Source organism: Galendromus occidentalis, unplaced genomic scaffold (genome assembly GCF_000255335.2).
Source record: "Galendromus occidentalis unplaced genomic scaffold, Mocc_1.1 scf7180000077486, whole genome shotgun sequence".
NCBI classification, from domain to species: domain Eukaryota; kingdom Metazoa; phylum Arthropoda; class Arachnida; order Mesostigmata; family Phytoseiidae; genus Galendromus; species Galendromus occidentalis.
In genome coordinates this window covers 53,544-123,695 of record NW_003805474.1, presented here as the reverse complement: position 1 = coordinate 123,695, position 70,152 = coordinate 53,544, and the positions used below count along the sequence as shown (strand labels likewise).

Genomic DNA, 70,152 nt, shown 5'->3' with positions numbered 1-70,152 from the left:
CCAGCCGGTGATCTGCACGCGTGATTATCGACGACTTATTAATAACACCATTCGACTATTATCGGAAGATATGGGCTATCGTTATTGTCAGCATGTCGAGCAGGGGGACGGCGCGATGATCCTCGGAAAACCAAAGACATCTGGAAATACGTTCGAAAGGTGGGGATCAGGTGCGGTTTTCAGCGGCGCGGGTGCCCGACAGAAAGCCGAGAGGAGTATAACGTTTGGATGACAACACGTGACCAAGAGATTTTCTGAGCGGGAGTTCGCTTCTATTAATTGTCTTCGCGCAGATTTCGATTTCGGTCGTGATAGTGTCGCCATCGAGTCATTGATTAGGATTTTGAATAGTCACGAACACGCCGCCCGCGAAACCGACTTACTAACTGATCGAGCGACCCATGGAGAGATTCCGGGTTTCGATTTTATTCACGTCCGATCAGCATAATAGCGGTGAAACTGAAACGGCAGGACCCGTTTGCGCCCGCTCTGCCGCGCATCGGATCCTTCGGTGTTTGTTTGTCTGTTCGAGAAGCTGACCGGTGCTCTTGACAATTGTCGGGAGAAGGGGAATCGACCGTCATCAATTACAGAGATATATTCAAGCCAGCTCCCTCCTGTCTCTTCATCGCTCTCTGCCTTTGCTTTGGCATTTCTGGTCGGGGCTTAGCACGGCTCATTATTGTACGCATGAGAATTCTCGATGCAAGATCAGCTCTCGCGACGCAATTTCGTTTTCAGCATTCCTTTCTGCATGCGAAATCGAGGTTACACATCGAAGAAGGCGAGCTTGGAAGCGGCCGGATAGCATTAGACAAATGTCGAATGAGAGCGGAAAAATAGGATCACGTTGGCAGCGAGGCGGATGAGGATCGCCAACGGAACGAATATTAGAACGATATATTTCGCGTGTCGTTTCTCTTCGAATGACAACTTTCCATCGGAGTGGCAGTGGTATAACCATTACAGCGCGATCTTTCGTGAAATTTACGAGTATCCAGGGTTCTGAGAAGATCGTATCTCGAGCTAACTAAGTTCGCTCTCTTCGTGAAGAGTACTCTTTTGCTCAGTCGGTCCTTTGATCGCTCCGAGAGATGATGCGACATCCTCTCCTAACAGCTGGCGAAGCGAATTCAACGGGGACATCCCCGATGATAAGCGATTTGGCTCGAACAGTCGACCGGGTCGAGAATTTTTCTACAATTACAGAAATTCGCCCCCTCACGCGGCGTCCACCCTATTTAGGTTCCCCGATCGCGAGAGCGATTCATGTAAATCAATTCAGGTCTAATAGCACGCGGCCGACGGGCAGGTTTGCCGGAAAAAATGGCGAGCCTGCATTCCGGACGATGGAATCTCCCTGCGGATGTAGGAACGTGATTGTGTTTATCATCGCCGAACATTCGATAAATTCCGGACAAGCTCCGAACCACATCCTTTCGGCTTTTCTCCCCGATCGCGACGAGCGAGCAGGGGAGACACATGCGAGGACACCGACAAGATATTGGACATTGATGACAGGTTGTCTGGCCAATGAAGGTGCTCCTGTGATTTCGCAAAAGCTTTGTTATCAGTCTTCCAGATCTGGAAGCCAAACGCTTTAACGGAATTCGACTTTATGACCGAAACGTGTTTTCTCCCTCTGCGTTGATCGCTCCTCCGTTCTCTGGTGTGCTGTAAAATTTGTCGTTTTCGTTCCGAACGAACTCGTTCGCTCGATTGCGCTAGAAACGACGAGAAATCTCTGTCGTCGATGTTCGAGATACAAAGAGATTGCAATTAGAAATGCTGATCGTCGTCGTCGTCGACGCTTGTCGAGAACTTTATAGCCCAGACGCAACACAAACATCGAGTAGACCTTTTCTTCGCTCCCTGGCGAAAACATCGGCCGCACTGAGAACGGAAAACGTAACAGAGTGAGATATCGTGTTGTTTTATGGCGCAGACTGCATTAAATCAAGAGCGAGGTAGATTGCGGCGCGTCTCTGGGTGAGCGTTCCTGCTACTCCGTTCCGTCGTAGTCCTCATTAGATATCTCTCTTCCAGAGAAAAATCTGCATGGAATTCGATCCTCCTTCCCTAAGCTATGCGTTCCGGAAATTCGTGTCAATCGATGCGAGTCCCCAATTTGCCTCCGAATGAGTCACCATGAAGAAATCGGAATCATACGCTGTCTTCACTCATCCGAACCGAACGTGTCGGTTCCCCAATGATTCCCCCGTTTCGCCCTCCTGCGACTCCCCCGTCTCGGTATCTTGGCAAAGGGCTATCATCACGAATTGGTTTTCCGTCAGCGGAAAAGTGACTCGGGAATATCATCTCAACTCGGCGATATGAATGGACGAGCCATGTATCGGCTTTGTCGTCCAAGAGACGGCGCTCCCGTTATTTCTCGCCGTCGCGCAGTCTCTGAAACAAAGGATCCAAAAATGAATCCGCAGGAGTGCTCGAATGAATTCGGCTCGCAACGACGAATAATTTGCAGAAGTCTCTGATGATGGAAACCCCTTCGATTTTTTCCGACTGGACATCTTCCGCTGGGAGCTCGGAAATTCACGGATGGGGAACAATGGTGTACCGGAATTGGGTGTCGGTTCAGATCAAAGGGAGCTCCTCTCCGCTCTTCCGGCCCTCGGATGGGGAATGATCCAAGACGATTAGTTCTCGCCACCGCAGACTGTTCCTTGAGCCTTCTGCTAGGTTGCAGTTCACGAGCATGTTTTAAGGATAAAACGGAGACGCCGGGATTCCGTTCGCGCACTGGAAGACGCGTCTGGGTCGAAGTGATTCACTTCGGGGTTGTTTTGACGAGGCACAGGATTGAACAGTCGGAAATGAAAACACAGCGAACAAATAAATACACGTTGGACCGAGTCCAAACTAACGGTAGCGCTGTCAATACGTCGCCTCTCATGATATGATTGTGACGTGACTCAAGCACGCGTTCTGACGAAAGAACAGCTTTTTCTGCAGCCAGAAGGCCCAGCTGAAGTTGCAGACCGCCCGTTTGTCCGGCCGTCCGCTCGCTCGTTCGCTTGCCCGCCTGTCTGGCCAGCCGACCATCCGGGGACACCTAACGGAATTACAGACAGATGGACAACGTAACGGTTCAGAGAACGCCGATGTTGGATAGAGTTTGGCGAGTTGTCCTCCCACCTATACATTAGGAAGTCATCAGGCCGAATTTCACGGCGAGTGAGGAGCGAACTTGAGGACTGGGGGATCTCGGAGCTTCGCTCCGGAGTGCTCTCGAAGTGCGAGCTTCAGTCTCTCAACTTGTTGGGCGTTTTCTCTCGATGACGCAGCGTTCTCTCATTCACTGTGCACGCGAGCGGTGACGGCCTGCAATCCGCTACGACGAGAACCAGCAACGCGCCTCTCTGATAGTTAAGATGTCTAGAACTGGGGCGAACACATTAATGTCGATCGTCGATAGCGCTATTTATCGACAACTGTATACAGCGCCTACCTGATCGTTAGTTCGAAGAGTTCCTCACGGGCTCTGTCGCAAGCAGGTATCTGATAAAGGGGTCTTCGCTTTTACGAGTCTTTGTTTTGAAGCTGTGTTTTCATTCATTCACTGATCCAACGTTTCACCGAGGAGAGAGTCGGAAGATACATGCGTTCCCAAGAAACCGCTCCGACTCCGAAAAAAGGACACGAAAAAACCCAGACCCACCCTAGAACGGAAAAACTTCTCGCTGATCGATGACGAATCTTCGCGCTCGACCACTGTATACCATCTGGTCGATTGCACACGACACAGGCCACAACAATACGTCAACGAACACAGCGAAGACTTTCACTCGATTCGTGAAGTAATGTTTGTTGAAGATCCTTCTGAGAGGTAGGCTGTCGCTGGACACGAGGCGGTCACAGCACTCGTCTTGCGCAATGTTTCCTCCTATGACGATTTGGCTCAACTCTTTCTCATGTCGTATCGCTCGGAAACTCGAATCACGAAAGAGCATATTCCGGTGGTGCGTACAAACAAAATAATCGCAACAGAGCACCGCCACCAGCTGCTGGCTATCTGACAATGGAATAGATATCAAGGCCCTTCTTGTGCGGGCCGCCCGAAACAAATGGAGAAGTCAATCAAGAGACTCCATTCCAAGGCGATACTTTCTTCGGTAGGTGATCAAAATTCTCGGAAGGAATTCATACCGATACCGGTGACGGTCATATGCTCTCGTCTCCGGGAAATGATTCATGTTTCCATCGAGTTCCTGGATCGCTCTTCGGTAGGAGAAAAACTGAAGTGACCTAGGCTGCGCACCAGAATGTTTGTCGATGTATACCCAACGGAGCTTTCATTCATGCTTTAGAAGTGTCTCACAAGCCTCGAGCACTTTAATGAGCGGATCTAGACCCATTTCCCACTCGGCGGGCTAATTCGTCGGTCCATGGGCTCTTCAACGATCGACGAAGTGGCGCACGGTTTTATCTGTTAGTCTGTCCCATCAAATTCGAAATCTTCCGATGGAAATGGAACAGATCTTCTCTGGAATCCCCAATTTGGCGTACGCTATCAGCTCGGAGTGTCTTTTACGAGCGTCCGCGTGCACCTAACGCTGCGCCGACAACTCCCCTGTCTTCCGGGTTTCCGGTGAAAGGCGAAATTCGCGTTGGACTTCTGCGACTGGGCGCTGTGTGAAGATCTCGCTGACAAAGCCCGGAGTCACCGAGAGTTTCACCGCGGCTCGGCTCGCGGGTCTCTCCGGCTCACGATTTAATCAATTCCCGCTTCTCGAAAAAAGGCTCCGTGAATGCCTCATCTGTCATGATACATATTCAAAAAGCAAGCAGACTTGAGCAGCCCCGGAGCCCTCATCCCCTTCTCCATCATCCGCTCACTGGTCTGTTTAATAATTACAGAGGATGAAACTCTGCCCAAGAAGTTCTCATGGTCAGAGCAATTCACTGAAAATCCTCTCGGTCCGAACGCGCTCGACTCGAGTTCACACAAATCCACCACCGCCACCGCAGCTGCGAGCGTCTGCTTGCGACTCTACAGCCAGTGCTGGGCACGACGACGAAGGTGGCATGGGAAGAAGACTGAACGAATTTGAGAGGAGAAATTAGCCGACCGGCCGCATTTACAACGTGCAGCATCGCCCGGGACGGCGACGACGTCGAGAATATTTTTCGTTGTGAATAATGCTGTGAACAGTCCCTACCGCGAGGCGCAAACGAAAGCACGAGGAGCGTAGAGATTTTCTATGATGAAGTGCTCACTCCATCGCCCGGTCGGTCCTTTCGGTCGGTCGGTCAGTCAGTCAGTCCGTCAGTCAGTCGGAGCGAGAGGAGTCAGTCAGAAGCTATTCACTTATGCGACGCGTCTCCCCGGCGAGAAAAATTAATAGCTTGTAATCACCGGATAAGAGGCAGATCGGGTCAGATGATAACCTCGGCCCGCAGTCTTGCTCGCAGGATGAAGTATCCGGATCACACAACGGTGAGCGCTCAATAATTTCCCCCAAATACATGACGAACTCATCCGAGCTCTCGGGATTAAGGACCTTTCCGACCGGGGATTTGCTCCTGCATACCGGAACGCATGAGCACCGGCTCACTGTATCGACCAAGGTATTCACTGCGTTGTCTCCACAGCGAATCCTGACAGCTGACCCATGGAGCTCTACTGAGAAGAGCGGAGTCAGTGTTCCAGAAAATAAATGAATCCTTCTCTGCATGGATTCAGCAATGACTTCTGCTCGTGAGCGGAAAGTCGAAATTCGGCAAGGGAAAGATGTCGTCATGAGGAACCCCACTCTGTGCACCCTTCCTGATTCCGGCTCGTGATATGATCCTGGATCTTTCCTTTGCTCAACTCACCTGGAAGAGATGGAAGTACATTAGGACTCCAAAACCGCCACCAACCGAAGAATGTTCAACGAAAAACATAATATGGATATGGGTACGCGGCGGAACCGACCGTATACCAGAAACAGTAAAACTTCTCGACATCGGGCATGTCGTGTTTTTGAACCTGCAGGGCCGGCTCGCTCTTGGATACCTCAGAAACATTACTCGGGGATTAGCAGAGCTTACTGCATTTTTTTGATCTATCATTTAGTACTTCGAGATAATCTCCAGATTTTTTGACGCATTTCAGAACTATGATGTCGATGCCGACAGTCAATTCGGAGGAATGATCCGGAGATAGAAACCTCGTCGTTTCTTCTTCAGCTTCCCTATCTTCCGCCGTTTTTTTCTCTTTTCCTCTGAAAGACTGATCGGGCATTCCGCTGTTCTGGGCAGTGAGGAATGGCACGACGACCACTGTCAGAAGCCCGGGACGTGGGGGTGAAATATCTCTTCCGAGAGCCGCTCGTTCGCTGCTCGAAAGGCTTCGCTGGATACGCTGTTGCAGTAATCAATTTGCTACGAGCGGCCGTTTGCTCGGTCGGCGGACATACTCGGCGTCAGAATTTAGTGTTCCTAAACGCCGTGTCTCCCAATGTGTTTGTGAGTGTCTGTGCGTGTGAGTTCCTTTGCGTGTACGCCCGCATCTCACCGATCCGTGAAATGATCGGCAGCGCCAGCCAAGTGACCTCTGACCACGGGTGATTGTGGTGCAATTTTAGAAAATCACCCGCTACTCCACGGGGGGGGTCTGCCCCTTCTCCGTCCTGTGGCTCGGTGGCCGAGCACAGCGCACGGATAAGAGAAACGGGCCTTCAGAGCTCGTTGGAAACAGCGATGTATTCTGATTACCAGTCTACGGTGGCGGCTACGGATCTTGACACCTGCAGCGACATCGGGAGCGTCATCGCGCGCTTCGTTCGCGACCGATCCCAGACTTCGGAGGAAGCGGGGAACGCGAGGGAAACACTGCGGCGATTCACGCGTGAGGAAGGAGAGGCCCGGGCTGTTCGTAGACGACGATGTCGCTAGAAAGTCCTCGCCCCGGACAATTCGAATTCCAATTAGGAACAAATCTCATGATTTGGCATGCCTCCACCCAAACTCGAAAGGCAAGTGAGATAAGGGAGCGAATGATGAAAAAACGAGAGAAATACGTACGCAAGATGAATCGAATGAAAAACTCAATCTAATCTACGAAGACAGAGTGCCTTGCGTTCGGAAAAGGGGGCGTTTCACGACGCCGTTCCGCGCTCACTGCAAAACTCATCTCCGTTCGCGGACTGGCGTTCACCTCTGATGGCTACGGGTACGGCAGCGGTGGCCGCCGCGACGAGCGACGAGAAGACAGGCATCCTTGTTCAAGGTTGCGAGACTCGCGGAAACACCTGGTGCCAGTTCGCATCGTTCTCTCGTTTGCCGCGCCTTGCGTGAATTCAATATTCCCTCAGGACCGCGGCCCTGATTCGTTTCTGAAGCAGAAAGACTACATTTCTGTCGCAGGACAAACATATTCATTCCCGACGGGAAATCGGAAGGGAGGACTCTCGAAAACGGAAACGATCGATTTTCCCCTTTCGGTCAAAAGCGTGATGTTTTATTCAAAGTCATCACAGAGGGTCAGACATTCTTCCGATCAAAAATCGCATACTGGGCATCCCGCATCCCCTTCCCTGGTCGATCCGGATCGATTCGTACATTTTTCATTTGGTTATCTCATTGTCAGGAGCAGCAATATTTATTGGTGAGCCGAAAATATTGAGAGGGCGAACGTGCAATTTAATGGCTTGACCATCTGTCCCGCTATAGGGTCACGAGGGTGTTTCATATTTTTCGATACGGAAAAAAAAACCGATGTCTTGCGCTCCTCGTTTGGAAGGAACGTTCCCCAGGAAACACTACAGAGAACCCACTCGTGAACAGGCGATCCGATATATCGCTTCTGAGATCTTCGCACCACCGCAGGTCCACGCCGCGGTCTCAGATCTGCGCTTCGTGACCGGGGGATCTCTGAAGGATCTTCTTCCCCGGACGGCGGAGCCGCGAAGAACGACCACCGCTGCCACCACGGATTGCGTCGTGTTAGCGTGTCCGCTTGCTTTAAAAAGCAAGATCGAAGAGAAGGAAACGAGCTAATTCTGAATCTCCTTGATTCCCTGAGCCCCTTCCGGAGTTCCGAATCGTTCCGCGGGAAAATGAGTCGCTGCGACGCTTCAGTGCCGGAGCAGGTTTCCAATTCAAGGGCAGCTCGAAGATGATTCGAATAATGCCTCTAGTAATGACAGAGGTCGTCGGGCTCCCACACACCGTCTGGAAGAATCACAGAAGCCAAACAAGAGAAATTCTCACAAACACTACCGCAGCCGTCAAAATCGGAGCCAGTGCGGGCTTACGGCCGTCGGGACTACTTCGACCCTGGCATTCAAATTCGGAGCATCACGAATAAAACCGGGGAACGAATAATCTCTCAGTCAGTGGTGCTGGCCAGCGGAGGAAGGAAGGAATGAATGGATGGATTCAGAGAATTCATTCATTCCATGGAACCACAGCATGTCGTTGGCTCGCAGCTGTCAATCGACACTGATTAATGCCTCCGTATCGTTGGACTACATCTGCCAGCTTCCAGAAATGCTCCGCGACGGCGGTCGTCGGCGCGGCGTTGACATGAACTTGAAGCATGGGACGTCTGCGCGGATCGCTTGCATTCGGATTTTACGAGGAGACTTTGGTGAAACGGAAAAGACAGACAATATGATCATCGGAATTCCCCGTCGGAAAGCCGTCGCTGCCTCCGTCCGAACACCGCTTTGACCTAGTACACGCTGAAACTTCGAACTTGCCGCCACTGTCGCGGACCCGCCAGCACGACCGCCGTCGCTGCTTCGTATCGGGTTTTCGTTCAGAGGAGAAAAAAAACGAAAGAAAGAGAAGTTCCCGTCTTCGCGCTCGTGTGCGAAGGAACGAAAGCACGTTACGAGAAACTGCCGTAAATTCGTCTGATGTCCGCCCTCCGCCGCGTCTTCGACGGTGACATCGACACCGGGTATCCCACGCAAAGCCAAAAGACATTTTCATGCACGCTTACCGTTGTAAAATAGATTTCGACGCGTTTCTGAGATTATTGTCGGAGCGCTTCGTCCCAATTCTGGTCCGATTGTTCTGTCATCGGACGCGTCGAAGAGAACGGGCGATTCCTGCGAACCGCACTCGAGATCTGATCGCTCAGGAATTTCAATGAATTTCACCGAACGGCCGGAGTTCGGGTCCCCGACGATCCGAAGACATGTCCCCCGACTCCGGGAGGTGAGAACTGTCCAAGTTCTGTCACCACGCGCTGGAGCTATCTCAAGGCTATCTGATAGTCGATGGACAGTCGATTTGTCGATCGATTGATTGTGCCATCGATCCCCATCTGCTCGAAGCTCCGAGGTTTCTCTCGTTCTCCAAGTACCTATGAGCTTACACACAAAATTGACGGGACACATACCCCTGGGACCGCTTGTTTGAGCAACTTCACGTGGGCTCCACCGCTTGTAACTTAATGTTTCCGTCTTCCCGAGTAATCAAATTTTCCAGAATTAAGCGCGAGTCGAACGTGGGAAAACATCGTGATATCATTTTAGAACGCTAAGACGGTACTTCAGTCTGTCCACGCGTGCGCGAACCGCGAAAAAAACTACGTTCCGTGAAGGGGTTACGAAATGGAGAAAAGGGAGAAGTGACGAAGAGGGAAAAGAAAACGACTGCTTCTCATCGTAGAAGTAGCTCAGACCCGTTCCCGTGACCATCTTTCGACCGAATTTCTGGAGACAGTTGACATTTGAACTCCTCCTAAAGCAGGAGCGCCGCGGAAGCCCGAAATCCGCTGTTTTTGTCGCTGTGCATTCGGAGCCAAATCTCTTTTCGTTTCTTCTTCTCGGTCTCCTCTGTCTATTCCTGTTCCTACTCGGTTCTTGCGGAAAGCCTCCAAGAAAAAAAGAAGAGCAAAAACATTCGTCCCTTGTCGTTGAAGAGCTTTCCCGGAGATTAAGACATCTTCAGCTACACCAGCCGCTCATATCGCTCCCGTTCTTGCCGAAGCTCGCCGTAAAAGCGGAGGGAGGAGCGCTCTGTTATTCGAAGATGAGCGGAGGAGCGAGTTACCTCGTCAGCTCTTTCTTGTCGGAACATCGACGTTCGCGGAGGCGTCTTCGGGGTCTTCCATTCCAGACCCCGGAACATGAGATCCAAGACCCCCATGAGTTCGAAAAACTCAGAAGGTCCACGTCATACCGGAACCTCAGTCATCGCGACGTTCGAAATCCCTCAAGCAGGATCTCTCGGAGGCCAAAATCGGTTTTTCCCGCGTTTGAGCTCTCTGCGAGTCAGTGGTGTCGAATAAGACCCGGAACCACTGTCTTGGCCGAGCCTCGTCCATTTCACCGGCAGAATGACTCGAGTTCACTTTCCTCAAACAAAGAGCTCGAAAAAACAGGAAGTCCTCGACGATGCCGTTTCTCGCCAAAAGCGCGTCAGAGTTGCTCATATGCCATGGACGCGCTCCATTGAAAGCTCCCCGGGCTAAATTCACTTTCCCATTGTCAAGCCAGACGCTATCGCCACCGAATGCATCCACAATGTCGTCGACTAATGCCCTTCGTGACATGAATGGGGCAATTCCACGATGGTCATGGGGGAGCGTCTTCGACACAGGTAACCGGACCGACGCCGGACTTACCGAGCACCGGGCGACAGCAACATGTGAAGCAGCCGATGAATGTGAAGCTCTCCACGTAATCCGCAGTGAGCAGCGGACTCGTAAAGATACGATTGTGTTCTAGCTTGTGAGAACGTCCGAAGTGCACCTGCACCCTGCCGACATCGGTACCGACGGCGAGCTATCATCCTCAAGCATGCTCAGAGATAACCCGATTCTCGCCGCAGAAGTTGTATCATACATGGGACGGTAGAAAATAGACGTGGTCTGACCCGAGGAAACTTTGCGCTTTCTGTAGACGATCATCTACCAGGTAGATTGTAGGCTGAGACCCTGTTGAACACAACTTTAACTACCAAGAGGGACACGAACGAGGGAACGGCCGGCATCAGCAGTAGTGATCGCAGTAGGAATCACGAGAAACAGGCCACGACGAAGTTCAGATCCCGTTGACACTGCTTTCGGAAATCTGATCCGGAGGACTCAACTTGGTGACGGGCGTCGCAAACGGACACAATCGCTCGTATCTGATTGTAATTATCTCATCTAGTCTGCCGGTTAGCTCTGGTCGACCGGGAGAACGGCTTCTACCGATGTCCATCAAGGATCTGCTGGCCGGGACATCCATAGGCTCTGGAGTCACAAAAACACACGCACGGTCGCTCGCGCCGAGTATTTAGTCGTGAGCCTCAGGGATATTTCACTATTGACAGACTTCATGGAAGAATCGGTCGACATATGTAGATGAAGTCGGAAGCTTCACTCACGAGACTTCCACCGAAACAGTGCCACCCAGCAACACAAATACCCGGCTGTCGACAGCAAGATGCTAAACGATTATTATAAGACTTGATGCAGCGCAAATTACAGAGATTAAAGAATGTTCGAATAATTACATAGTACGGCGGGCAGCGTTGGTGTCAAAGACAGAGTTCCATCGATCAACTAATCTGGAGAACGAATCGAATTTCCTTGGGAACACGCTGAGAAGACGCGACCGAGCTTTACCGTCCCGCTCCGAATTTCACGGCTCCTTGAGGAATTATCGTCTTGAAAGAAATTAAAAAAAAAAAATACGACACCGAGTCAGAAAATTGGGGAACGAGCCGATTCCGGGGAGCTCCGTTATTTTGGCGGCCGCTTCCGAATCTGGATCTAAGATTCGAAACGATGTCATTCGATAAGCAGTCGGAACCGTTATTCTCACGTCCAAACTCATTTCATTCGTGGCCCTCGATTGTACGAGAACTCAAACAATGGACGGACCCTGGCGGTTCAATCTCCACATTCTGATCGGAACGAACGCGTTTCGTCGTAAAACACCCGTTATGCATCAAACACTGTGCTACATTCATTTTTTATTCATACGGCGACGTTGGTGACGCGACGGTGGCAGAAACCGGACGAAGACGTTCCCACGGCAGCATCGGGCGTCAAGAGAGTGATCTGGATATTCGATTCTTGAATATGAGTGTTTTTTCCTCTCGACCACAGCGGACCATCTGAGCAGCCGGTGAAGAAACGGGAAACCACAAACGGTCCGTCCGACATTTCATAACACACGCACAGGTAGCTGAAAACCCCATTCGGCAATTGTTCAGTACGTGTCCCCCACGGAAGTTCCTCTTCTTTTTCGCCACTCCAGCAGCAGTAGCAGCAACAGCACGGGATATTTCTACAGCCAGACATTTGCAGGGTCCTCCTCGTTTCTATTCTCTCCGATCACGGCAGCATTGAGGGCTCGGAAGATAGAATTTTCACAAAGAGATACAGTTATTCCACATAGAGTTTCAGTTACATGGACTTATAGGAATTTCACATAGAGATGTAGAGCTTCCCGATGAATATCACAGGACTTCCACATGTATAACACGTAGAGCTTTCGCATGAAACGTATGCATATCACTGCCGAAAGATCCGTCGGCTTCTCTGAATCTCATCGGCGAGCGTTGGTCTCGAGTGGACGAACCGAAGATTAATGTGAAATCCAGCACGACCGAGTCCGCTGCCGGAGAGAGCGCGTCTAGGCTGTTCGATCTCACGCCACGGTTTTCAAAAATGAAGCTGTAATCAGACCCCGCTGCCGCCACCGCCGTCTGATAGACAAAACCATTAAATTTGGGTTGCAGACGGAGCAATCATCAGAAAGATGAGCGGAACAAACAAATCGGGGCTCTGCGGTAGCCACAGCGAGGGCAGGCATGGCTATTTTGATGGAGGTGAAAAAAATTGAAAATTTGGGGAGTTCAGTGAGGCGACGGGGGCAAGCTTCGAAAATTCATCAGACGGCGCTTGCTCGTTCGGAGCTTTGGAGAGCCGATAGCGGATTGCGTAGCGTCGTCGATGGCATCGGGGGAAAATGAATTACTTAATAATAATTACAAAAGCGAACGAGATATCGCGGAGCTGATATGAGCATTCCGGAACGCGCAAGAAGGAAAGCAACCACACGCTAGTTGTTCTTCATCTGACTGAGTAAGTCGACGGCCGCTCGTTGCCGCCGACGACGCGACGACGATGACGACGAGGGACAACCACCGAGCGAGGAGTGAGTAGATGACGAAGTTGCGGCAAAAAATGAGAAAACGAAGCAAAGGGACTCACAGAAGAGAAAGGATGCTTGGGTGCCTCTAATCTTTGATGAGCGGTAGCCGTGGACGCTGGCTAAAATAAATCTGTAATTTGCTACTTGTTCTTTGCCTGTCTGCCTGCCTGCGTGCCTGCTTGCTAGCTAGCTTGCCACTTGCTCATTGCCAATTTGTCTCGGAGTAGCTGACAACGACATCAGGGGCCGATACGAAAAATCGGGGACCACAACAGACACACATCTACAAAATACCCGAATCATCTTGGTCGTCTTCGTCTTCATCATCATTGTTGTCGTTGTGGTTATCGTTGTTGCCGACTCCGGAGTTCAGATCTTCGGAGCAGACCGTCAACGACATCGATTTAAAACGCTTTTCCGCCTGAATTCAGTCGTTGGCTTTTGTTTTCTTCTCACTGAGCGAATGAGGCTCGGATTTTCTTCTTCGCCGCTCTTTCCGTTCCTTGACCGGGGTCCACGGGTCGCCTTAGTTGCAATTCAGCTCTTAAACTATTAGACAAAGCAAGGCGTCTGATTGACGGAAAATGTTAATTCCCGACGCGGTCAATGCAACCATTGGGCTGTTTGTGCGCTGACTTATTGAGAGTCGGACTAGGGGTTTGAGCCGAAGCATAAATTTCTAGTCTGACATGCGGTCGTCAAAGGCCGAGCATGTTGGACCGCGTCGACCAGGTTGACTGACCGTCCGACCGACCCATTGGTGAGACCGGTGCAGTTGGTGGAAACGGTAGAAATGGTGGTTCGAAACATGCATTGAGGCGCCACCGTGTAGGTTTCCTGTGACCGCTGGCCGCCAGTTGTTGTTCAAGTGGTTGTCGATATATACATAGGTACACCTATACTGTGGCCATCGGCGATTACTTCGTCGCTCGAGTCCTAATGACGTCCCGTAGGAAGCTCTAATGCCTGCCGGCACGGCCGCCGCTGAGAACGCTGTCCGGAGGTATCCAAGCCATTAAAACGACGATCAATGTCACAACGACAGGTGGGTGCCTCCTCACACGCACTAATTTGTTGAGGTTCCGACCTAAGAGAAACTTAATTCAAAATCCAACAGTTCCGATCTGCTTACGCAGTCCCTGGGTCCCTGCGACGCAGTACGCGTTTATTTCGCACTGGGGACTACGACCTAAGCGGTGAATCGCCCATGGCTTAATTTCCTGAAATCTCTCATTCACGCTCCCCATGCTCTGGACGCAGTTGTGGTGCTCCAGCATGCAGCGTCTTCCTGCTCCGCAATCCTATAGATCGAGTCGACGAAAATAGAAGAAATCAGTGGCGTCTCGTGTGCTCCCATCTCCTCGGCGGCGTGGTCTTGGGTCGAGACGTTTTAAAGCGTCCGATCGCGACTGGTCCATCGGGTACATTTGGGGATGAGCGAACGGAACGAGTCGCCTGCCTGTAGGTCCGCAATCGGTCTATTCGACCGTCAGTGGAGTAAAAGACAGCGAACCGCTACTTAAATTCCAATTTCGAAGACTGTCATTACAGTGAATGTCAATCGAGTGGATGCCGGTGAGGTTTCGGCTGCAGTGCGATCGGAGTTCGCTCTGCAACAGCGGTAAGCATGGAACGAATGAGAAAAGTAAAAACGAAGAAAAGAACGACAAATTCTTTTTCGAACCACTGACGACTGAGTGACTGGCAAGCTGGCGCGCGCATGATCCACCAATGTGTAAATGGACGACAGGCAATTTGGGGTACCCCACAACTCCATGAGCTTCTTCGCCGCGGCATCTGAGTGAGTGAGTGAGGCCTCCGAGTCGTCGGAGATTCCGACATTATCTCGGTGAGTTCCCTGGGACACAGAACGACTGTACTACTGATAACGGCGACTAGAATGTGCGACGACGAAGAAGAGAAAAGCCGCCAATCCGAACTTGGGATCGATCGTTTAGCAGCCGGACCGCTCATTCATTTAGTGTCCGAGCCAGACTTGAAGTGTCTCTGGATACGGTCTGAGGTAGAAGGCGGATTTCAATCAAAGAACCGCAGTCTCGCAATTCTCGAGCTGCGTGTGATCGAACAGGGATCTCCCCTTTATATCCGCCCTGGTCAAGGGATACCGAGATGATAGAAAACCGAGGAATAAGGAGCGAGAGCCGAGCGAAATCCAACCAGATCCCTGCCTCGCCACGGTGCCAGCCGCGAAGTATTTTCGGCTGAACGGCATCGTCACCGGAACGACCATCACTTCTAAACTGGACTCTGGGTAATACATCTTCGGTGACCCTCGAAGACGACCGGCAAGGTGTCAAACCGAAGTTTATGGCCGAATTGGTTGGTGGCAAGCAATTCGCAGTTTTTCTTTAGCCTGCCGAGCAGCCAGCGAGCCAGTCGACTTTTACAACCAATTTCTATCGAGCGTAACGACTGATTGAATCGCTCCGGCCGCAACTCCGGCGACTGCTGTAAACGTTACGCAACAACAATCCTTTCGACCGTCGCCTCGTGCGATAATCATTTTCGGGGGATGGATTATGGCCATGCAAACCATCATCAGGATCCTCATCAACAGCGGCGGCGCTCACTCGTCCGCAGGTAATGAAGGATCGGAAAAACGCCCACCCGAGGACCACCCGCAGATTGACTTCAGATCCGTCTTGTCACACTCCGTAGGCTTCGGTGGCATGCCGAGTTGCCACATGCACGAAAGTACGTTTCGATTCACGCACACGCTGCCGCCGTCGTCTTCTTTTTCTTATGGATCTCTTGAGCAGAGCGGCGCGGCGTCGTCGTCGCCGCCGCAGAAAACTGTCTGTCGTTGATGTCGATGCCGAATCAAAAAAAAAAGTCGTGCATGAACCAATAGCCGCTAAAACGCCTTCGATGGTTGTAAATTATCATTCTGGATCCGTCGCACGCCGCTTGTCGCCGAGAAGTGATGGTACTTTTCGTTTTTTTCCCTCTCTTCCTGCTCCTCACAAGGGGGAGCAGGGTCGAGGAGAAAGCGGATAAGGAAGGAATCGTGGTCAAGTTTTCACGAGACCCTCAGGCCGAGGGGAGGCTTTCTGTAAAAGTTTTCCATGAATCGTTCTTCTGTTCCCTCGGAGTTATCGCCGAAGCGATTCCGTTGGTACTGTGACCGACGCGACGGAGATACTTTAGAATACTTTCGAGAAGACACACCCGCTCACGTGGCACATTTTCGCTCATTTCCAGTGAGGCGATCGGATGATCGATGGTGTCTGCTCGTAGCAGCTCCGTTCCTTTCTTCTGCTTTCCTACCTTCCGTCCGCCGTCCATTCGAGCGAGCGAGCGAGTTCCCCGGTCTGACCGAGGGCCAGACCGGAGCGGCATGGAAGATGGAAATTGAAGTCGACCTCTCCCTGATAGACTGAAATGCGTTCCCGGAATTTTCCCTCGACTCTTCCTCCTGAGATTGAGACAAAAATCGAGACGAGTCCGGATTTTCGCCTCCGCGAGTCGCTCGTGGCGGATAATCAAGACTCTGATGTGGGGTCGGATCGACTTTGTAATTTGGCCCGGATTTCGCTGCTTCAGACGTAAGTTCCGACTGAAACGAGCTCCTGATGCGATTCCCCCAGCCGTCTTCGCTGGATCACCCGCAGGTTGTGCGGGTCCTGCGGCCGTCACCGTGTGCTCGCGAGGACCACCTCCGGCGAAGTTGGACTTCACACCACGCCGGCTCCAAACAATAGAAAACACTGAGTTCGAAGATTATCCGAGGTCCAGTCGTTCATTTTCCCACATTCAGCTGTTTGCCGACTGATGTTCCGCGATGTCTTGTCGTCGCCGTCGAGCTTTTCTGTGATGCCTCCGTCAAAATCTGTCGACGTCGTTTTCTCGGTGTTTAGTGAACTACATGTAGCTAGCGACAAATTTTTTGACAACAGAGCGGGCTCAGGGTGAGCGAGCGAGAAGCCGAGCAAGAAGGTCAATAGGTGATAGAAACGGAAGAAAAATAAGTCCAGAGCTCCGCGGCGTGTGTTTAAAATGTATGACCACGCTCGCGGTTTCTGAATGAGCTCTCAAGTCCATTCACGTCTCCGGTTGTTCTTTCTAGCGCTATTATCTGTTTGTCATCTTCATTCCTCATTCCGACAGTGTCCCGGAATGCTAGTAGATGTTGTTGCTTGTTGCCGCTCTGCTCTGGTGTTGTAAGAAGAAGCGTGAAAATACTTCTCTTTGTTCTCGCAGCTCTGGTTGTTGAGGAGATTACTCGATCTCGAGTACATTCGTCGGCCCTTTCATCCCGGCTTTCTCCATCGCTAATCAACGATTCCCTAGAATCAGATTTTTCATCGCTTCCCCGGACGCCTTCGATGCTCAACGATAGAGCCCTGTCCATACGTTCGTAGTTTCGTAGCTGCTCCCGTCCCGGAGAAGGCACGCACACCATCTCGGAGAGACGACGAATAAAAATTGAAGGAAGAGCAATTATTCCATGGTTGGAGGTAAGCAACGAGAGTCGAAGACGAATCCGGAACCCTGGCTTCCATTAAGAAACCGACTTCAGATTAGAAGAAAAAGAAAAAACAACAATCGGATCAGCCTTCGGGTTGCTCAGTCAAGTCCGGAGATCAATGAATTAGTGATGTGCTTTTGTACCGTTGTTGGTGCTGTTGGTTAAACGATAAATTGGATAATCTCCACTCGTTCGAGCACTTACAAAGCGCCGCGCTTTCGAGCTCAAGGCGGACGCCGCCTTCGGCCGCTCAGCCGACTATTCGCTCGGTCGGTGCATCTAACTAAGCAGGTAAGGAAGAGCTGGAAGCAAACAGGCAGAGGAAAGTATGCTGGCGCTTCAAGTTGTTTCTTTAGGCGTTCGGCCGGTCTGCATCTGCATCGTCATCTCCGCCATCGTCGTCGTCGAATACCCTACAGCAAGCGCTCGCTGCTTCCATTTGTACGAGCCGTCGTGAGCCGCTCTGCCCAGCTTGGGCCTCTGCTCGCCGTCGAGGTGTCGGTCCGAAAACGAACTTCACCGAACTGAAGGCTCACACCTCACAACAGCAGCAGCAGCAACACACAAAAGCGAGCGAAGCAGCCAGCGAATGAGCTGCGGCCAATCCTCTTGTAAGAACTCCGTGGTGTCCGTGCGACGTCAACGACGACGTCGTGGCAGACCACGAACCTCGAACCGACACGACTTTCCTCTGGCACGAGGACACTTGAGTCGCCATGACTCTCATCGCGAGCCAAGGCAAATCGATCCGATATCTTCCCCCGAGCGATCTCGAATAATTCCTCAATTTTTTTTCTTCTTCCGGAACCCAGGGGTCTCCGAATTTCTCGACAGCCTGTCGGAGCCGCATCGAGATCTGGATGAAAGTTCGTCGGGTGAAAGTTCATAAGATCTTTCCGTTGTCGACGATGCTGTCGTACTTCATGTAGTCGTCACAATCCGATAATTCGACTGGCAGAAGTATTTCGACGCAGAAAAACAACTCCTCCGAGTGGCCCGGACAGCGATTGAATGGGAGCCGAGTAATCCATCAAGAGCATTCGTTCGCACGTAGTCGTTGGCCTGCGTCGGCATATCACAGCGAGTGTTTGTATCATCCGTCTGTCAAGATCAATAGACGAGGAATTTTCTGGCTTTAAACCAAAGCATCCATGCACTCGAATGCCCGACTGCATGCGAAGATCACTGCGTCCGACGCTGAACGATTTTTTGTCGTCCACGGCATAAATTTTATCGAAAAGTTCACGACCGACCGACGGGAAGCGGGGAGATCGGGAAGCTCGAAGGCCGTCCACGCTGCGCCGTGTGGCCGCTTCCGCGACGGATACGGGAGGGCTAACTCCATGATTCCAGTCTGAACGTCAACGTTTTTCGTGCGTCTTGTCTATTCTGACCCAAAGGGTCACAACTTTCAATGAAGCGAAATTTCACGTGAAGTCACCGAGTGAGCGGCCACCGAGCACGCGTAGGCGGTTCTTGTTCTCATCGGTGTTATAAAGGCGGCGCCTGAGCCACGCAGCCAGTCGGCGAACCATCCGGCCAGCCACCAGTCGTTTCGTCTGTCGGTTCGTCCATCCGTCCATTCGACGCTTCGTTCTTCGAGTTGCGCTTTCAATGAGTACTTCATTTACTTGTTGAACGTCCACTGAATGAAGCCGAATAACAAGCCGAACGTGGACAACAACAATGCTGGTAGCATTTGCCGCTCGGCGCATTTCTACTCGGCAATGGATGCGACTGAGGTGACTGCTGCAGCAGCAGCAGCCAGCAGTCAGTCAGACAGCTAACATTATTAACAGCCACGAAGCCATTAAACTATGAACATCTGTCTCTATTAAGCATATCGACCGTTCTGTACAACACTCCCCCCCCCCGGTACTTTTGAGCTTTTACATTTTCCTTCAGCGTCCTGAGAACGCAATGTACGCGACGCGACGTCTGCGTGAGTAACCCTCCGAGACCGAAGACTCGGATCCGGAGCGTTTCGGGTTGTGCGCTATTCCGCGACATCGTTGTCTGCGATTATAACTTGGCGGACGGACAACGACCACGGAGGATAGGGCAACGGAGAAATGCGTTTGTATCGTCGAGGTGGCCGAATCGTATGAAATAAAGCTCGAATAATGAAGATGATTCTCGGAGCGTTATTACTACATATCTAAGGAAGAAGCGGGGGCGGCGGCGACTGCGGTCGCCGGCGCAAAATACCGTCGTCAGAAAAAAAATCGCTTGAGCTCCGGCCGCCGCCACGGCAGAAGTGGCAGCAGCAGTGGCGGCGGCGACCGCCGTCGCAGTATGAGGATGATGTCGTCGACGCCAACAACAACAATAAGTATTCTATTTTTTTTCTCTCTGGCCCGCTATAAATTACGAAGCATCGGTCGAAGAAGCCAAAAGGCGAGAAAAGATGGGCGGACATGGAATATTATTGGGGCTACACGTTGTGAGGGGTGGCGGACTCACAGCCGTATTTGAGGCTATGTGTGTCATATTTCATGTTGCTTAATTTTCCCTTCAAGGTAATTTGAGGAGGCCGTGTGGAATCGAGTTTTGTTTGAACGTCATCAGGAACGTTTTCTGTGTACGATTTCGTATACGACTGGGCTGGTGGACCTGCATGGAGTGAGCTGCGAGAGAGCTGCGCGTCAAGAAATGACGACATTTAGCCCAAACGAGGGCCGTTTACGAGGCGAGGACTCTCCGAGCGAAACGTCAGTGGTGTGAGATGCTCCTTAATTTAACCCCCTGATTCCGTCCGGTTCATAAGAGCTCAGCGATCCGGAGTCAGTGGGAGCCCGAGGCCCCGGTACCGAGAGGAATGTTCCCGATCGTATTGTGCGCTGATTCAGCTTCGAGTTCGTTTAGATCCGCTGAGACACGCGATAGACATTTCAAAATATCGAGAATGAATCGCGTCGCTATCGCTAGTGGCCACGGAGAATTCCATCGAGGGATTCGTCGCCGCTTCGACATCCATGTCTGTTGGTGCGGGTTTATTTGATTTGATCCTTCATCATGCACATGACGAGTTCGAAACCCGCCGAATCGAAGCTATTCTTCCGAACCTCACGGAATTGACGGCTTTGAAGAATATAACCTACCCGGCCTCGAGAGCCATAAGCCGCCCCAAGAAGAATGCTCAGGGAAACGAAGATGCGGACAGAAGAAAAAAGCACGAATTCACCGACGTGCCGAATTTCTGTACCCGCAAATCCATTCATTTTCCTCCAGTCGATTCACGCGTCGCGGCGTCCCGTTGTCGGTCGCAAAGTAATAATTTTGGATAATTCATGCTTTATGATGAAGCATGATCGGTGACATGCTACACGGAATCGTCGCTTGTCGAGGATACCACAGAGTGGAACCCGCGCTTGACTCACACCGAAAAGCATGAGGGCTCCTCGGAAGCACGACCCCGTCCGACCCCCGCCGATTCTTCAACAATCTTCCACCGAGAATCAAGACTTGGAAACCGAGGAAGGATTGAAGGAGGATCGGACCGCTCCATGAAGCGATACCTGTGAGGTGGGTCTCTATGGCGCGTGTCCACTCTTTGGACCTCTACAGGAATAATCGCGTCGTCTCAGGGCCAGGGCTCAGACTCGCGGTATGGTTCCCTCGCTGATTCTTCCGTGTAGGGCACGTGAAAGGCGAACGGCAGCGACCCTTTGAATCTCGATCAGTCTCCCGGATTCCACGCCGACAGTAAATTCACTCTTTAGTCGCAGCCATCGGAAACAAAGCACAATCGACGACGGATATATAGCCACTCGTGAGTATAGGCGCTCTCGTTGCGCGCTCGAACGGGTTACAAGACATGTCATATAGAGCATCCAGAACAAGATTCTCATCTCTATCCATCACAGCGTTAACCCGTGGAAAACCCTTTCGCTGGCGACAGAGACTTCCTAGAACGCCGTTCTGCGCGAAACCCGTCAAGATCGGAGATGGAGGTGAATGAGGGGGAAACGGAAAAGACGATCAATCGAAAATAGAGAGTACAGCAGGAGCGGACCCTCTAATTCTGGTTTCCGTTCGGGGTCACTTGTTACTTCTCCCCGACGTCGATGAAGCAAATCCGGGAGGTCGGAGGTCACTAATTAGGTTTCTATAAACTTCCACTCGTTGGTTTCTCGGCTCCCTCCTACGGTTCTCCGAGTGAGTTCTCCCAGCTCGGGAGGGGCTTGAGACGAAATATACCTAGTTCCAAAAGAAAGAACAACCATTACTCAACATGACAGCTGAGGACAGTCCTACTTAAGAAGACCAAGCCCGCTCAGAGCAAGGTCTCGGGATTGAGTATCATCGTCACCTTTGAGTGAATCTTGTTGACGTCTACAAATATTCCATCTGGACGAGCATCAATCGTGGGTGTATCGGATGGTATACGATACGATAAGGGAATCGTACTCAGTCAGAGCGACCGTCGCTATCGTCTTGCCTTAGATCCATTCAGGAAATCACTTCATCAATCAGAATCGGTCTTTAGTTGAGTGGCCAAATACCGGAATCACCTCTCCTCGCCCGAATGCCGTCGGAATTCGTTTTTAAGGGCTGACCACAGGAGGAGCAGTTTAAAAAAAATGCGCGAGAGACCCAGATGCGGCAGCAGAAGAAAGTGAAGTAGGAGAAGAAAGTCTCATAGGAAGCTAGGAAGTGAGCTGCCAAACGGGCGGGCAGGCAGGAAGGCATGCAGGCATTAGGAACTGATGAGGTTCCAAGGGGCCTTGATCGTCCGACACCCTGTAGCTATGGGAGTGGTTTTTTTTTCTTGCTGTGGGAGGCCAATGAAACGCATTTGGCACTAAAATGTTTTGCGACACCATTTCGGACGACAGAAGCGCCGATGGCGGCAGTCGCTGCCGTACATACCGATGGCTGTGGCAGGCCAAGCAGTCAACCAGCTAGCTAGCTAGCCAGCCAGCCAGCCAGCCAGCCAACCGTCTAGAAATTTAGTCAGTGTGTCCGCGTGTTCGTGAAATCGTCGGCTGGCCGATCGACATTCGCATGGCAGGCAGAACAGGAACACTGTCAACCGTGGAGAGAAAACGCCCGTTAGTCTGGCACAGCTGTGAGAACGTCCGCAAATGTTTTGTAAATGATCGACTGCTTTGGAATTACTTCACAGAAATCTACCCAGTTTGGAATAAACGTCCGACCGCATTTGACTGTCCTTAGGAACGCTACTTCGTACGTTTTCCCGCTATTTCGCCTGCTCGTTCGTCGATCTATCTGCATTATTTCTAAGCAGCCGAACGACTGAGCGAGCGACACACCGACCGATTGGCTAGTTAGCTGTTTATCTATCCGTACGGGTTGGCTCGTGCGTAAGTGTCTCTGTCGACAAGGACGTTCCCCACATGTGGAAGAGGATAATACAATTACAATCGCCGTTTTTGTTGGAGCGTTGGGTTGTTCTTACGAAAGATACAATCGTCGTACAACGTTGCTACCGGTTACGATTGAAGATTGAAGTGTTCGCAGAAGCCTTGCGACGTCTTCGACGATCTAGCGTTCATCGAACACCGCGTAGAAAACTAATAGCATCACCGTGAATGTTCGATCCTCGATCCCATTAGCTTATGCACTTATGTCGTATGAGATAGGAAGGGACGGAACGATTTGGATCAACAATACATGTGTCCATATCCTCAACAGGGGAGTCTAAACGACAGATGCACCAGCCTCGGAAGTCGCCCTTGGCAAGTAATACCTGTTCGAAAAGAACCTGGGATCCTCGTGCGCGTCTCGTGAGAACAGAACAGCGGAAGGGTACACCACTGGTTTCAAAGAGAACGATTCTAAGTACAAAGGGAAGAAGTCACGTTTATATTTAGACGAATAGATAAGCACTCATCGACAGAACGCTTCTTGCGAAACGAGTGAGGAAAGCACGGATCTTTAGCAAGTCAATCGTTCGGTCGCAAGATCCAGCCTGTTTGAAAAACAGTGAATACAACTAGTGAGGATAAGAAACAAGACTCTTGACAAAAGCAGACGCCACCGCCCATTTTTTCCCGGATTCCGGACACCGAAATCTGTCATGACGTCTGAGATCAGCGCGTCGGTCAGCTGGCAGTCGGTTGACAGTCGAGTCGTGCCGTGACTCCGTCAGAGCTTTTAAAGATGTTCTCATCTTCATCAACGAACGCGGTGGAATGACAAACTCGTCAGCTCGACTTTCATAAATTATTAATGCACAAATCCAATGAGACGCTTTGAGCGCAGAACTGTCGGACGATAGCTGACGGAAAACGGGGACCTGCACGAAAGAAGAACATGGAAAACGAGATTCGACGCAAAATAGAAGGGCACACGTCGAGGCGAGCATCGTATTCTACAGAAAGATCACAGAAACGGAAAAACAAAGAGAGAAACGATCGCTGACACCGCATTCGTCAAAAATTTCCTTGCGAAACATTCCAATCGTACTTGCCGCGGGCAGCGTGCGGCCGGTGCGGTGTAACCAGATTAAATCTGCTGCAGAACAAAACTTTTGTAACGGTGACAGAGCCGAATTCTCCGCGAACGGCGAGCGAGAAACGATCGGGGGAAATACCTATCCGAGATTAAGCACAACCTAATGCGACGGCTTACCGGCATACCTGTATGTTGGATTTGAGTGTGAGTGTGTATAGGTGTGTGTAAGTTCGAATAATGATAAATAACCAAGAGCTGCCGTCTCGAGCGAACAACTGAGTATTTAGATATCTGCGCTGACGCTGTTGCTGCCGGCACGGCTGCCGCCGGAGCTCACCCTTAGCCAGATCCCTAAACGAAATAAATAAAAAAAATTGACGCAACCGGCGCGCGTCTTATCTCGAATTACATTTATCATCAAAAACGTAAGAAAGAACCGAGAGAGAGCGAGAGCAGGCCGAAGGGAAGAAGAGCGATTTTGTTTTAAAAGCGGCACCAACTATGACCGTTACCGCGATAAGGTATACGACATGCCGGTTGCTCGTTCGCTCGCTCGCTCCCTCGTTCAGCCGCCCGGCCGACGCTGGCCGCTGCCTTGCTTACCTCTCTGTCTGAGCATGTAAAACTAATCCAGATTTATAACGTCGTAGTGGACAACAACAACAGCTTTTTCGCCCGTTTCTCCTATCGATCGATCGATCGATCGAAGACTCGCTCTTTTGCTCGCTCGACCATACGCTCGCCAACCCGCCCGCTCGCTGTCTCCAAAGAGTCGACCGACCGCTGTTCGGTTCTTACGCGGCGGCGGTGGTGGTCTCCGGGAACAACACGACACCAATACAAAAGCGTCCGTAACAGATCCTCGGAGCTCGAGTCAACCCCGAGGTGGAGTCATGGTCCCTCTCCGGAAAAAACTCGGATACCCTTAAGTCCTAATGTGCACTCGAGTGTATACCTTTCTTCAGTAACAGCAATCGACGGAACCACACAGCTTTCTTTGTGGGCTGCCGGAGGAACCTGCTCTGAAGATCGTGGACCCCGGTGCGGCGAGCCCCGTGGACGATGACCGACGTCGAGCACAAGTCACCGAGAGAATGTCAAGCAAGGGACGGCACGACGACACGAGCGAGGCGATTAGAAGTTCGGACACGAGCCCGTATTGAGTTTTGGCAGCCATGGGTATCAAGGACGTCGATCTTTCTCTTCTGTGATGTAGGTAGCTCTGTCGGCCGCTCTGAAGCGTCGATGCTCACAGAATTCTGCTATAAGCGTCACGCAACGTTTAGCTGAGTTCGCGAACATCGATCCTCGCGAGAAGCCGGGGCGCTACTCACAGACTCGCTCTGCATCCTCTCTCATTCGGTGTGCTTCGTGGAATTCCGGAGATTCACCGCTACTTCCTCCGTTGAATCACAACTCGAGACTACGACTCCATCGTTGGCTTCAAACCGTATGGAGTATGTTGCCAGTGCGAGCGAAGTCCTTGTCCGCGGTCGAATTATGTCTCATGCAATAATTGTTCTCTCGGTTGTTTTTCTTCTCCCTCTCCCTCATTTCATGGTTTCCTATTGTTCGGCTAATAACTTTTAAAGACTATACCCGGGGGTGGACCTTTCGGAGAAGACACTCCCACCTTAACACCTAGATTCTCTTTTCTGACGAAGTCGGTGTAGATCAGCGGAATTCTTGCTTTCTTGTTGTGATTCTCACAGCGTTCTCTTCTGCTTTCGGTGTCAATCGTCGACTTCCGCTCCAGAGATAAAGACACCGAAAGCGCTGCCTGCTATCGCGGGATGTATCCCACATACCCGGGCGTGCCTGTCTGTGTACGTGATTGCAACGACGGCAAGTCACAAACAATGGATTCAATCAGATTAAATGAAGATCCGAATACCAAGAAGCGTATATATAACTAACGTAAACGTTCTATATTGCCGATAACGCGGATGCTGCTAATGCAACGCGCCAGGGAGGATATTCGCCCGGATTTAGAAATGATTATTATTTCCTCAGCCATCGAGGCCCCGAGCGCATTTCGTCGAGTCCCGCTCGAATCGGATGAATTCTAGACCTTATGGAAAAGCCTCCGGTCCTCACGCACATGAGGCGGAGCTAGACTGGGGGTCAAGACGAGAAATAGGTAGGTATCGGTCTCATTCAGTAGACCGCGTGAAATAATGTCGCTGATCAATTGAAAAACGAGTTCCAAAAGAAGCTTCCTCGCAAAAATACGCCTTCCTTCCGCGGGATCACTCTAACTGAGTGAGACATTTGTGAGCGAGACCCGTAATCCGCGAAATTATTTATCCTTCGATCTGAGTTTATTCTGATCGGGCCCCACTAGCGGTCGGAGGGACATGCCGATCAGAATTCTGTGTTTGACCAGACGGATGTCTGCTCGCGACTGTTGGATCGAGTGTGTTTTTCAGTTATTTTCCTTTCTTCTATGCGTGCTTTGTAGCACCCGAACGTGACTTCTGCTGCTGCTCACACGAGGACACTCGATCGGCAGAGTAAGTGGTGCTCGTGAGGCGTTTGTATATACACGAATTTGATTCTTTTCTTTCTTCTGCACTTGTTTGTATCGGGCGTAAGTTTATTCAATAGATTGTTGTTCGGTCGACCGGTCGGTAGTTCAGTCTTGGCTGGCGGGCCATGATGAAAGTAAGAGGCATGGATTGACGCGGGAACGTCAGCTCCATCAAGGGGCCTCTATCCAATGAACAGTGCTGTCGAGAGAATCCCAGAGCCTACGACAATCGTAATACAACGATATTGTGTCATCGGATCTCTGTCGAGAACGAGGAAAAGGCTCGTCAGTCTCTCCTCCCTCTGACGTTCGCTCAACCTCCTCCGATGACGGAAACGTTCGGCTACGCCTAATTTAGAAATTGAGAGGTGATCGCAACCGCGGTAGCTCCCGTGTTCTGTCATCTGAGGTGACTGAGGTGGATCATACGGGACTCCAGAGCCGCAAGATTTCATTTCCGATTCACTTGAAGTGGCTTGGGGAGTGGCAGAGGGTGTACATCAATCTGATGGTCTCTGGTTGAGATCATCCGCGCATATCGGTAATTCCAACTCGTTACGATGGGGTTGAGCTTACATTGAATTCGTAGAGTTCCAGTAGATGTCTGGAAGCTTGGCTCCTCCTACGCTGTGCCAAGACAGAAACAGCGTCCAAGTCAGGCACAGTGCGAGCATTCTCGCCTGTTGTGGTGGAACGAGCACCATGGGAAAATCCAAAATCAACACATATCCAGTAGGAAGAAACAGTAAACGCGCGCACTGTCCGCTCCGCACAGATCCGTTCACGCACAAAAATCAGAGCTGGCCGATGGCAGGCTCGAGCATCCAACTCTTAACTGAATATGGAACTCGAGACTCGATAATCCAAGACGAGTTAATCCGTCACGCACTTAGATGGAAAACTTAACGCGCGCACATTGTCACGGCAACGAAAGCGACGGCATGTCGTCGCGCGCGGTCGAAACTGTTCTGAGAATCTTCACCGGTTCTCTATCCACGGAAGGGAACTGCTCACGACTGGGCGAGAAGGACAGGAAAGAGAGGAAAGCCAGCCAGACAGCCAGCCTCCCTGTCGGCCGGTCCGCCCGTGCGGCTCTGTGTGAGCGTGAACGAGAACTGTTTTTTAGGGTGCGGACCGTGAGGTGTTACTGACTCCGCGGGGTGCCAAAGTACAACAACTGGATCGTACGCTGGAACGGATTACTTCAATAGCGATACTGCTGGCGTATTTGACGCCACGAATTTTTTCCAGCGATGCGGGACCGCGGGTAGATTGGACACGCAGCAGAAGACTTACGGTTTCTCGAGCTTATGAGCTCGGATCGGTGGATGTCTGTTCCGAAATCCGTCGAGGGGATTCAAATAAATTTCTCGCTCGTAGATTCGAACCACCGTCGGAAAATTAAGCTCTGAGGCGGCGCCATTTCCATCTACCGGATGTTCTGTCAGAAATTCGAGATCTTGATCTTGTTTGACTTGTTCGCCGCCTACTTTGTGATTTTTGAAGCTTCTGATAGAATATGTAGATCAATGCAAAAGAATAGCATGAGCCGAATTTTTCATAGGAGACTTCTTCAATCATCGCAGCGGTCGATCTCTATCTAACAGCGGCTTCGGCAGCTGAAGGCGCCGCATTTGCAGACGCATACGTACTTTCGGTTTGATTCCGCGGTCCCAGGGTTGTGACTCACGAATCCTAACTCCTTCTCGTTTGGATTCATCGCAAGCCCTTCGTCCCGAAGGCGTCTAGTCCCGTTCGACGCAATCGTCGAATGGATCGGGAGATTCTAGAATTGTCCTTCGATCGTCGTACGCATTCAGGATGGGCTTCTTGTTTGCTTAAACTTCTCTTATGATGATTGATCTGATGGAGAATGATGAGGCTTCGTTCACTTCCTGAAGAACATCCCAGATCTCCCATTCATAGGCCTTCTCTGAATCCCGCGGATAGTCACGAAAAAATGATCCGGCTCCATCCAAGGAATTTCTGCTCCGTGATTGGCTTAAGACAGTTCAGTCAAAATCCGACTGTAGAGAGGGTTGGTTCCGAAGGGGAATGCGGTCAACGCCGAACGATCGCCCGGCATTACGTTCGCTCCTGAATCGATCTTATCGAAGATTTGAATCGGAAGCTGGAAGCATGATACTCGGGCGAATCCGTCGCGATTCCTCGAGCCTGCTCATTTATCTCTATGGAGTGATTCGTCCTCCGCATGTCCGGCCGCGGGTTGGCTTTCGCAACGCATCGTGAAAAATGCTTCGTAGAGCGGCACGGCGTCCTCTGCGAATTGGCTTGGTTTTCATCCATGAGACGATGCATGGTCGCGGGCATAAATTTCCCGCACTTTACACGTCGCATCGATTCAGAACACAGTACATGGAAGTGTTCGGATCAGTTTCAATTTCCGAGCTCGACGCCTGTGTGGTCCAACGCGCGATTTCTTCTCTGTCGCTACTTACTTCAATCTTTCTTTCAATTATTCATAGAACTATCGGCAAGGAACCGCGACAGAATCCGAAAATTGTCAGACTTCATGCAAATTAACAGAATTTCCACGCTTCCCAATGTGAGCGGCGACTTTGATCGAAACCCAAAATACATATGTCACCTGCAATGCCACCCGAGGAGTATTTCATTCCGAGAAACCGGCCCGCAGACGACATAAAGGCTCCGATAGTCCCTCTCTGTTCCTCGATGCTCCGTATCCGATCCGCTGGTCTCCGCGCTGAATCTGCATTCTCCAGACTGGAGCATCCTCCCGGAATGGCCCGCTCTCCGCCTTCCTGATAGAAGATGAGTAGTAGCATCGTCGTCGAATCGAGACCGATTCCGATGCCCTTGGTATTTTACGAGAGTCGAAAGTCAATCTTTGGCGGAGGATAATGGAAGGGGCTTCCGCGCTCTTCAGAAGAGTTCTCTCCAATGAAAAAAGCTCGTGAGATCCGATACATGTCATCGTTCGAGCCAAGCAGACTCGAAACCGGAATGGATCAAGCTCGAACCAGCGACATCGGATCCGTTGGTTTTCCGGTTTGTGTTCAGCACCCAGAACTGCGTCCTCGGTCGAAACGGGAACTGCGGGGTCAAAGCAGAGCTCACTGTGTAAACAAGAATTCGAGCTGGATATGTCTTTGTGCTCGCTTTCGATGCGCTTCTTTTTCGAATAGAAAAGGTTGAGGGGGACGAGTACGTAATCGTCTAGACTGTTCGATTACAAGGGCCACATCGGCTCCTGCTCATGCCAAGCGCTCGGGATTGTATCCATGGGCAGAAGTGCAACGCGAGCGGAGCTGGTGAGGGATACGGCGTATAACATTTGTCTGAACGTCCCTGTCCTAATCCGATTGAGGAGGATATCCGAGCTCAAAGCTCAGAAGTCTCCTGTGAGCAGCTATTCGAGAATTTCATACGACCTTCTTGCTACCTTATTTCGCGAGGTCCACGTGGAGATCTTGTAGGGCTGCTCTCAAGTGAACTCCATAGAGTCACTTCATGTTTCGGAGCTCGAATCTATTCGAAAGGGGGATCGTCTCCTCCGTGTTGAGCGTTTAGGCCCTCGAGTCCGAGTATGTCAGAAGGAACATCTGATTCTAGTGTATCTAACGTATAGGGATTGGGGGTTCAAGCAGAATGCCGTGAGCGCCTCAGAATGCCTAATTTCGAAGCTCCGTCAGCTTTCTGCCTTTTTCTGCCTTGTCTTTTTTCGAAAATTTTGCCTTTATCGCATCCTCGCTGATCTGAATATCTGGATTCTCGATCGAAACACATCCCGGGCTGGAACTTCGACTCCCCGTTGATCCAATTGCGAAATCCTCAGAGAAGCTCCACGACTCGGGACTTCATTCCCAGCTTCCGATGATGTCATACACTCGGTCCCGACTCCATCCGATTAGGCGGCGTTGAGTCGATTTCATTTCGTCGATTACGAGTCTTGATTTATTCGTATGGAATTGTCATTCTAGAGCAGTCGAAGTGGGCTGCTCCCTCTTCCAAGTCGAGCTGTAACGTCGGCCGATTCTCGGAGCGGTCCCCTGGGTTGCCGATCCTAACAGCTTCATGACTGATTCCCGAGAAACACTTCTAACTCCTTCGTGGATAGGCCTCGTGTCCGAATGACGTGCAACGCCGGAAAGAATGGATGGAGAGCTCCAACTCGATATAATTGTCCTTGGACGGCTTTCCCCCTGCATCCTTCCCGATCGCTTTGCATGCCTTATTCCGCCTTTTTATCAGTTTTCCGGAGCCTTTCTCTTCGCCTCTTCTCCTGTTTTTCAGAGCCTGAACTTCCAATCTATGGGAGCATTGCGTCTACAGATCTTTCCGCTTCGTCTCGGTCAGTGTCACAGTGGTGTCAGAAGTATCCGTGTGAGCATCTCGATGGGTCCGTCAAGTGAAATTGAATCATATTCTCTGTGATACAGCTGGAGAATGTTCACGGTTTCTTTGAGAAATGGGCGGAGTTCAAGGAGGAGACGTCGCTTCACGTCGCTAGAAATTCTCTACGAATCTCTCCATGGTATTAGAGCTGAAGGACAAGCTCTCCCGAGCACAAGTACCCGTGGGGAGATCTTGCTTTCGGCTTGGAACAGATCAGGAAACGGCACCCTCGCTGGCGTTCCTCCTTCAAGCGAAAATCTCCGCGTTCAAAAATCTTCGCTCATTCTTTTCTCCTTGCGGTCCAGGGGCAGGGAGTTCCTAATGAAGGTTCTCTTGCAGCGTCTCTCCTCCTTTATTTTCCGGTAGAAAGAGTGAGTACTGGAAGATATTGACGGTGTTGATGGCGTGGATCTCGACGCTCTCCGAAGACCGATAAGGTGCCTCAGTCTTTCATCCGGAATAGAGGTTAATGCCCCTTTACTCGTTTCCTCAACCAGTATTGCAAACGTGGTTTTCATACAGACCTATCGCAAGAGATTGGTTGGTTCTCAGATCCGGTGGACACCCCCGGGATCGACGGAGAATTGTACAATGAGATACCTCCTTCACAAACTGGGAGTCACAGCACACAAAAAATACCAGGACGAGTGTTTCCCACGGAAGAGCCCGGAGACCCGACGTGTCACAAGGGATCCCGATCCATTATCGAGCATAATGTCCGAGACCCTATTAGGCCCTAGAATGAAATAAATGATTCAATGAGCTCGATGCTTAGGGAGGTCGAATTGCCTCAAGCAGGGGGACTCCATATCGGGAGAATAATAATTAATCTCTCATGTGACAATTTGGAGCAATCCTGACGAGCCCTCTATAGGGCGAACTACCGATTTATACTCTGAAGAATAGGACTAACGATAATGAGTATAGGGAGTTGAATGCTCATAGAACGGAGAATCATCCTCAGAAGAGATTGGGGATCGTACTGGGAAATAGCGCCACTCCCTCACTTCCCGTGAGCCGGGGCTTGTTCCCGCGCGTCGCGAACTTTGTGCCGCTCCGCCGCTTCGTCGGAGCATCGCTCCCGGAGATGGAGTCGGGGAGCGGATCGACTCGCATCGGAATGCACCAAGACCTGCGAATTCCGCCGAGACCGGTAAGTGGACGAAGCTCGTTTCTACCGGACGCGCCTGTCAGCCGTTGAGGAAGATGCACCAACCCCAAACCCAGAGCGGAGCTGGGTCTTCGTGCTACAGAGGTGGGTCTGCGGGTCGAACAGCGAATAATCGAAGAAGAACATATGGAATCATAAGAACATGTGCTGAGGTCTCAACGAAGACAGCGAGTCTCGTTCAATCGGACACCGGAGCTGTCTCAAGAAGGAACGCAGCGTCAACGCGATCGATCCGATCGCTCAGGTTAACAAGACGCGTCAATCCAAAGCCCGAATTCAAGTAGGCACCAGATGCAAAAGATTCATCTGCGTCTAGCTCAAAGAAACAGAATCAGGAAATCTGCAGCCGAAAACGACCAACGACTGGCCTTATGCCTGCAAGGTATATCACGACGATCTCGTGGGAAACTTTCGGCATTGTTCTCTCTTCCCGAACCCAGTTCTTCGAGACAGATGAGCGCGGATGACCGGGCATGTCCTAGACGTATGTGACGGGGGCCGATCGATTCATAGTAATTCCCTCCGAGGTCCTAGGACATCCCCTGCGGTTGCGTCTCAATGAAGATTTGCGCGGCGTTCAAAGACGAACACTCCCCGGACTCCTCCCGCTCTGCGAAGCACTCCATGACAAGCTAGTGAAGCGAGAGGACGACAGCTGACTGACCCAAGAAGCGGTACCGACACTTCTGCTCCTATTTCGATTTTCTCGCATCGAAACGACCATTCCATGATCATTGAGGAGCCTAGCAGTCTTCCTAGAGGAAATAATAATTATCCAGCCATACTTGATCGATACTCGGAAAGGCGGCACCGATCCCAGCGTCGTCCGAGGTTCTGGAATTCTTGGCTCTGTTACGTCGCGAGAACGCACTTCCAGAACCGGGCTTATCTGCTCATATCGGGAAGCCCCTCGGGACTCGCTGCAGTCGAGAAATACTGTTTCGAGAATTCACGACGTCTAGAGACCTGTTGCATACGCTAGGCGCGGAGGGCCCTCTGGCGGTGGTAATGGTCCCTTAGTATTCGGAGGGAGTCCTATCCGTAAGGCCCGAGACTGTTTACTCCGCATCATAAGGGGAACATTGTTCCCGTTGAAGAGAAATATACGATTCTGCAAATAATGGCTCCAAGCTTTCGCTCCCCGACCGACTCTTGTCGCCGACGTTAACTTTTATTGTCCAAAAGTCTACCGCCGGAGCTCGGAAATCACTTCGTACTAGAACTACCTACATATTGAAATCTTCGAGATGCTCCACTACGGGGAATTTCACAGTCTTTGCGATAGCAGTTATGTAATCGAAATCGACGCAGCATTTATAGCGAGGCTCGCTCAACGGGTCTCTCGCGGCGGCTTGCGTTATAAGCTTATGATGAACCAGGGATGAGACTTGACTTGAAAGGACTGTACGCGGCTCTACCGGACTATCGACAATCGCGTGGAATATGGCAAGGAGTCGATTCAGAGGGAAAGGCCGGGGTCCGAGTAGATGATAATTTGGCTTCTGTTTTCTGATGGCGCTTGATTTCCTCTTCTCCCGATTGCTTCTCTTGACGAAAAACTTCTTATCGGTTGACGCCGGGTTATACGATGCCAGATAAGCCGCTATCAGAAGGAACTTCGAGTAGAACGGGAGTTCTATAATTTGTTTGACCGCCATCTTCGAGCCATCGGAGTTCCCGCATCGTGCATCAGTATCGCGCAGGTAAACGGTATCCATGGCATTCTTTAAATACGGTTCGATGTTCTTCCAAAGCTTCAAACTATTCGACTGGATATCCGGATCCAGTTTGCACGGGGCGGCATAATACTCGAAATTGGTCTTGGCGATGTGGACTAGCTCTTTGGCGTTGGTAGTGACGTTCTTGAACATCGAAATAACTAGCTTCACGTAGCTCTCGTAGAATTCATCGCTGTAGCCGTGTGCCTTCGCTTGTATCAAGACTCCGCAGAGTTCCTCTTGACTGTAGTTCGGCAGGTGGACTTCGTGCGGCCAGAAGAAATCAGTTGTGGACACAAGATGCGAAAATGGCACTGTCGAGATGAAAATGCAGCACACCTGTCGCTTCGAGAGTTCCTGGAGCCTCAAGAAGAAAGTCAACAAATCCAGATCGCGGAGTCTGTGTGCGTCATCGAATACAATGAAGAGCTTCTCGTCGATCGGCAGTGTTTGCGTGAATATTCGAATGAAATCCGAGGAGGTGTCACACGAAGTCAGTTTAGTGATGTCCTCGAGTTTTTCAAGAACTTCGGAGACTTTCAAGCTATTGATGATCGATGAAAAAGCACATCGCGGCATCAAAATCTCTATACAATTGAGCCAGACGTGGTTGAGGCCCCTGAGAGCGTGTTTCACACAGAATGTTTTTCCGCTCCCGGAGTCGCCGTACACGTACACAGACTGAACAGGGATGCCGCATTCCAGTCCTAGAAGCGTCTCCAAGTCTTCCAGCTGCTCCTGACGACCGACCAGGGGCTCCAAGAGCATTTTGCTGTCAGTTCTCACGGACGATCAGTTCTTGCGGATTGAAGTCTCGATTCCACGGGAAGATCTCTTGTCAATGTGAGCACATCTACAAGCACTGACCGTACACGGAGTAGACGATCGTTGGATTCCGGAGCAATTCCCCTAGCCGGTAGCTTTTGGCGCGCGAATCCGAGATTTAGCGCTAAACGACGGAACCCCCCCGCACCGCCGCATAGGTCTTGTGCATGGGGGGCAGTCAACTCTGATTTGTGGATGGCAGCCGGAAGGGGGAATCTGACGGCTACGACACGGTCCCGGGATGGATCATGAATTCCCACGGGATTCCCGTGGTAACTCCGGTCCTCGACATGGTTTCTCGATCGACCAGTCGCTGAAATCTCACAATGGCAGCAGATCTGACGGAACCGCGCAGGGAAAATATTGGTTGCATCCAGTATTCTCGATTTGCGTCCAGGGTTTTCTCGCTCGCTCCCAAAGTGCTGGCCTGCCAGCAGCGATCGCGTGTTCCGTGAAGAGCGAAGCCGACGACAGCTCGCCGAGTGTCGAGTCGGTAATCTCGGTAGTGTCCTCTTGGTCCCACCGAGCGAATGACCGACCGACCTAGCGACAGACTGACTGACCGAGTGCATTCTCCCGAAACGATGGTGAAAACGAGTACGCAAGCTGCTAATTCTAGGACTCACACTTTTTCTAAGCGGATTAAGTTAAGAGTTTCTAGTTTTGTTAGTCTGGAGGGGCGCTAGCCGAGGCTGTGCGCGCGCCGTGTACGTCATGGAGGAGGAGGAGTTCTCCGAGCTCTCTGACTGTGGTACATTGAGCTCGCGCGAATCACACGTGATACACTGTGGTACGATGGTCCCAGCCCCCGAGTCCGTCTGTGAGAACCGAGCTGCCGCAGAGAGCAGTCGAGAAAGATGGCGCTTCTAGGGTCCCCTGTTGTCACCGTCTTGAGCGCTATACCACCAACCAGGGTCGACCGTACCGCATCTCACTGAGTCCTCAACACTGGCTGACCATGACGACTCCGAAGCCAGTCGAGTGGGTCACCTCTCTCATCACCCGTTTCGAGGAGCAGGTTCGTTTCCCTCACAACCCTTTACAGTCCATCGTCCACGTACAGCCAGCCAGCCAGTCTTTCGGTCAGCCCTCCCGATTGCGAACTCGAGCCGTCGTTGCGCGGACGCGCGGGTGCGGTTCGCACCCCTGGGCAGCGGGACGGCGCGGCGCCGCGCCGTGCTCCGATCCGCGATCAGTCCACGACGAAGGGGCCTGGTGGAAACATGGCGCTGCAACCGTCCTGGCCCGAAAGACCTGTGGAACCTTCTCTGCTCATAGAGCTCCCGCTCTGCTGCAGCGTCAGCTCTAACAGCTGACCGCTGACGCCTGTGAAGCTGACGACTGTGCGCGGTTCCGGTGGAGCACCGACTGCAGATCGCGCGGAGCAGCGCGACCACTGGGATAACGGGATTTTCCACCTTGCAGTTACCATGTCGGAGCGGTACGTCGAGTACACATAGTAAGCAGAATGTGGAGCAAATCATCGAATGCCTAATCGCCATCTCGAAACATAAGTTTTCTCTCATCATCTCATCGCTGACCAAAATTCTTCAAAGCATTGAGGTAAGTGGGCCCATCGGTAATCCCTTGAGCGGTGGAGGGTCGTCGTCGTCGTCTAGCACGTCGACACTCTCGCTCCTCCGAGTTCTAGCCCACATTGTTCATGAGGAGCGCTTCTCTTTCTGACGAATTTTTCCTTGATTGTACTCCATGGGTTCGAGGGAAGTCGACGACCCATGTGATCGGAGTGGGTCGTTGGTCGGTGGTGACTTGAGGTCACTGGGTTTTGCCGTGGCGATTAACGTGTTAGTTAGCTCGTCAAACAAGATGTCGGATGCCGTGGGAGAGTGGAAACGTTTGTTGTGGAATTAAACGGTGGGGTCCGAGCTCGGGCGATGAGCTCAGTCTTTCTGAGATGGTTTCCTAATATTCGCAAATGACAATTCTAGCGCTCACACGGAACCCTTCAACCGGAGTTCGAGAAAAACTACTACGAATCTCAACTTATAGTGTTGGATACCCTGGAAAAATGCTTCACAAGAGTGAGTTTCCATCAGACATGTTGAGCGATTTACGAACTTTCACCGCGGACCGACGTGTTGGAAGTCCTGTCCGAAATCGACGCTGTTTACTGCGTCGCGTGCGCGAGCTTTGCAGCAGGTGCCGCGTTCGAAATGACAATCTCCGATAAGTGCCGCGGGAGCTGTTTCCTGAACTTCTGCTTCGAATATTGCAGCAGAGCATCACCGCGGAAAGGACCTTCGACGAGGCGATCCATGTAAAAGCTTTACTACGAGAGCTCTGCCAACTTATGGACATGCCGGATTCACCAATGGTAACACCTTTGAAAGCATTGGCGTCGAAGGTGCTGAAAGCTCTCTCGCAAAACAACTTCAGCACGGTCTTTTCTCGGTACGTAGAGCCTGGGACAGCATTCGTGGGATGATGAGATACATCTTCTCTCTAGTGAGGCGGGAACATGACGATCTCTCGTCTTCTCTTAGGATACAAAGCAAGCTCTCCGAATTATCGACTGCCTCAGAGGAGCAAGCCGACTTCTCCGACATAGAACTGATACAGCACATAAATCTGGATCTGGTTCGATTGACGAAGCTCCTGAACGGTGAGTCCGGGCCGGGCACTGAGATTCCTCGGGGAAGCCTTCAGAAGCCTCGGAGCAGGAATCCTTGGAAGGGGAAACACGGGGTGCATCTCATTCAGTGGATGTCCTCGGCGGTTAACCCCCTTTCTATGTTTCTGCAGAAATCTCATTGAAAATGAAAACTCCGCGGAAAAACGCCTACGTGTGCTTGATGAGCAGCTTGGAGAAAGCAATATGGAATTGGCTCGACACTTACCCGGCAGAATTCATGGAATTACAGAAGAGACCAGATGACGAACTTGCAGAGGTTCGGACCCCTAGGAAACGGGAGCTGCTCAATGATAATAATCAGAACCCACGATATTAACTCGGATAACGATAAACGTTCTACAGATATGCGATCGACTTTTCGAACAACTCGAACTATTCGCCGAATCAAACAAACGGAAAGCCCAAGCGTGGCCCTTGCAGATCATGCTGCTCCTCCTCTGTCCCTCAATTTTGGAGGAAATAGTCAACGCAGACGGAGGGGCGCCATGCAGCCCGAAACATCAGAAAAAGGTAAGATTGCGCTCTCCGCAGCGGATCCAGATTGAGACGCCTCGACGCGTCCATCTACAGATTCAGGAGACCATTCGGATAGAGTTCTGAAACCCCATTCGATTACAGAAAGCTTTCATCGACGCAGTGAAAAAGGCTCTACAGCCCCATGGCGCCTCGAAACAATTAACAGAAGGAGCCGCAGTAACTTGCGTCAAATTGTGCAAGGTGAGCCCGAATCAAGTCGAATAGCGTTTCTCTGAGGAAGCTGAAAGTTTCTTGAACTCTAAGTCATCAAAACCTCTTCCCGAAAACAGGCATCCACGTACATCAATATATTGGATTCAACGAACGTTGTCTTCACATTAGTGCAATCTGTTATGCAGGTAGGTTCCGAGCTGGCTCCCTCGGATGAGTTTTTCCGCTGCCGATGAGTCGGCGTCGAGAAGTCACCCCGCCACCTCAGAAAATTCATTCCTGATTAGCCCGTATGGGATCACTCGATGCTTTCTCTCAATTCCAGGACTTGAAAATCCTTTTATTTAATCCATCGAAACCATTCGTGAGATCAAGTTCTCAGTCAGCCATGTGGGCAGACGTCGAAATGATGATCGACTGTTTCGTGTCCTGTTTCCGCATAAATCCTCACAACAACGAGGCACTCAAGGTCAGAATCCCTTCTTCAAACGGCTCAGACGGAATCGGCTATCGATGCCAATACTCATGGAAACATTTCCCGTTTCATTCAGGTGTGTCTCAATCAGTCGAACAACGTGAACATGACCACCTACCACTACGTATTACTCAGCGCCTTGCACAGGTTTGGATGCTGTTTCCTCTCTTTGACTGGCGATGCGACAAACATTATTCATTAATCTCTATTTCCGACGGCAACTTTTGAATTTGTGGTATCGAGCGAATTCGACAATCTACGACAGAATAAATTCTATACAGAATCATCACCCAGCCTCGGCTGCCCTGGTGGCCTCAAATTGATGTGCTCTATTCGAGGGCAACCGACCTTCGCTCTCTTTTTACCGATACGATGAGTAAGGTAAAACATATGGTACGCTTCTTCCGATCAATCGTCCCATTTTTGATTGAGTTCCCTTATGCCCCTCTTCTTTCTTGGTCCGAATCTTTCTGAACGATCCGAAAAATCGTAGAACATTATTCGGGCTGGCTGAATTCTCGTTCCTATGTTTTCGGTTATCTTTCGGGGGAGAGCTTGTCGGATGCCGTCGTTCGAGCGCTACATTCCTCTTTTCAGGTTTCAACCTCCCTTCCGGCGCACACTTCATTGCGCATGATAAGTTCATTAACTTTGAAAGAGAAAGTGAGTACGCTTAAGTTCAAAGAGAGAGGCGAAGAAACGCTGGGTCACCGGAATATCATGCTACTACTCGTGCGTCTGTGCCGTGCGGATCCAATGCTCATGCTGAGTGTAAGTCTCCTCGGAGCTTTGGAATTAACCTCATCGACGAATTGGGTTATCCGAAGGGCGATGGTATTCTTCGACTGAGACGATCCGATGTTTCAGAATCCTGGCAAGGCTGGTCATGAGATCCAGGCGTCCACATTGGGGCTCCTCAATGGCCTGGTTGCCCTAATGCTGAATCAGGCTATACCCGACGTAGCTCAGGAAGCGATGGAAGCGTCCTTGGTTCTACATCATCCCGACAACATCGAAATGTGGAACCCAGAGGCACCAATCAACTCTTTCTGGGATATAAGTTCACAGGTGATATTTTCAATTGCGCAAAAACTGGCACAGCACCAAGTGTCGAACTTCGCGGAAATACTCAAGTGGTTACGAGAAGTCTTGAAGTGCCGAAACGCCTTCCTAAGAAGGTAAGTGATCAGAATTCTCGAATCTTTTTCTCTCGAGACGGGTCGGGACAGGGATGCACCGCTCCAAGGTGCAAGCGAATCTCTCTCTCTCCGGGGAGCGGCGAGGGAGGGGAAGTGTTCGAATTCAGCTCCGGTCGGATCTCAGTTCAATGGATTCTTCTTTTTTTTTCCAGACACAGAGAGTATGCCAATCTAGGGAGTCACGTTGCCATTTGTAAGCAATGTCAGATCAAACAAGAAATGGTTTGGTTCACCTACTTGTGGTCGATCGACATTGAAGCCGTCCTCGTAGCGATGTCATGCTTCGCGCTGAGCTGCGAAGAAGCTGACGTAAGATGCGGACAGGACGATCTTAGTGTCACTTATTTAATGCCCAACTACGTCGTCTACATGGAGATTGCGGCAGCATCACAAGTTCTGTTAACGGGTCGTGCGGCGCTCCAAAAGCGCATCATGGCCTTGTTGCGGAAAGTCCAGCACTGTACGCCAGGCTGCCTATTGGCCTGGGAGGACAGCTTCGTCACCTGGACTTACACAAGCGCCGTTCTAAGCAGCTATCCAAAAGCCAAGTTGGATGAAATCACCATAGGCGATAATGTTCATCGGGCAGCTATTATCAAGAGGCGAGCATCGCACGCCACCACGGATCATGATTTTGAGGATCTTATCAATGAATGGGCCAATATGACAGGGTTCCTCGCTGCTCTAGGCGGCGTCTGCCTTCAGAGGAAAAACGTCAACAAAAACCAGGGTCAACGAGGTGCCCTGACCGGCCGCACACGTTCTGTGAATACGACGCTTTCAGTCGACCGGCAATCGAACGAAAGAGAACAACAATCGAGTGTAAATCAGCAGTCGCAACAACAGCCGCAGCCACAACAGAAACAACAACAAGACTTACTACAAACGCAGCACCAACATCAGCAAGTACAACTAACGCAGCCGCAACAACAACAACAACTAATTCAACAACCTCCGTCGCAACAGCTCCTGCAGCAACAACAACAGCTGCAGCAGCAGCAGCAACAACAACAACAGCTGCTGCTTCAGCAACAACAACAACAACAGCAACAACAACCATTATTACTTCAGCAACAACCGCAGCAGCAACAACAACAACAACAGCAGCAGCAGACATCGCCGCAGCAGCCGCAGCAACCGCAACAGCTGCAGGCATCTCAACAACCTGCGCAACAGCTACAGTCTCCTCAACAACCGACGCAACAGCTACAGTCTCCTCAGCAACAGCCGCAGCAACAACAACAACAACAGCAACAATCGCAGCAACAACAAGCTCAGCAGAATTCGACGCAGCAACAACAACAACAGCAGCAGCAACAACAACAACAACCAAGTCCACGGGAATGTACTCGGGAATCGTCGATGTCCCTTCCTCCCGGAGCAACATCAGCGACATCGAGCACGCAAACGGCCAAAGATCAGCAGCGCGAGCAGAATCGGAAAATGTTGGGGACCAGCTTGGAGGTGAGCTCTACTTATTGCCCGGTGTTCGATTTTGTAGGTCAAGTACTGAAGTTGCTGACGTGCACCAACGAAAAATTCGGCACTCAGATACAGAAACACGTCAAAGACCTCGTGGCTCACGAGATGGCGCCCTCACTATACCCAATGTTGTTCGATCAGGTGAAAGCCAACATCGATAAGTTTTTCGACTCGCAAGGCCAAGTAGCCGTCAACGACACGAACACGCTTTTCGTAGAACACATAATTTTCATCATAAAGTCAATACTCGAAAGACGCGGCGAACATAATGCCGAGCACTTGGGTGTCACCTCCATGGAATCGCTAATGCTTGCTATTGTACGATACGTGCGGCATCTCGACACGACCGTGCACGCCATCCAAATCAAGACCAAGCTCTGTCAACTGGTCGAGGTGATGATGGGACGTCGGGACGACCTGTCGTTCCGACACGAGATGAAGTTCCGCAACAAAATGGTCGAATACCTCACCGATTGGGTCATGGGCAACTCGCACCAGATCGCGCCGCCCGCGAGTGGGGACGTGACCGCCATGACCCGCGACCTCGACCAGGCGTGCATGCGGGCGGTGGCCGCACTTCTCCTCGGGCTTCCACTTCAACCGGAGGAAAACGACCGAGGAGACTTAATGGAAGCAAAATCCCAACTGTTCCTAAAGTACTTCTCACTATTCATGAATCTCTTGAACGAATGTACTGAAACCCCAGACGATTGCAAGGACGGTCTAGGACCCGCGTCGTTACCCTCTGGCACCACAGTAGCAGTTCGTAATCTTAGAATGACAGCAGCAGTATTGACCGAGCTCCGTAGGGTAACCATTCAAGCTATGTCAAACCTTCTAAGCGCCAACATTGACTCGGGCCTGATGCATTCGATCGGGCTCGGCTACCACAAAGATCTCCAGACTCGCGCTGCCTTCATGGAGGTGCTCACGAAGATCCTTCAACAGGGCACCGAATTCGACATGCTCGCCGAAACGGTCCTCGCCGACAGATTCGAGCAGTTGGTGCAACTTGTCACCATGATCGGTGACAAAGGCGAACTTCCAATCGCCATGGCACTTGCCAGTGTTGTGGTCACTCCTCAGATGGATGAATTAGCCAGGGTATTCGTTACATTATTCGATGCTAAGCATTTACTGAGTCCTCTTCTGTGGAACATGTTCTACAAGGAGGTCGAGTTGTCAGATTGCATGACAACATTATTCCGTGGGAACTCCCTCGGCAGTAAAATAATGGCCTTCTGCTTCAAAATATACGGTGCGTCGTACCTCCTCAATTTGCTGGGACCTCTCATCACCCCGCTTTTGGAGCCGGCGGCGAACCAGGTTTCGTATGAAGTAGATCCAGCGCGTACTGATCCATCGGACAATGTAGAGGATAATCGGCTAAATCTGCTCCAGCTGACGAGTCGTGTCTTCACGGCAATCATACAATCGGCGGATAGCTTTCCGCCGCAACTGCGCTCCATGTGTCACTGTTTATACCAGGTTCTCAATAAGAGATTCCCGAACTATCCACATAATCTGTCGGCCGTCGGGACCGTAATCTATCTCCGATTCATTAATCCGGCCATCGTTGCTCCGTACGAGATGGGCATCGTCGACCGTCAGCCTTCGTCGCGGACGAAGCGTGGTCTAATGCTCATGTCGAAGATTCTACAAAACATCGCCAACCATATCGAGTTCTCGAAGGAACAGCACATGGTCCCGTTCAACGACTTCCTACGGGCCAACTTCGAGACCAACCGCCGCTGGGTGATGCAGATCACGTCGGACTGTGAGCCCAACGACGCAACTACCCATGCCATGCCGTTCATCAGCGACGCAAACGTACACGCTCTCCACCGCCTGCTCTGGAATCACCAGGAAAAGATCGGAGACTACCTGTCCTCGTCCAGGGATCACAAGGCGGTGGGAAGACGACCCTTCGACAAAATGGCAACGCTGCTCGCTTACCTGGGCCCTCCGGAACACAAGCCTATGGACTCGCAGTGGTCGAGCATGGATATGACGTCCACTAAATTCGAGGAGTTCATGAATCGCCACAACGTTCTCGAAAAAGACGAATACAAATCCATCAAGTCTCTGAATCTATTCTATCAGAGCGGGACGAGCAAAGCCGGTCATCCGGTGTTCTACTACATCGCTCGCCGTTATAAAATCGGTGAAGTCAACGGCGACCTCCTCATGTATCACGTAATTCAAGTCCTCAAACCTTACTGTAAAAAGCCAATCGAAGTGGTTATCGATTTCACGCATACGTCGGCAGACAACCGTTTCCGTACCGAATATCTACAAAAGTGGTTTCTGGTCATGCCGGACGTCGTGATGGAAAACGTTCAGGCTGTCTACATCTACAACTGCAATTCGTGGGTCCGCGAGTACACCAAGTACCACGAGCGTATTCTCGCACCGATCAAGGGTTCGCGGAAACTTCTGTTCGTCGAGTCGCCGTCCCGTCTGAGCGACTTTATCGACGTCGAACAGCTGCAACTACCCGGTGCGACGCTCAGCTTGGAAGAGGACCTCAAAGTGTTCAATAACGCCCTCAAACTCAGCCATAAAGACACCAAGGTCGCGATCAAAGTTGGGCCGACCGCAATCCAGGTGACGTCCGCCGAAAAAACCAAAGTCCTCTCGCATTCCGTTCTGCTGAACGATGTGTACTACGCGTCGGAGATCGAAGAAGTCTGCTTGGTCGACGACAACCAATTCACCCTGACCATCGCGGACGAAAGTGGGCCTCTATCTTTTATACACAACGATTGCGATACCATCGTGCAGGCAATTATCCACATCCGGACCCGTTGGGAGCTCTCCCAGCCCGACTCCGTGACGGTACACACGAAAATTCGGCCGAAAGACGTCCCTGGCACACTGCTCAACATGGCCCTGCTGAACCTCGGGTCGGCGGATCCGAGTCTTCGGACCGCCGCGTACAACCTCATGTGCGCGCTCACGCAAACTTTCGACCTCAAGATCGACGGCCAACTACTGGAGACGAACGGGCTCTGCATTCCGTCGAATAACACGATCTTCATAAAGCAGATCAGCGATAAACTCTCCCAGTCTGCGTACCATCTGACTTTGGAGTTCCTCGAAGAATGCATCCAAGGCTTTTCGAACTCTTCAATCGAGCTGAAACATCTCTGCCTCGAATACATGACGCCGTGGCTACCGAATCTCACCCGTTTTTGCAAACACACCGACGACCAGAGACGCCAACGGGTGGCCTCGATCCTGGACAAGCTCATCACGTTGACAATTGAGGAAATTGAAATGTACCCAAGCATCCAAGCTAAGATATGGGGTAAGATGGGTCAAGTGTCCGACCTGTTGGACATGGTGTTAGACAGTTTCATCAAGCGGAGTGTGACAAGAGGCCTCGGGTCGCTACAATCAGAAATTATGGCCGATACCGCAGTGGCGTTAGCTTCGGCGAACGTCCAATTGGTCGCTATGAAAGTTATAAGCAGGTTATGTCGTGTGATCGAGCGGACATGCAATTCACCGACTACCTGTTTAGAACAGCATCTGATGTGGAACGACATCGCCGTTTTGGCAAGATACCTCCTCATGTTATCATTCAACAACTCGCTGGACGGTGAGTGTCTCGTCGTGCGAAGATGGCATTTCGATTTTTCTATGTTTCTTTTTTTTTTGCTTTTTTTTCTTTTTCTCTCCATGTTCTTGAATCGGGCCTGATTCCCGATTCAGTCAAGCTCGGGGGAGAAGGACTAACGCTACCCCGTTGTCTCCCTTTGCAGTTGCCAGCCATCTACCGTATCTATTTCACATAATCACCTTGTTGGTTCATACCGGACCCCTGTCTTTACGCGCGTCGATCCACGGCCTCGTGATCAACGTTATTCATTCGTTGTGCACATGTTCGAAGCCTTCGTTCAGCGACGGGAAACACATCCTACGTCTGTCGCTGGACGAGTTCTCTCTGCCAAAGTTCTACCTACTGTTCGGCATTTCGAAAGTGAAATCCACAGCAGTCACAGCCTTCCGTAACAACTACCGACAAAATGATCTCCACATCGATCGGCTCTTTACCAGTATCGGAAGCGATTCGGAGAAAATTCCACTAACATCGCTCGAAGTCATCACCGACGCGCTGCTCGAAATCATGGAGGCTTGCACCATGAACGCCCCCGGCTCAGACTGGCTGCATCAGTGGACGACACTCGCCAAGAGTTTCGCGTTCCGCTACAATCCAGCCATACAATCTCGAGCCCTAATCGTGTACGGTTGCATCTGCAAATCGGTCAGGGACCAGGAAGTCCGACAGTTGCTGCGAATTCTCGTCAAAGCACTCGAGTCGTTCACGGACATGCAGCTCATCGAATCCATAATCATGTGTCTTACGAGACTGCAACCGCTAATCCGTGCCGAATCACCGATCCACCGATCATTGTTCTGGGTGGCGATTTTTGTGCTTGAATTGGACGAAATGAAACTATATGCCGCAGGACTGGCGTTGTTGGAGCAGAATCTCCACACGCTAGATTCCCAAGGAATGTTCGAGGCTCCCAATACGCTGAGAAATATCATGATGGCGACACGTGATCCCCTGGAATGGCACTTTAAACAACTGGACCATTATGTGGGTCTGTCTTTCACGTTCCATTTCCATTTCGCTCTGGTTGGCCATTTGGCAAAGGGCTACCGACATCCATCCGCTACGACAGTCTCACGAACCACTCGCGTCCTGAATACTCTCCTAACCATTGTCGCAAAGCCCCACAAGCGGGACAAGTTCGAAGTGACCGCCGAATCCGTGGCCTACCTTTGCGCGCTGGTCGCAGTTTCCGGAGAAGTGCGATCCCGTTGTCATCTCAAACATCGGACAACCCCAGCCATAACGATGAACCGACCGGCCGAATCCGGTGCCACGAGTCCAGTGAACCCGGTTTCACCGAAGAAGGAGAACCCGAATCTCCTATCGAAGTGTGTCTCTGCAGGACAGACGCAAACGAAGTCATTCGACACTGGTGAGTTTGGGAGCGCGCGGAACCCGATGAGAGGCGATCCGGAAGAACTTGGTTTCGTTCGACCGTCCTCGATGATTCAATGCGTTCCAAGACCACGGCGGAATCATTATGCTGCCCGGGGAAAATCACGAGGGGAAACTCCTTTCCGATTCTGGAATGGAAATCAATTTGATAATAAGCCCCTCCGATAATGATTTCGCTTGAACTCCTTTCTTCACGATTTCCTTTGTAGCGATGGACGGTGTGTCTGGGAGCAATCAGCGAATGGTCCTCCGGTCGAGCTCGGCACCATCGACGGCTCAGGGTCAGAAGCTGCGGGAACACTCGATGGACGAGGGTCCGTCCACGTCGGGATTCCATAATCAAACGCTATCTGCACATGCCCAGCAGGTTTTCTCCCCTCAACAGCTGCCCGTAGCTTCAGCTCCACCAGCTCTGAAGGACTGTCACACGTCGGAGCACGTGGCCTCGCCGCAGCCGACGGCTCCACCGGTTCCGGATACACCTGTCGAAGCCAGTCGTGTATCGATCTCGAACGAAGACAATGTCCTGTTGGATCCCGAGGTCCTGGTAGAATTTTCTCAACAGGCATTAGCATTGACGATTCTAGCAACACTCGTCAGATGCACAACCGATGAAAACGAGGTTCGTTTCTGAGAGAACTCACGAGAACATCCGGGGTTTCGGTTCTGCGGGAACTTCTTTCGACGCCGCTCGTCCGTGCGTAGGGAGAACGTTGCTCACGTCGGGATTCTTTCCACAGGCACGCATTCTCTACGAATATCTTGCTGAAGCCTCCGTCGTTTTTCCCAAAGTGTTCCCTGTAATCATTCCACTCCTTGATGGGAAAATCAATAGTGTTGTTTCTATGGGCTATGACCAAATAATCCTCTCGGCCGTGCAATGCATAATCAAAAACATGGTGGTATTCTGTGAGGAACAGTACCAGAATCAAATGCATCTATACCTGCAAAGTGAGTATTTTTCGGTAACATCGAGCTATGTCGGGATATGTGACTCCTACCGAAAAACTTCCGAATCGATCTCTCAACCGAGCTGGCTCTGACGACGCGAGTCTGCCTTCTGTTCCAGGCATTGGCTTTGGTGGGCTGTGGCGATTCGCCGGACCCTTTGAAACGACGAAACTCAATGCTGCGAATACTCAAACTCAACCGGCTTCATTCGACAGCGTCGACTTATTCGTCAATGCCCTCGAGGCTATGGTGGACACATGCATAAGTGGTCAGTGGAATTCGACAATATCCGCCCCGGCACAAGAGGATTCGAAATGAGGCCACCTTCGGCGAGATTCTGATGTCGTGCTCTATTTCCAGGAGATGAGGAATCTGAACCAGGCAATGGCGAAATACTCCAGCACTATCCATCGTCATTGTCAGTGGCGTCAACCATAAATCTTTCGTCTTCGATGTCTAGCCTAGCCTTGGGATCTCCGACGGAAAAGGTTTGCAGCCGTCGTCAAATGCCAGAGACAAAACGAATGATAGTTTATACTTCGCACGCAATCGCAGTAGAGAATTTTCATTATAAACGCATTTCATCGCTATCGCGCCTTAACGAGACCGCTTCTCGCAGGAAATGGCCGCTGCGACCACGTCGAACGCATCGGCATCCACAAGCGGTGAAACTTCTCGAGGCCATCCTCAACTCCCACGGCAACGGTCACTGCGCGCCTCCCAGTCCAAACAGCAGAGGACGCCCCAAGGAGAATAGCAATTAAAGCTGTCTCGGGCATCAAAAGCGAACTCTGCTTCTTGGCCTGGAGACTTGAACCTCGAGTACATCTCCACCGTGGACTGCCAAGGGGACGGCGGATCAGCTCAGAGTGAAAATGTTGCGAGCAGCTCTCAGCGAGAAATGTCCAACAGAACTCCGACGGACGAGCCCATTGAGTCAACCTGAAACGAACAACCTGACCATCGCCGGAGCCAAGGTCCCAGTTTTCCTTAATTCTCTGTTGTTGCGATCGGAATATCATCAACCGCCGACACTTGAAAGCGCTTCGGAGGAGCCCAACTTATAATTAACTAAGTAGCTGACTGACTAATACTTGATGGAGCAAGCAACCAAAGAGCTTCCTTTCGACTATATACTGGTCTCAGAGAGAGAGAGAGAAAGAAAGAGAGATATATGCTTGGGCGATGTGAGGCGAAATTCAAAACAAGAATTATTCCCCGCTATTCGAGGTCAAGTGTATGTAAATGCTGCACTGGTTTGGTCGCATATCAATATCGGCGGCGTCAAACTGTGGATGCGTTGTGAGAATTGCCATTGTAAAACAATCTCACTTCAACAAAAATCGGGTAGGTTCCAGATAGGGAAGGGGGGCGAACGATGTCGAGCAAGATAATTTATGAGGGCGGCAGTGTTTTTTCCAACAAGGAAGAGCAGTCTTCTTTTAACGAAAGCGAGAGAGAGAGCGAGGAACAGGGGAAGAGAAACTTTACATACCTTACATTATATATGTCTTCATAAGAAACACACGGGAACTGAGGCCTAAACCGTTTCTGCCGAGCCACCGGATTGTGCAGTTTTGAGAATACTCGAACACACATACTTACGTATGCGCGTATGCCTGTGTGCACGTATGTCGGGGAACGTTTTTTCTGGGACTGGAAGATATTATCCGATGTTCAAAGCACATTTTTTGATGGATGTCGCACTTCGAGCTTGAATTCAGTGGAGTTGTCGATTGCGTTCCAGCTCCGACCGGAGCTGTGGTCATAATTTGTTTCTAGTCAATTCGTTGATCACCATTGATTCGGGAGAGGGTCGGCATCAGTATCCTTGGCTGATTACCCCGAGTGGCCCCTTATCTCGATCAGGAGCAATCTCTTCACTTCGCTTGTCATTATTCCATCAATTTATTTTCTCATCAATGTTCTAGTCTTCGATAATAGTTCTACCCGATCTAAGTCCTCCGCTCGTATATTCGTTATCGCGAAAGCGAGCTCACAGAACAAATTTTTTGTCTTCTTCATTGCGATTTACAAATACACCGTTGCGGTTTGGAATATGAGAGTTCTTGCAACCGCTTCTGAATCTCATCATTGAAAAGAGTCGACTCGAGTGACCGTCGAAGACGGTCAGAGCGACGGACTCGCGTCCGGGCCCGACCTAAGCTTCGCGGGACCTTCACCGAGCACACGGGCCCATTCTCTGTAGAAAAATCTGAACCGATCTTGAGCTCGTATACATTGATCATAATTACGGTGGTTGTTAGGCAAACTCGGAAATGGATACAGGCCACTACGGCGAATTCCGCATCCGACTGTATGTTCCGGCTCCGGAAAAGACCATCGGCTCGATGAGGACTCGCCGCTTGAGCTCTGCTCCGTCTCCGAGCTTCAAAAGGATGTGTTCTGTGTGTTGGAAACTATTATGATGGTATAAATACTCTAGATTAGAGAGAAGAAAGGCGAGCGAGAGAGAGAAAACCAAACATACCTAAATAATTGTAAGACTCTAGGAATGTGTCGTCCACAGGAGGAGTACGACAAAACCCGATGATCTCTGGATTGCTCTGTTATTTTATTCTGATAAAAAAGGAAACGCCGATTGATTACTCAGATCGAGAGGAGAAGAGGAACAAGAAGACGTCAGTCGGTCTAACTAATAGATGATGTAAGTTGGCCTCTAGGCAATGGACCGGAAACCTTGTTGATGTTGAACACGAGGACAGACTGATAGTGCATTGAAATACTTAAATAAGAAATCACGAAGGGGAAGGAGTAATCAAACTGTCCAAGGAAACTAGAGGGAGGGGGGGAGGGGCGGGAACTGAGAAGAAGTGTCAAAAGCAAGAATAAACGGGTACGGGTATTCAAGCCAATATATCGTTCTCTTAACTGTTGAGGGATCGCCTCATGGAATTGGACTATGCTATCGGTTCAAAAGACAGGTTGATCGGATCACTCAGACTCGCATACGCTTTATTTTTTCGTCATATCTTCTCCGAAGCTTATTTTCTATTATGATTCCTCAAAAACGGCGTTTGCGGCTGAACCTATGGAGACAGGAGACGGACTTTTGTTCAGATAGCATACTGGCGACTCCGACCCCTCGGCTGCTACCGCTGTGTCGCCGGACTTCCCTCGGAGGCCATCGCTATCTCCCATCATTAGATATATGCATCATTGACTGAATCTCCATCAACCCAAGTATTTTAGGATTCAGCCGTAGGAGTATTTCCGGCTATATGGCATTCGTTGTGGGTCAAGTCGGATCGATTGATTATTATTGTATGTAAAATACTCATGCGCGGATTCCAGGAATGCTGTGGCATCACCTGATGTATGAGAGGGTAGGGCCAACCCCTAGGAAGTCTTATCGGAAACTTTCACCAATATTATTAATGATGCGTCGATCTCTACGCAGAAAGACGATCGGACGAGACGAGATCCCAGATCAGTAATCTCTTTCGCTCCCGTATGTTCCCAGGTTTTGATCAAGTTTAGCAATCATCTCGATCGGAGCATCGGATGCGGATCCCAGTGAGTCGACTCCTGATCGTTCTTCATACGAAACAAATATATAGCGCAACATCTAAACACACACAAACGGCAGCGAATACATAAATGTTTTTTCAGCGAGCTGGACCTTATCGAAGAATGTTAATTGACGCGCAAAGATTGTAACCGTCAATACGATTAGAAGTCCCAGATCAACGAGAGTTCAGAAAAAGTGGGGAGCCAGTAACTCTACGACACCACGGATTCCCACGGAGCTGGGTCTCCTTGAGGGGAAGTTTCGAGCTCCTTTTGTTAAGAGATTCTTTTGAACGTGATCCAAGCATAGATATTCCGAGTTCGGAATTATTTTGATCTATTCGTCATGGTAGTTCCGTCTTCTCAGCGCACCTAAGCGCAGTCTCTCCTTCTCCAGATCGGTTTCCAGCTCCAAAACTCGAACCTGCGGCGGGAAGAGACAAAATTAGAACCCAAACCATCTTGTTCCCTCCCGACAGTCGCTGCAGTGTTTCCGACGAAATCTTGCCTGGAGTTCCATCTCGAGACGCTTCGCCTGATGCAGGCTCAAACCTTCCAGAGTGTCCCTCGTGTCCTCAACCTGTCAAGGAATTCAGCCGAATGAGAATCGCGATAGAAGTCGAGTGGAAAAGCTCTGCTCCCTCCCTCTCTCGCGAAGGAGGAATTCGTTCGAAGTAACGTACTTGTTGGCGGCAACTCTTTACGGTGGCGATGACGTTCGCGGTGTTCTCTCTGACGTCTTTGCTCGCTGCACCCAATGCTGCCAAACGCGTCGACTTCCGATCAGCTTTGACCTGCAAGAGGCGAATCCCGTCCGAAATTCGGAAATTTGGTAAAAAATAGATTCGATCGCATGGGCTAACGAGCTGTTCGCACGAACCTTGCTCGCAACAAGGAGCTGCGCCGTAGCTGCGGAAATTTCCTGCGAAGCAACGATGAGTTCCTCCATTTTGGCGCCCTGAACGACACAGCGATCAGCGGCTTCCACCAAGAGATTGGCCGCGATCCCGACAACCTTAGCAGCCGAAATGAGACCTGTAAACGGAATGGGAAGTGGAGCTTATCGGATTCTCGATTGTGTTGATAGAGCAGGACCGGCGGCGAACGGGATTCGAGGACGGCAACACGAACCTTCGGTCCATCGGTGGTTTTTCGTGAAGAACTCCTTGGAGAATCCTCCGATTTCCTCCTGCAGGTATCTCGCAGCCTTGACTAGGACCATTACCGAGGTCATGAGGGAGCGACACGCGTCGAGGATCCGTCCATTCACCTCAAGTTTCACACCCTGATCCGTGCTTCGGGACTTGTCCAGAATTTCCGAGATTCTCTTCGTAGCATCAGCTATCGCTCTGTCCATTTGCGATAGTTCTTCTTGCAGCAGGCATCCTATGTCTTCATTCGTTTTGTTCTGCGAACGGGACGATTGATCACATTAGAGCGAAATTCCCGAAGGTGAGATCGTGGGAAAAGGGATTCCTCCTCCGCGGTAAGAGAATCTCACCTGGTCCTTGAGGCACAATGTTTCGACACACGAGACCAAGCTCTTAAGATGACCAAGGCATCCCGCTGTGTCGACCCGACCGTTCCGGATGCCTGCAGGAAAGAAGCTCTTATACAGGAGTAACTTATACAAGTAATAATTATTTATAACCGCCTCCGGAGATCAGCGGTTTCTCAGCCGGACTGCCGAAAGAACTCACCTCTGAGCAACTCGATTGTGGTCTGGCCCACTTGGCGAGCTTTCGTCACAATGTCGTGGCTGGACTCAACATTGGGGCAATGATGGGCACTAGCCTGAAGATTAGGAGGACCTTAATATAAAACGGCGGACCAGCGGAATCTCCGCTGCCAATGAAAGTCTCGACCTTCGTCAACCTCAAGAAACTGACCTTCGCACTTTGCAGCAGCTGGTACATCTGGTGGGATAGAGTAAAGCAGGTGGCCTGTAGCTGATAGTCGTCGTCGGCGTCTGCCACCGTGTTACCTCCCATCGACTTCAGAGTAGTCTCGACAATCTCAGCGTTCTGCAGGAAACGATCCTGATCGAACGGAATGTCCAGTTCGGACACAGCGCCGTCCAGAACGGCTTCGGCCACTCCGACGAGAGCGGTGTGCCAGGCGGATTGTTTCTGTAAGAATAGAGCGCTCGATTTTCGGAATCGGAATAGTTCTGAGGAATGTAGATCGTATAGAATCGCATGTTTCGCGGTACCTCGCTGTGCTGCGCAGATTCCGAGCTTTGTTGGTGGACCTTCTTCTCCAGTTCAGCTTTTGCTCGGAGCAATCCGATATGTTCCTCGCGGAGTTTGGTGTAAACCTCCTTCATTTTGAGGAACTTCTCTTCGTTTTGCTTGGCTTTCTTCTCGAGTTGCTGTAACTGTTCCTGCATCGCAGCCGAGATCTTCGGAGAGAAGGAGACAAATCATGATTTTTTCTCACCAGCCTCGCCGATATCGGTTCTTTTCAAATCCACCTTGGGTTATCTGCATACCTGCTGAGATTCGAAGCGCGCCGCGAGTTGCATCTGCAATTGCAGAACGTTGTCCTGCTCCAACCTGAGCTGGTTCTCCTGTTGAGCCTGCAATAGATTGCGGAAATTGGGTGGAGGTTCTTCCCGGGACCGACCCACAAAAGCGCCTTCTTCAACGGTTTGATTCGCCACTGCCGAGACCAACCTGATGGAGTCGCAGCTCACGGACGACGTGCTCGTTTTCACGACGAGCCCTCTGTCCATCGATTCTGGATTCTTCTAGCTCCTTGAGTAATTGTTCGATAATTTCATCCTTGCGCCGCGCAAGATCATTGTCCACGGATGCCGTTCTCGGAGGAGGTGGCGGGCTTGCGCCGTCCAGAATCGACTGATGAATCTTGAGGGAAATCGAACATTCAGATTCATGAACTAGAAATGGATAAAGCTCACTCTCCGTGCGATGTCGGAACACGACGCTGATCCCTCACCGGAGACGACGTGTCGATGAGATCCTCAGCGACTTCCGGCTGTGATGGTAGGACGACCACGGGTCGAACGTGGGAATTCAATTCCGAAGCCTTCAGTAAGTTAGGCGGATGAGGCGGAAGTGAAGGCACCTGCAGAGGAAAAACTCTTTCAAAGTCAATCGAGATGAGGATCGTGTCAATGATTTCACTGATATCCCGTCGGGACCTCCCAAAGATCCGTGCGACGACTCATGCGAAAAATTGCGTATTCTGTGCCCACTGACCTGAACGAGAGTTTTGAAATATTGAAGATTGGCACAGTTGGCGTAGAACACGTGGAGTTGCTTAAATTGTGCGAGGAAGCGATCGCGGTGTCCCTAAAACCGGATTTCGTGGCGATTAGGTTCCCCTGTTCGACCAATACTGAGTAATCCGATCATCGATCGTATGGAAATCGCTTGTTCATCATCGCCGATTTCTCCTACTCCGAGGGAGTCACTCACTTGTAAAGTATCGGGGGGCAGTTGCGCGTGGAGACTGAACAGTATTTTGACAGCAAAATCGTATAGCTGAGAGGAGTCCTGAACAAAAGAAGAAGAAGCACTTAGAGTAATCGAAGGAGCAGGTGAACTATCTAGCACATCTTGAAACATTACGACTATTAATCGTTGATTTCTCGCCCGAGTTACTGACGTTGCCCCAGATACAGCGGGAATATCGAAGACTCACCTGTATGCAGCAGATCAGGGGCGCTAAACGACATTGGCCTGAGTTGGTCATCGAATTGGAACGAGCCATGTCCAGTGAGCCGAAAACAGCCGCTTGTAGTGAAAGCACTTTCTCCATGTAGTCGAATATGTCGCAGGCGAACTGTCGATGCAGTAAATTAGATTGGAATATCGTTCGCTACCTACAACGACAGCCAGAATGACCGGTCTATCATGGATTTGGTTCGGACGGACTCCAGTTCCAGAACGACAATGGTGGGATATTCTGGAAATTCATTCGAACGAGATGATCGGGAGAATGTTCCTGCAGCGGAAATGCTCAGGAAGGGTCCTTTCTCGTTAATCACCTGGAAAGTCACGTTGACATCATCTTCGGATATTGCTTTGAGCTGCTCGTCGGAGAGAGTGAGAGTGCCAGGGATCCCTTGATATCTGAAATGAGAATGACCGAATTCGTCAAATTGATAGGACGAATGCTCCGGCTCTCGGACGTTGTCGTGGATTTTTTGTTTGGTGTCGTCGGAGTTCTTACCTCGCGTGGAATTTGAGTTTCTGTAGAATGAGGGCACAATAAAGCTCGATGAGGCGGCCGTATCCCTCGTTCAAGAGTCCCCAAAGTCTGCCAAGATCCCCGAATTTGTTCATGTACCTGGGGAAGAGGAGTTCGCGTCAAGAGCTCGTCCAAAATGATTTTACGGAGTCCCGTCCAGCCGGAACCGAAAGAGTATCCGCCGAGCTAGTGTGAGACTGGATCTGCTCAGGGCGATACGAGTTCCCGTTCACATAATCATCATCATCATCGTATATAAAAGAGGATTCTCCAAATCGGTGGGTCCGACTCTATGGGGGAACTTTGAAAATCTTCCGACATTGTCCTTGGCTTTTCGACGGGAGATCGATAACCCCCAGAAACGAGCTTTGAGGAAACTCATCAGTACATTTCCTGAGCTGTTGGAGTATATTTTTGATTGAATCAATTCCCCAGTAGCAGGCGCTCCAATCTCGCTGGGAACATTCTCAGGTCGATCTCTTGGAACGTTTAAATCACAGGGCACGCGCCGACGGAAACCGAGTCACACCCACCGGAAGCTAACATTGATGCACTTGTCGTGGCCTTCGCGCAGGAGTTTATGAACGACGTAGCAGAATTTCCAAGCGAGAATGGGATTCTCTTGCACCGGCAGTCTCATTGCGAACTCCCAGAAGGTGAAGGGACCTTTAAAGAAATATTCATGTTCATTCTCCAGACAAATTATCAGAGATTAGCCATGTCGCTCTGTGGCTGGAATTTCGATCAAGACTATGGGGTCGCGAGTAGTGACGCGCCCTACTCTTCCAATCGATATATAAGTCAATGTCTCGGCCCCACTTCGCGATGCTCGATATGGTCGCGGTAGGGGCGGTGACCTACGATCAAATTGTTCTGAATGAATCAATTTGCGACATTTCGCGACCGTCATAGTCATGCAATCAACGTCAATAGGAAGACGCGCCGGTCGTATGGGCCGTAGAGGCCCCCAGCTGATTCTCGCTGTCAGTTCGGCTTCGTATGGAGTAGCAACATCATTCTCGTCGTATCGAGCGAGGTAATTCGAAATGTCTGATAATTCCGCCTGAATCGGATCGACAATGAAGCCTAGTCGTCGGAGCAGTCTTCGTCGGAGGGTGGGCGAGCGATGATTTAATGGAAAGCTCGCCGGTCCGCAGGCAATCTCAACAAGCCAGTGGACACGGGGAATAAACACTGGTCAGAGCAAATATTCGTAAATGCATCCCTCAGACCTTGTGGTGGTCTGGAATTTCACCGAGCGCGAAACATTCTTGGAATGGACTCAGACGTTGTACGGACTTGGTTATAGACAACGATCGTTCGAGGAGGAACAGAGATGGTTAGGCTCGCTCGGCGAAAAGTGCAAACGACGATCCCAAGGTGGAACGTTGCCAAATATCGCGGCGCGTTGTCAAGTCTTGTTGTCAAAGGGAACGTCTCCCGTGTCATTGTTACTCACCGCGTTCCTGGTGGGTCCCGATCAGTATGAAACGAACGTGTTTTTCTTTCACCGAGCCCTCGCTCGAATTTATGGCCTTCTGTATGCTGAGGGCCTGGAGTTTCTCGAAGTTTTCCCGTTCTGTATCGAGAGCGTTCGACGTTCTCCGTGATCCCATGAGGCCTTTCGGGAGCGTAGCCATGATTGCAGAGTTTCAGGAGAGGCCGCACCAGGGACAGTATTCTCACAGAGAATCCCTCGGATCCGACACTCAGGGCCCTCTTTTCCGTGGATGTTTTCGAGAGCCTCGGAGAGACTGGGGCTTCTCATGGAACTCGGAGATTCACCCGGAATCGTCCTCCACCGCTCAGCTGTCTACCTCTCCACTGTTGGAGGAACTCACGAAGGACAGGTTTCGAGTTCCTTCTGGGAACAGCGGGAACTCTTTCAAAAACGAAAGCCTCCGCTGGCTGAAATCTATACCCCTTAAGCACACTGAGGCCGGAGGAGCGGTACGGCACGCACGCACGCACAAACGGCTGTTGTCTGCGGTGCCTGCTATCCAAGTCGGCGGCTGCCTCGGCCGGTGGTGTTGTGGAAATTGTGGCTCAAGCGGTGACCGCAGCGGCAGCAGCAGCAACAACAACAACGACGACAGCAACCAGTTAGACTTTCGGTCGGTCAGGGAGCAGCGGTGTGTTGCCTGATGATGGACTCGCTAGCAGAAGACATCACCGGAGCGGAGCGCCGCCGCAGCTGCCGTCGTCGTCGCGCCTGTCACTCGACTAGCGGTTGGATGCAGCCGTGGGCTCCGCGCACGTCTAGGGTGCTCCTTCTTCACTGGGATTCCCTGGTATGTACCGTGATTGCCGGACAGCTATCCGACCGCGTGGGGGGCTTTGATTCTGAAACTCTCGAAGGAGGTCGACGCTGGACCCTGTTTTCGGGAAGGAACGGAGCGAGAATTTCCTCAGCTCATGCGTATTCCTGCTGATACCAATCCGCTTCCTTGATCATCTTCGAGCGGGAGATTCCGTTCCAGGACTCCGATCGCTCGCGGATTCTCTTCCTCCCGAGGGAACCTGCTCCATTGGTGGAAAATCGAAACTTCTGGCAGAATCTCTCCGGAGGGAGCCATCCCGCATCCGAGTTGCCGCGCGGGATAGTGGAACTTCGAAACCTTCCTCTACATAGGGAGAGAAATCTGATGGATCAGCGCGGTCCTAAGATAGGCAAGCAAGCGCGACGTCTCGAATTTCAGCGTTGCAACAGTTTCAATTCTGCAAAATGACGACACAATGAGCAAGCCGAAGGTCACGAGCTTCGCTCGGTCCGTTGCTCAGTGGCTTGCTTGGACGATCCGTAAGACACCGACTGAATCTATGGATTGAGAGCACGCTCCGCCATCGAGACCGCTTCCACCGGAGCCGTCACGTTATTGTATCCTTCCCATCTAGGAATGGCGGAGCCATCCGGGGGCACACCTGTCCGCCTTCGGCGAATCGTGATATGATACGGAGATTTCCTTATATTGAAGCGTTCCAGAACCCTCGTCAGAGAATCCAATTCAATCCACGAGAGGTATCGAAAAGCCGTATTTTTAATTTTTTACGTTTCGGAGAACGTTCGTGAACGATGCGGAACATCTAATCATGGGCAAATATTCGAGGGCTCTGGTGGATCCTCTCATCCACAGATTCTCTCAAGACAGTCCGAGTCGATTTCGAATGATCGGGTCAGGTCCTCGATCTGGTCTTTGACAGACGAGAAACTCGGGATCCTCAAGAATCGAATTTCGAAAGCCGGCACCCGCAGAGCTCCAGGATAACGGCTCGCCTAAGGGCGATGAGATTCCTTCCTCTCCCCTTCTCCGATGCTCTCCTGTCGAGACGCAAGGATGGATTTCAACAAGTCACGCCGTCCTCCATATCCCAATCCCGGCTCCAGAGAACCCGGCCCACCGAAGCAAATGACGGAGTGGGGGAGCAATCGGGGCTCGGGACTCAGGACCCGACTGGTTCGGACTGCCGAAACGGGCTCTACCCTCCCCCAACTTCTGACGATCCGACCAGACAGACTGTCGAATTCATCTCTCGAATCAGCTCCTCCGAGATTACTCCAAAGAGAACAAGCTGAAACTATTGCTGGATTGACATGTATTCCTAGGCAAGATCGAAATCGTATCAAACAAGTTGACGGTTGACGCTTCTCCTTATCTGATTATGTCTGCGTATAGGAAGGCTCCCCCCAAAATCTCCTCTTCCGAGAAACCTTTCGAGGATAGGGATAGATACAGGGGCGCTCTCTCGGGCTCGTCATCGACCCCGTATAATGCATCCACCATGAGACAGAACCTCTTGCGACAGTCGTCGTCGAACAACTCGGTTAGCCGTTCGTCTCGCTGCGCTTCCGACATGGGGTACCAGTCACAGAGCAAATTGTAGAAGTGGACTTCTGAATAAAACTCCCGGACGGAATCCACGCGGACCCCGTGGGGTGTGTAGAGTACCAAATTCAGTTGACAAGCTGTATCAGTGACGGATTGCAGCTGCCCAAAGGGATGTACGTGTTCGTAATGGATCCGCGCTTCTCTCTCGGGATATGCGAGTTCCTCGCCCTCGCGGAAGTGGAGCGGCCATGGAAAGAATCGGGTTTTCTTGCAATACCTGGAAATAATGGTGTTCCAATGATCCTATCCTCGCAGGGAGAGTCCTAGGGAACGTGATCACAATAAATTCGGCCATCAAATGTATTAGAGGCGCTCAGCCAGAGATCACTCACTCGGTCTCTATCATCAGGATGCTTAGCAGCAGCACCGTCACGTGAATTTTTTCCAGCTCAGGGGAACGTTTCGCCCACGATCTCAACAGCAGAAGGTTGTATTCGTATTCGACCGCTGCCGCGCCAAGAGTGGTTCCCAGCCACTGCGAGTTTCCGACTGCGGGTTGGAGAATGCGCAAGCTGTTGATGGTTATTCGAAAGAAGATGGGCTCGTGAAGAGAAATTGCGAGACTTACCCATGGCGACTGCGAATATTCGTTTCCTCGTTGCAAGGTCCAGGCTTTCAATTCTGGACAAACTCGGAAGGTCGATGGTCTCGCTAGGTTCCGCCGAATCGATTATGCTCCAAGGCGGTATTACAACCATCCAGAAAATACGCCGGTTGATCCAGATGTGTTCTGTGGACTCGGGTGCCAAGGTCAGGGCCTCTATCAGAAGCCTCCTTCTCGCATCTGATTGCATCTTATTCCAAAAAAACCATTCCGCACTCGGGCTACCAGAGGTCATCATGACGATGATCTCGATGTGGTAATTCACGTATCATACCATACCTCTGACGAAGAAGAATTGACGAATTTTTTCTCTTCGAGCCTGCTCGGGATAATCTCGAAACAGCACACCGTATAATACTCGTCTCAATCTGAGAGAGGCGAAGCATGCTGAATAGTCAGAGGGATTCTGGAGGTGTTGCAGAGGAAAGAAGCATCCCGTGATCATGACACGGATGAGCTTCTGGAACTTGTCACCATAATATCCACCGAATGCCTTGGAAGGGAGAAATCGGAGACTCGATGAAGGAGATCGAATTTAAGCTCCGATCGGGACTATTCCTGCTGGATGAGGTTACTGACCTCCGATTTCACTGTTTCTCGAAACCATCGAGGTAGCTCGTCTTCATCGTCTTCATCGTCTTCATCGTCTTCATCGTCTTCATCGTCTTCATCGTCTTCATCGTCTTCATCGTCTTCGTCCTCTGATGATTCTTCCTCCTCGGCCGGTCTCTTATAATAGTGCTTGATAAGATTGAAACGATTCAATCGACGGTCGAGTACGAGGTAGCTTCTGAATTTCGGTACGTCCAGCCTCTCGCAAAGGGGCGTAGGTTCGAGACATTGGAAATCCGAGAGATTCTGCAGGAAGGCTTTGTGAAAAAGCTTCCTCATTGGCAGAAACATCGTCATGAATATTTGCCGTCGAGCTTCGCGTAATGAATGCTTCTCGACGAGCTCTAAGGTTTTCTCTAATCTCCACCTGGGGATTATTGAGGAACTTGGTGGACGGAAAGGCGCAGGAAAAAGATGAACCTAAAGAGCATTTCCTCAGGTAAGTTTCTCAACTCACGTGAGCTGTCTTTTCGAACGATTGTTGCCGTCCAACGCCTTCCTCCTGTACGGGTGCTCAGCTTTCCAAATTTTCTCAATAGTCGTAGAGAAATCGTGGTGGGACATCGTTGCGAACAGAGCGAGCACCTTCAATTTATCTGGCGGCATTCAGGGAACAGAAATTAAGACGGGACGTTTCTCTCCGCGGGCCAGACTTAACGTGTAGCGAACGCGCTACTAAAAGAAAGCGAGTCTGTCGGCGCTTATATAAGCACGAATAGCTTGAGAATCGCGACTACGTAAAGCTCGTTCTTACGGAGACGTCTCGCCTTCGTGCCAGCGTTCTAGAGCGAGTTCTCGGCCCGTGGACCTGAGAGGAGGAGGCGCTCCATAGATAAAACACGACACAGACGTCTGAGTACGGATGGGTCTCCGGTACTCAGGAAATGAAAGCGAAAGCGCTCAACTCCTTTCCCGTCCAGGAGTGGACTCACATTCGGAATCGAGTCGCTCCCAGACGCTCTATCGGATCATCCATCCAGCTGATTCGGTCCATCTGATCACATCGCGCAATCAGAGGCTGCCTCCAAGTCGAGGCAGCAGGAGGCGGAATCTCGCACTCCTTACCTGTCTCGACACATTTGATGCTATCCAAAAACCGATGACGGAAATAAGTCTTCCCGACGATGTCGATGAGCCCGTAACAGAGCTGCGCGAGTGGTAGTTGCTTGGTTGGAAGATATCCCCGGGGTAGATCCGCGAAGAAGAAGAATTGGCTTGATGACATAACGACTGCGTCGAGGTTCTTTGCATACGAGCCGATGCCAAAGTAAGTTCTTTCCTAGCACAAGACCTTGTCATGAGAAATGGTAATTCGATCTTCCGGTGACTGAATTGAATTTAGAGTCTTCCACATGTGCATACCACGAAGGAATGAGGTATGCGCAGGGTTTTGATGATCTCATTGAATATGATGCGGCATTGCATAGACGTTCTTATCCCCCACTCCGGTGAGTCCAGGCTTTCCACCCGATTCTTAAAGACCGCGTAGCTGGTCGCGTCCAAATTTGTATCATCCCCTGAAGAATGCAATAGTTCCCGCATGCGGTCCGAATCTCCATTGGAATCCATCTTTGGAAGTCATTCATCAGAATTTGACAGAGTACCGGGCGTAAGGAAGAGGACATGAGGTCTTATATTAGCTCTCAACAGAGATTTGAAGAAGTTTTCTACAATCTGGAAGGAAGGTTTCTGATCTTAAGAGGTATGTCTTCCTTGGATTGGAGGTCTACATACTCCTGTGCTGAGACCGATATTCCATCACACAGCCAATGGGCACACACCACAGAATATTGCGCTTCACTGGATAAGTTCCCGTGGGTAACGGCGCGCCAGAGAACGTGGCAAGTGTTGCTGCCATCGATGACGCAATCACAGTCCGAAAATTTTTGGGTCTCATAAAAATGCGGCCTGGACTCCGCCATGAACACTGGGAACACTTGAATCCCCCTAAAGAAATCGCTAGCTACTTGAGGTTCTGCGGACTCCATTTCGAATCAGCATCTGACGGAGGAGGAAGCTACTTCAAGGTCTCCATCAAATTTCGTGACGCTCCAAATCAAGACCTGGACGTATTTTGTTAGGGAACCGTCGACGAATGTTGCCGGTATATGGATGGGAGACTCGATCGGACGTAAACAAGTGGGCAAGGGGCACCGCAGCGCTGAGCCGCGCGCCGAATTTCGAATAAGTAGGGGCCGCGCAGGGCAAGTAGCTTTCTAGATGAAGGCTCCGTCAAAGACACCAGCTCAGCCCCGACATCTAGTCCCGCGAAGCGGAGCAGCATGGGACTCGCGCAACGTTTCGGGAGAGAGTTGTGATTGAGAGAGCATGTCGTTCGTGTATCGGAAAGAGTCTGCATTTCTTGCGTCGGGCAGTGTCCGCGAACGAGCTGGACTGCGGTGACGTTCGCTTCAGAGAATAGTCAGTCGAGATGGTCTTTACTTCCTCGATCAGCAGAGCATTCGTTTCTGGGCACCCATCTGCCGCTAGAAATTCGCATCGACACCGAAGGTGATTCGTCGGTAATCGGTGAACCGTGGCAGAAACTCGGCTTCCGGAAGGTTTCTTGCGGAAGGTAGACAATCAGATGAACCGTCGGTGCATCCCACCCAGAGCCAGGAAATATGCGGCAGAATGAGTGAGAACAGGGTGGTGCCGAGATTTGATTTTCGATATTTTTTTGGGAACGAAGGGGTCGGGGAAGAAAGTTTTATGACAGACTCTCCTGACATTTTGGTTCGACCTCTATCGGAGGCTGTCTGCTCCCCGGCATTCAAGGTTTCCAAGGTAGCGCATCGAACTTCATTCTTTCCCGTGGGAATCCTACACGGGAACACCTCCCATCGGTAGATTCCGGCGTTCTTGACGGGGAAGGTCACGGGGTATTTATCTCTGTGACAGATAAATCTCGAGGTATCGGTGGAAAATGTTTCAGATTGTCGGATCGATGCTCCTGGCGACGCATGCGGCCGCGCGCCTTACTTAGGCCGGCGTTACTGCTGTCAGGGAAGGCGCAGAATCGATTCCCGCGGCCAGACGGTATTTCTCCTAAGGGAGTGGGAGTGGTCCTGTCAAGAAAGCGCCCATCTGACGCGCGGGCGAACAAGACTCTCTCTCCTTCACTGGATAGGCATCAGCCGATTCTTTCTATTTTCGACTTCTGGGGTACTCCGAAATCTCATATCAGCTTCGGTTGATTTGATTGCGGAATCTCTCTCCCGACGCATCATCCCGATGGGAAATTCCGCCGCACCGAATGCCTCATGAATGGCCCTGCGCCCGAGAGGAATGCATTGAAAGAGATGACTAGTCATGGAGCTGATACATGACCTCCAGCGAACAGCAGTGACTCCAGGCCTGAATTGGGCACGAGTGGTGACACTCAGCGCCGTCTTGGTTGGTCAGCTCGGGCAAACCCCTCCACGGAGAATTCTCAAGAGCCCCAAGATGCGGTTGCAGGCACCGCCGAATTTCTCTCCAGGCAGCCTGCGGATCATTCGCGAGAGTGAGCCTAGCCTAGCTGATGCCTAGCCCGGAGGAAGTATCCAGTTGGCCAGAGCCATTCCTTCGGAGAGAAACAAATCTGAGTAATCTTATCTACAAGAAGAATATCCCCCATCTTATCTAAATACATTAAGCCTCGCATCAGAGATGCGAGCTAGAAAAGTATTGTCCAGCTCGAATGGAATGTTTGATAGATTCATGAGATCGACGTCTCGCGGTTCTTACCGGGCCTCTGTGATAATCGAAGCCAGCATCGCTGTCGCAGTTGACATAGTTCCCGTTGTAAGTCATATCTTTCGGATCAAGCGTCCGCATGCGTCAGGCTCCTCTGAGTACTTGGTCAGCTAGCGACAGAGATCCACGTGCGTGCTGCCTATCGAAAAGCTCGAGTGCCTTCAGGAAAAATCGAATCAAGACATGGAACTTCCCGATTTGAGCAAGCGAAGCTGAGCAAGAGAGGTTCCAAGAGGGTTCGCGCGTCCTCCGTGCAGGAGCTCGCTGAACGTTCTACTCCCACCCTATAATTGAATTCTCGTCGTCATTATTATCCGAGCGAGCTCAACATTCTAGACGAGAAAAGACTCAGAAAGACAACCTACTGAAGTGCCGATGCAGGCTTGAAGCTGCGTGACTCGCCGGAGACGGGGATCGAACCTCGTGCTTCTCCGCTCGAGGAGCAACGCGCTCGACCACTCGACGATGTGCATCGACGCATCGATATTTCGGGAGCCTGCAGAGCTCAGTTTTCCCCCTCCGCGAATCGTCCGATATAGTAAATGAGCGTACGTCGTCTTCCATCTCTATCTGACGGTTGAGCTACCGCACGTCTGCGAGCTTCGAAAGATTATGATCAGGCTGTTCAAATGCTCCGTTCAGAGGGAAACGGAGTGAATGGGTGAATACGTCGGTTCCTCTTAGCCTTGAGGGGCGGAACAGAGGCGTATCCACCAAAGGGTGACCCGAGTTCGGGAGGCCGGACTTTGTTGTCATTATCGACCATCTTGGTTGAGATCTCGGATTCATGAATATGATGGTCCGAGCTGCAGCATTGGCCCCGCCCATAGAGAGAAGGCAGATGCACGCAGAAGGCTTCCACGCTAGGAGTTCTGCACCAAACTACTCCGCGCAGATTCCCCAGATTATAGCGACCCCTAACAAGACCTCTTACTGCGGTGCTCCGCACAGCCACGGCGATTTCATGTCCTGGTAACCTTCAGACAATGCCCCTCATTCTCGACCTACGTCGAGCTGAACGCATTGCCTGCGCTAGATCTTGGCAAGTTTTGAACTTGAGAGCCAGATCGGAATCCATGGGGCGTTGAAACGTTTTGGCGTTGTGCCTCAGCCCGACAGGCATTCACTCCAGGAGGCCAGAAGGGCTGATGGCAGGGGATATCGCCAGGAGCCATCAGGATCTGATGGTATCCTTCCCCCGAGTCTATCTTGGAGAAAATCGTACAGCCATTCAGATTCCCCGAGAAATGATGACCATTAGGCAAGAGATACCGGTTTGGTTCGGTGACGTCATTCACCTGGCGAAAGCCCCCACAGGGTCTGATGGAGTCGTCGGCCTAACCGACTTCATCAAGAGGGCTTGACCAAGGAGTGAAGGATTCCCTGATGATTCCCAGCTATCCCAGCGTTCGAGAGTCTTTTCTCACCAAACGCGTTATTTCGGAACCAGCCGGAGCACCTCGGGGGACCTTTGGTAGTGATGTGATGCGAGACTCCGTGTTTGACCTCAGCGCCAGACTGAAGTTTGAAGACTGTTGGGAACTCAAGAAGCAGGACTTCTCAATCGTTGCTCGCTCTCGTAAGGATGCTCACGAGATCCCGAGACCGCGGCACCTGCAGTCGAGTGGATACCTGCGAGACCCTGTCGACGAGTATTTCCTGACGGGGGTCAATCATGAGAGGGGCGTTCCTGGGGAAGTCCGATCCCAGAATTCCATGCTCGACGTCCGCAATGATGAATTTCTACGTATGCGTAAAGCGTCCAGCTATATTCAGCTTGATGCTCTTCGCGCCGTATGTATTGATACTGCTCTTTACAGCATGGAACAGCCAGAAGGTTCAAGATGCAACGACCCTTCACTTCTGTTGTCTCGTCCCACACGATCGTGACGGACCGGATCCCTCCAAGAAGTTCTTTCAAGTTTCTGACGTGGGCGCTGAAGGCTTTCGGTAAAAAATGTCGGCGGAGATTGGTCGCCCGAGGGATGGTGTCGCAGGACTCCAAGTTCGCCTGGGAAACAGTCGCAACATCGGGAAAAAGCTAGGGCAGGCGACCGGGGTGGCCACTCGACGTCCCCTCGTAGAGAGATGATGCGATCGGGGTACGTTCCTCTCAAGAGCTCGAGGGAACTACTCGACGTGTGCAGAGTGACATCGTCTCGCTGGGACCTCGCACTGTCCGAGAGCATCGGATTGATGCTCGCATGTTCGGAAACTCGGAGACAAGTTTGGCGAAGTGCAAAGTTCCGCTTGAATGTGTCTGACTTCGAGAGGTTTGAACAGCACAGGCTCCTTATTCAGCCTAACACTTGTACCATCTTCACACACTTGAACTTCCTGTACAAAGCGCAAAACAGACGCCTGCGTGGAGCATGCTCAACGGATTCTTTGCTGGGCATTCGATATTTCTTCATTCGGAAGAAGGTGACCAACGTTCCCCGCCGGACTGCTTCTTCGGGCGTGGGAGAGCTCATGATAGGAGAGTCATAGATAGCGGAGAAGCAGACGGGCCACGTGGAATTCTAAACCTATCTGGCAAGAATGGACCGACCGCATGCGACGCGCCTCTGCTGTCAATGCGGTACGCAGGATCCTGAGATGCCAAGCATACGCGAAAGAGCGCAGCGGGACTTCAGCCTCAAGCATGCCCGACTTGGTGGAAAATTATGAGCTCGGAATATGAATTGGGCGGAAAATCGATAGAATGAGAAATCGAGGCTTTTAGCTCATACAGAAGGAACTCAAGATACTACCGTTCAACTCACTGATTGACTGAAAGAGAGGGAGAGAGGTATGCTTGCTCTCCGGAGACTCAAGATCGTCGGTGGGAGGTCGTGGGTGGCGGCGGTCGTACGGCTGAGTGCTTGGCACGTCTGACACCCCTGGCGGGAACGTGCATGATAGCACCGAGACTTTCTGGGCGGACGCGGTGAGGTTCGATCCCCGCGGCCGGCGGAATTCGCAGCCTCTGGCCTCGATCGACTCGCGTAGGTCTCTGAGCGAAGAATCGATGTCGCGTACTCACTGACGTATAAACTTCGAAGTGGGATGTTCTCGTGAAACCTCGCCGGATGGGTGGTGAGTCGAGCATCCCCCTAGGTCTGGAAGAAGGGAAGAGAAATCGAATATCCGTTTCCATCGATTGCTTGAGTGACTCCGATGGTTTGCGAACCGGGGCCCTCTAGCCTAGAACGTAGGGCTCGGTGATGCATCCGAGTTTCCCAGGTTCGTTCAGGAAAAGACGTCGAATATTCTATCCAGGAAATCCCAGCTTCGCCCCGTGACGGTTCCGTGGTCGAGCTCGTCGGGCTTTGCAAGTCAGTGATCTCATGGCTCCACGAGAAGAATGAGGAAGCCATCTACCCCTATGTCTCGGTAGAGCTCGAAAGTGCTTTGGAATCCACTGAGATTCGATGATAGTGCATTCCATCCATCCTCTTCGATTTAGACACATTTTCTATTTCTCATGACTCCGTTATTCACAGGATCAGAAACGACTTCCGCAGAGCGGTCAATCCGGATTCAGACTCATTTCGAATCCTGCTTCTTCGTTCCCGAAGAAGGTGCCGGGGCTTTCGATCAGAGGCCGGACCTCATAAACCGACGTGGAATTTAGAAAGACACGTTCGGATCGAGGCAGCCTTGGGCGGACTATCAGTTCCGCCCGAACTTCACTATTGCCATGGTCGTGGTGGGTTTGGGTGCTCCTTCCAAAGGAGGGGGGAAAGGGCGCTCACGCAATGCACAGCGTCGTTAATTCGAATCAGGAAGTTTCATGTCTCAAGTCGATTCTCCCTGCAGGCACCCGAGCTTCTCGATGTGCAGCACGCACGTGGAGCTCTGTCGCTGGCCGACCAAGTACTCAGAGGACCGTTAGGCATGCGGACGCTTGATCCGAGGGATATGACTTACAACGGGAATTACGACAACAGCGACAGCGATGCTGGCTTCAATTATCCCAGAGGCCCAGTGAGTAATGTGAGTCGTCGATGTCATGAATCTATCAAACATTCTATTTGAGCTTGACAAGGCTGTATCTGTGACAGACACACTTCACTAGTGCGGCTCTGAGTCGCGGGAAATGAAGACACGAGATTTGAACTTGTTGAGTTCACGCGGAGTGCGCTGCGCGAAACGAAATACCGTGGTACCTCGACTTAAGATCTTAACCCGTTCCCGGAGACCAATCGTAAGTCGAAACAGAATATCCCACAGGAGAGCATACTGGAGCAATTGATCCGCTCCGAGCGGAGAAAAAGGTGAAAGGTGAAATCGGTCGCAAGTCGAATCGATGGTCGTAAGTCGAAACGAGTTCCTCTCAAAAAAAAGATCGTAAGTCGAATCGTTCCCAAGTCGAGACGATCGTAAGTCGAGGTACCGCTGTATCTCCCGGAGCAATCCAAGGTGATGGACGAATCTTCTGGAGATGATAGAATGACAACGATGGAGGGGATTAGACTTCGATCGTCTTCTGATCACTTGAGTGAACGCACGAAATTCGAACCCGGCTATTGGACTTTCCGAGGTTCTCGTGGTCTGCCACTCGATTATGATAACTGTTGAGATAATGATGTCCATCGGTCAGCTCGCTATTTCCCCGTCGCTGTCGCCATTGGGTCTGTCGCAGTGTCCTCCACATCTCTCTGCTCTCGACAGGCTGATGGAGGAACAGCTGACGCTCAGTTCTGGAGGGGTCGACGCCGCGCTTATCGGCGTACCTATGCGCGTGCGCACCCCACCGATCTAATATTGGCGTTAATCTATCTATATATATAAAAACGTCTGTCTGTCTGTATGCCCGGGGTACCCTATAGACTCGAGAACGGCTGAACCGATCGTTGTGAAAATTCGCGAGCGTGTTCCGTGAATCACACCGGTGGTTATAGGGGTCAGTTTTCCGATGCGATGAGTCCTTCTACCTTGAAAAATATTCGAGTGGTTTACCCAAAAAAATCAAACATTTGGAAAAAAGTGGGAAAATTGGAATTTGTGAAATTCTGATGCAATGAGGGGGTCGTCGTGCCCGTAAGATGAGGATGAGCTCTCTCTTCCTGGGAAATTCAGTACCGGGTCCCCCGCCGGAAATCGTTCGGGAATTTCCAGAGTTCTCCAGCTAGATTTCTTCACATTATCATAGAAATTCAGGATGAGAAGAAGAACGGTCAGTACAACCGATAGATCGAAGAATCGCCGGCTGTTCGATTGTCTGATTGAGAATCGAAGATGTCGATCCGACCGCGACACTTGATCACAAAGCGCTTGCCGTTGCTCTTGATTTTATCCTTTAGCTCACCGCATTCGGACACATGCTCATTCCAGTTTTATGTTTGATCCAATTCGGGACGGAAAGCACATCTACTTGCTTTCATCAAGTTCTGTGTGGAGTAGGCTCTGACCGCCGTCGGCACCCCTCTGTGGATACCTTCGTTTATGAGATCCGAAGCCCTGCCCTTCACGGACGGCTATATTTCTTCTATTCGAGATCGCGAGTCCTCTTTCCTAATATGCGACCTTACCCTTGACCGTTTTGCAGGGCATGAGAAGGCCCCGAGCCGCGTTCGCCTATACACGTTTGGATCCGCTGCTAGCTGAATCTCGAGTCTCGAGTCATCATGCCTCCCGAAGAAACCAGATTGAGCCGGTCAACGAAGAAAGCCGCGAAGAGGGAGGCATCTCGGGAGGCAGAGACCGAAGAAGAACGACAATTGTGGTTGGCAGAACGTCGGGAGAGCCATGAAAGTGAAACCGAAGATCAACGGCAGAACAGACTGGGAGCTGATCGCGCTCGGAGCTCAACTACCCGCTCCAATGAATCAGACACCCAACGAGCAGCCAGGTTAGCAGCTGATCGTCGCCGGGCCAGTGAATGGGACACCCGGCGAGAAGTCAGACTGGAAGCTGACCGGAGTCGGTCTGCCTCCACTCGCGCCAGCGAATCAGCCGCTCAGCGAGAGGCGAGACTGGAAGCTGACCGTGCTCAGGCTGCTTCCAGTCGCGCCAGCGAATCAGGAGCTGAGCGAGAAGCCAGGCTGGAAGCGGACCGTGCTCAGACTGCTTCCATTCGCGCCCGCGAATCAGAAGCTGAGCGGACATCTAGAGTGCAAACCGATAGGCAGCTCCACGTTCGATCAAGACGTACACCGCACGTAGATTTGAATCTGGCCGCTTTCAACTATGTTCAGAATTACAACTACGATCTCCATCCCAAAGTTGTCATTGGAAGGATGGATCAATCGTGTCAGTTCTGCCGTGCTTTAAAGTTCAAAAACGAGACGGCTGGCATGTGCTGTGCCAACGGTCAAGTCAAGCTACCCGACCTACGTTCGCCACCCCAGACACTCCGGGCCCTGGTAGCCGGGGAAACAAGCGAATCGAAGCATTTTCTGAAGAACATACGCAAGTATAATTCGGCTTTCCAAATGACATCTTTCGGCGCTACCGAGACTTTCAATGATGAAT

The 70,152-nt window shown here is 51.1% G+C and overlaps 5 protein-coding genes across 5 annotated transcripts in view; 2 read left to right on the top strand and 3 right to left on the bottom strand.

Moving 5' to 3' along the window:
- Positions 1-33,239: 33,239 nt before the first annotated feature.
- Orc5 (origin recognition complex subunit 5) lies at positions 33,240-34,746 on the bottom strand. The gene has a single exon (XM_018640504.1). The coding sequence runs from the start codon at positions 34,580-34,582 to the stop codon at positions 33,323-33,325; it is 1,260 nt and encodes a 419-aa protein (XP_018496020.1). The 5' UTR covers positions 34,583-34,746; the 3' UTR covers positions 33,240-33,322.
- Positions 34,747-35,597: 851 nt separating this feature from the next.
- On the top strand, positions 35,598-47,863 carry Nf1 (neurofibromin 1). Its single transcript, XM_029112215.1, has 22 exons — positions 35,598-35,657; positions 36,065-36,202; positions 36,589-36,681; positions 36,876-37,051; positions 37,144-37,262; positions 37,403-37,548; positions 37,635-37,802; positions 37,911-38,009; positions 38,099-38,167; positions 38,305-38,448; positions 38,531-38,601; positions 38,736-38,835; positions 39,052-39,225; positions 39,322-39,632; positions 39,806-40,383; positions 41,035-44,739; positions 44,903-46,132; positions 46,365-46,777; positions 46,896-47,106; positions 47,225-47,374; positions 47,470-47,594; positions 47,726-47,863. The coding sequence occupies exons 1-22, from the start codon at positions 35,598-35,600 to the stop codon at positions 47,861-47,863; spliced, it is 8,418 nt and encodes a 2,805-aa protein (XP_028968048.1).
- A 2,358-nt stretch (positions 47,864-50,221) lies between these two features.
- On the bottom strand, positions 50,222-56,492 carry Hip1 (Huntingtin interacting protein 1). The gene is made up of 19 exons (XM_029112211.1): positions 56,312-56,492; positions 55,386-55,518; positions 54,835-54,951; positions 54,650-54,734; positions 54,304-54,444; positions 54,078-54,155; positions 53,859-53,951; positions 53,578-53,724; positions 53,313-53,495; positions 53,129-53,215; positions 52,850-53,038; positions 52,527-52,766; positions 52,338-52,431; positions 52,139-52,230; positions 51,769-52,045; positions 51,518-51,672; positions 51,321-51,431; positions 51,146-51,217; positions 50,222-51,061 (listed from the first exon to the last, which is right to left on the bottom strand). The coding sequence occupies exons 1-19, from the start codon at positions 56,490-56,492 to the stop codon at positions 50,975-50,977; spliced, it is 2,562 nt and encodes an 853-aa protein (XP_028968044.1). The 3' UTR covers positions 50,222-50,974.
- Positions 56,493-58,477: 1,985 nt separating this feature from the next.
- LOC100902796 (uncharacterized) lies at positions 58,478-59,394 on the bottom strand. Its single transcript, XM_003745921.1, has 3 exons — positions 59,308-59,394; positions 59,072-59,228; positions 58,478-58,956 (listed from the first exon to the last, which is right to left on the bottom strand). The coding sequence occupies exons 1-3, from the start codon at positions 59,309-59,311 to the stop codon at positions 58,503-58,505; spliced, it is 615 nt and encodes a 204-aa protein (XP_003745969.1). The 5' UTR covers positions 59,312-59,394; the 3' UTR covers positions 58,478-58,502.
- A 10,388-nt stretch (positions 59,395-69,782) lies between these two features.
- The window catches only part of LOC114828365 (uncharacterized), a 1,554-nt gene continuing 1,184 nt past the window's right edge, over positions 69,783-70,152 (top strand). The window contains exon 1 of the mRNA XM_029112214.1: positions 69,783-70,152. This exon is cut by the window's right edge and continues 1,184 nt beyond it. Within this exon, the coding sequence (XP_028968047.1) occupies positions 69,918-70,152 (235 nt within the window). The 5' untranslated portion in view covers positions 69,783-69,917.

Bases quoted from the DNA above. Each gene is read 5' to 3' on its own strand.
- Orc5 (XM_018640504.1), bottom strand. From the start codon at position 34,582: ATGCTCTTGGAGCCCCTGGTCGGTCGTCAGGAGCAGCTGGAAGACTTG.
- Nf1 (XM_029112215.1), top strand. From the start codon at position 35,598: ATGACGACTCCGAAGCCAGTCGAGTGGGTCACCTCTCTCATCACCCGT. The intron at 38,168-38,304 runs GTAGGTTCCGAG...TCTCAATTCCAG, and splicing joins TAGTGCAATCTGTTATGCAG to GACTTGAAAATCCTTTTATT. The intron at 47,595-47,725 runs GTTTGCAGCCGT...CGCTTCTCGCAG, and splicing joins TGGGATCTCCGACGGAAAAG to GAAATGGCCGCTGCGACCAC.
- Hip1 (XM_029112211.1), bottom strand. From the start codon at position 56,492: ATGGCTACGCTCCCGAAAGGCCTCATGGGATCACGGAGAACGTCGAAC. The intron at 54,445-54,649 runs GTGATTAACGAG...CTGCATCGACAG, and splicing joins ATGTCAACGTGACTTTCCAG to TTCGCCTGCGACATATTCGA. The intron at 52,432-52,526 runs GTCAGTTTCTTG...CCTAATCTTCAG, and splicing joins AGCTGCTGCAAAGTGCGAAG to GCTAGTGCCCATCATTGCCC.
- LOC100902796 (XM_003745921.1), bottom strand. The intron at 58,957-59,071 runs GTGAGTGATCTC...CATTATTTCCAG, and splicing joins ATCCTGATGATAGAGACCGA to GTATTGCAAGAAAACCCGAT.